General features: G+C 41.2%; 1 protein-coding gene across 3 annotated transcripts; it reads left to right on the forward strand.

Moving 5' to 3' along the window:
• The first annotated feature begins 1,305 nt into the window (after positions 1 to 1,305).
• Positions 1,306 to 60,630, forward strand: LOC124781499. 3 transcript variants are annotated; one of them, XR_007015953.1, is made up of 6 exons: positions 1,306 to 5,067; positions 7,173 to 7,301; positions 16,951 to 17,034; positions 24,140 to 24,337; positions 46,355 to 46,459; positions 56,864 to 56,885. XR_007015953.1 is itself a non-coding variant. In XM_047253866.1 (5 exons), the coding sequence occupies exons 1-5, from the start codon at positions 1,327 to 1,329 to the stop codon at positions 56,936 to 56,938; spliced, it is 4,134 nt and encodes a 1,377-aa protein (XP_047109822.1). In that variant the 5' UTR covers positions 1,306 to 1,326; the 3' UTR covers positions 56,939 to 60,630. The 3 variants fall into 3 exon arrangements, 1 of the variants encoding a protein (XP_047109822.1); XR_007015954.1 differs by having other exon boundaries at positions 24,143 to 24,337; XM_047253866.1 differs by lacking the exon at positions 24,140 to 24,337 and having other exon boundaries at positions 56,864 to 60,630.
• The last annotated feature ends 11,459 nt before the right edge of the window (positions 60,631 to 72,089 follow it).

Below are 72,089 nucleotides of genomic sequence, written 5' to 3' on the forward strand. Positions count from 1 at the left end.
ATTCAGTCTGGTAAAAACTCTTGGGAGAGAACTTCCTTCACAATTCCTAGTGTGAATAGGCATGGATACCGACATAGTGTTACAGAAATGTCACCAAATGTGAATGTTCTATCCCAGCAAAGCAATGTTGTTGGAGGTAGTTCAGACTACAATTTAACCATACACCAGAAAGTGTTAGGAACTGATAACTTAACTACAGATACTTCACAGGTTGGTTCACAGTCTATAAATAAACCAAGTGAAGAACTGAATGATGCAGTAAACGGTTACCACAGCTGTAACAGTGGACAGGGAACCTCGAACAATGTTAACGAAGGGATTAATTCAAGTTTACAGCCAGTTATGACGACCAGTGATACAAGTTTGCATGCAAAAAATACAAATGCGAGTGACATTGTGTCTTCACAGACTGAGAGACAGGTTACCATGCCGACCACAAGATCAAGGCATAATTACTCTGTCAAAGAGACTTCATCATGTACCTCAAGTTTAAATGACAATGGGTTAATGAGAGCTCACAGATACCATACAACTCAACACCAGCCAGCATCTATACAGTCACTTCAGTCGCTAATTGAGCAGATGCCTGCAAGTCAAAGACAGATCAGACACAACGTTTCAGAACGTGCACAAGTTGGGATCCTTTCTCAAGATCAAAATCGGCTAAGTTTCCCACCTTTGAACCAGCCGCAGCACGGGTCCCCCACTCCGGGCCAGCCGCAGCACGGGTCCCCCGCTCCGGGCCAGCCGCAGCACGGGTGCCCCGCTCCGGGCCAGCCGCAGCACGGGTGCCCCGCTCCGGGCCAGCCGCAGCACGGGTGCCCCGCTCCGGGCCAGCCGCAGCACGGGTGCCCCGCTCCGGGCCAGCCGCAGCACGGGTGCCCCGCTCCGGGCCAGCCGCAGCACGGGTGCCCCGCTCCGGGCCAGCCGCAGCACGGGTGCCCCGCTCCGGGCCAGCCGCAGCACGGGTGCCCCGCTCCGGGCCAGCCGCAGCACGGGTGCCCCGCTCCGGGCCAGCCGCAGCACGGGTGCCCCGCTCCGGGCCAGCCGCAGCACGGGTGCCCCGCTCCGGGCCAGCCGCAGCACGGGTGCCCCGCTCCGGGCCAGCCGCAGCACGGGTGCCCACCTCAGCGCAGGGCCCCACTGCCAGGCTACCTACAGCACGGGTGCACCCCTACAAGCCAGCAGCAACACATTAATGTGACTTCTGGACAACTTCAACGTGGCCAAATTTCTTCAAAATCAAAATCAGTTTTGATCAGGTACCTGAGCCACCCGAAAGGTGGTGCCCTGCCTTTAAATCCAAGCCAGTTGCAAGAAGGGCGCATGCTTCCATACACGAGCCAGCCACAGGTGGGTTGCAGGCCTTCATACCCGAGCCAGGCGCAAGCAAGACTGCTCCCTTCATACCAGAACAGAGGGCAGATGGAACAGCTGCTTCTGAAACAGATCCCGCAGCAAGACAGCTACTTGCGTTCGAACCATTGTCAACTGCCTTCCTATCAAACACAGCAGCAATATGGAAGTCTGCTTTCAAGTCAAATTCATACAATGCCTAACCACATCACTCAGGGCCAGGCTGTAAATGGACACCAATCTTCAAATCAGAGCTTGCGTTCAAGTCAGAATCTTTCCAAAACTGGAAACGTACCTGCAAATCAGAGTCAGACGCATTGGGCGCATGTGTCTTTGAACTCAAACTCTGTCCGAGCTGGATATATGCCTTTGAAACAGCCTCAGGTTGGGAGTATACCTGCAAATGTAAATCAGCCTCACTTTGAGTCTTCACATGTGAGGGATTTACAGGTCAAGCGAGGCTGTCAAATACCTGCATATGTGAGTCAGTTGCAGACTGGACACCAAACTGCAGGTCAAGAAAATTTGAACCATCAACAACTAAACCGAACATTCCAGCAAATGTCACACAGTACTACACAAGCTAGTCAAGTGTCTCCTGTTCATACGCAAGCCACTCAGATGATACACCAACGAAAGCTTCGCCAAATAGCTCCTAATTTTGAGCAAACTCGGAGTATGGTAGCGACTGTGCCACAGGGTGTACAGTTACCACCCTACACAGTTCATGTGAGCCAAGTTCCTGCTAATCCCACAAATACAGCAGTTATGGGACACATGACTGCAAATTGTGGAATGACAGGTCTTGTTCTCTCACAACAGATTGCAGCTGTTCCCTCTTCTTCGAAAGTACTGGCTGGTTTATGTTTTTCTGGTGCACAGTCTGTCACTGTTCAGAGTGGAACAACCAGCACGACTCTCATTAGTACTCATCAGAATACATTTCAGAGTGCACCAAATGTTAATTCTATAAGGAGACAAGGCAGTAGTCACTCGGAAGGAAGAATTGGGTATCAAGGAACAGAGACGTCATTACCTTCATATATGTCTTCAAGTGTTGAAGATCAAGGTAACCATTTGTCATGCCTAGCTGTAGGGCAGGATTGTGGAGTGAAAGAAACACAGTCAGCAGATGAAAATAGGAGCTTTGCAAATTTACCAGCACTTGGTAGACAAACAGAAAACCAGCAAGATGTTAGACTACAGTGTATTGAGCACCAGAGTAACAAAACCTCTTCTGTTATCCAGAACAATAGAGCCTCAAATAGCAGATCACAACAGAAAATTACATCTACTTCTCATGTTAATGTAATAGGTGGAAGTCAACAGACAATACCTTCAGGAACCCAGGGAACTGGAAGCCATGGAAGCACTGTATCATCTGCAAAAATCATAACTGCTGAACCTCAGAGTGCTGAAGTTATTTTTCCACGAGCTGCAGATAGTAATGGTGTGAATTCACAGGTACAGAAGCCATATAGAACAGCTGCTGTGTGTGAAATACCAAACAGTTCACGGCCAGTCATTTGTAACACGATGTCACAGAACAGTGTGGCAGGGTCTTCTGGAGAATGTTCACACCAACGGGTCCATATCTCAAGACGACACCCTAATATTTTAAGTACGCAATCTACAAATCCAAAGGATCCGTCATCCCATGTTAGTACTTCTGCAAAACAAAGTGGCATGCTTTATGTAACAAGTTCTGAAAATAATGAAGTTCCTACTAATAGTTCTGTTCCTAGTCTACAGAAAGCTGCTACATCACAGTCACAGTTGGTATTTAGAACTCTGGGAATTTTGAGACGTGGAAGTTCTGATCCTGCAGTGTCAGTGTCAAGTACAGATTCTTTGGAGAGAGACACTCTGGTTACTAGTGCAGATAAGGACCAGCATGCATCCCGTGTAAAGCTACCACAGACTGTTGTTTCTAATAATGCTAAGGATAGCTCTCCATCCGTGAGAGCAGAAGCAGATAAATTATCACAGCAGATTTATACTGACACGATAGCTACATCTGCATCAACTCGAACGGATATAATTAAGAGTGGAAGTACTTCATGTCCGGCTGTTAGCCCACGTGCTTCAGTTCCACATGATCATGCACCTCATTCACATTCAGTATGTGTTAGTAGTAATGCAGATTCAGCAAATGAAGGCAACCTGTTACATTCTGTAGAACACCCTGATGTGCTTAATGTTTCACGTGCAACAGGTGTAAAACCAAGTATACCACCATTGACTCAGTGTGATAGACATACAGGACAGAGTCCTGTTACTGTGAAAGACACAAACACCTCTTCCACAAGTTATAACAGCAGTTGTTTACTGCAACCTGCAAATGAGGAAAATACTGAAATATGCCACAATTTTCAGGCAAGTGCTGTGCAAATGAAAATCCCAGTATCATCTAGTGACATTTCATATTCTCCACAGTTATTTGGTGGCTGTAAAACACAATCTAATCATGAGAAGGCATCTATCCCCAACAGTGTAACATGCAACAATGTCAGTCTCAGTTCTGGAGCTTCGTCCTCTATCGGTCCACCAATAATGAACTGTAAAAACAATACATACTTGGAAAAATTGAGTGGTGCACATGCAATGACGAGCTGTATTGCCTCTGTAAATATTGTTTCAATTTCTGCTGCTAAGACCGTGTCTTCTGGGAATGGTATGGACACAAACAATTCTTCTATAACTGAAAAACAAGGGAATGCATCTTCAGCTGTTATTAGTTCAAAAGAGGCGGAGAGCTGTAAGAATTTGTCACATCAGCCAGAGAGGACACAGAAGATACAGGGAAACACCCCCGGTGAGTCAAAAACAGCCGATGGTGCCAATGGAAACATGTCCACTGTGAGGGTAGAGACTATTTCTAACACTGGTGCCAATAAAAGTGTTGCTCCTAAGACAGATGAGGTAGTCCAGGAAAGCAAGAAACAGATGAGTGAGATTTTTGACAGTGACTACTTTCCAGCAGCAAATGCTGTGCAGCTTAAGCATATCTTAACTTCTGGAAGTATGTCTAATGTGACAGATGATATGGAAGAGATGGATGTCAAAGAATTTGTAGAAAGTGATCTTTCAGTTAATTCAGAAATGTCCTTAAAACTAATGTCTCGAGTTTGCTTTGACAACAAGAAAGAGCTCACCTCAGATTCAGCATATTTAGAAATTATGGACGGGAGGAACCAGTGTGCTCAAACTGTTTCAGCTGGTGTGAATATTGTCAACAAAAAAAATAATGTGCCTTTAGAGAAGAAAAGTGGAGTGAACATTGATACACCTGCAGTGAAAGGGTCTGCTGTTTCTGAAGATACTGCTTTGAATTGTGCCACCAAGGCAGTGTCTCCTGGATATGATGCAGATGGAGAGAATTCATTCTTAACTGAAAAAAGAGAGAACACGATGTCAAAATTAAGAAGTCCTTGTATTGTTAGCTCTAGACAGTCACAGAGTTCTGATTTGGATAATTCAGAGTCCGAAATAACAGTTGTAAACTGTTTGTCTGAAGATGATGATATTGAGATCATTGAAGATTGTAGTCCTGTACAGTTCCTAGGCTACAAATTTGCAAAAGTTGGAGTAGCCACAAAAACAACTTCACGGAGCCAACATATCAGTGGTGTAGCTCCTGCAGACTCATTTACCAAACATATCTCTTCAAAATCTGAAGACATCAGTTGTGTCAATGAGACACAAGAAGCAGTAAGTATCAACCAAGTAAAGTAACCAATTTAAGATTGTAGCATATGTATATAAATGTGTGTAAAAATGTGAAAGTCAGCAATGAAACTAAAATAAATGACACTTGCTAAGGCAAATGTCTTGGTTGGTAAAACACAATGAAAAAACAGCAGAAAATGGTTTGTCATAGTTTCAAATGCAAAGGTATATATAATAGGACAGGAAAGTACATATTCACAGATCATGATTCATATATGTAGTGAATAGATTTCAAGCACCTCATCAATTGTTATAGTGGGAATCTTTTGTTGTAATTTCTTGTGGCTCTGGGCATTACCCTTAGACTTCCTTTTGACATGCTGCTTGGCCTACTTCACTTCACTTTTGATGTGCTTCTTGGCAGGTGTCACTTGTGTATAACACATTCTAATTTGCTATCCTGTTTCATACTGATGTTAAAAGTATCTGTTTGTCACACCTGATACTAAATGGTTATCTCTCATTTAAGCCTTGTGCTTACAGTTCTAAACTGTGATTTTCAGCAGCTTTTATTCATATGAGGTTGGAATTTTAAGCTGTGACATTAATATCCCAGTGACTTTGGGGTTTACATTGATTCTGCATTTACTTGTGTGAAAGATAGTGTTTCTGTGAATTATTCAGTAGTAGTGTGCTTACACCCCTGTTTGGTGTGGTGGCGGCTTCCGTAAATCATAACAATGTGATCTATGGCGTTTGTGTGGGGGTTGAGTGTGCAATGAAGAGGAAGGCATGCAATGTGTGCATTTAACTCTTAATGTCCATCTATTGTGTTCATGTATTTTGTATAGGGAACCAGGCTTGCATGTTTGTAATCAGTGTAGAAAATTGCCTAAAATTTCACGCCTTCTGTAACCTTATTTCTCTCTCTCCCGTTATTTTTTATTCTTTTCTATTTCAAACTTACTCCTCCACATTATCGTCAAATACATCTTGTAATGATATAGAAAAAGTTTTACCATTTTCTCTAAAAACTTAGTGATGGGTGTTCTTGTACCTATTTCAGTATTAGATGTACTACTATCCATTTATTATTTTTGTGTGTTTTCAAGTGTTCGTTTCTCATTGTGGTTAATTCACTGATATCCTAATGTTTACGATGCTTGGGATACCCAACTTTCCAAAACACACATCAGGCAAAGTGAGACATTTTGCGTAGGAGAGTACATTATAAAGTAATGATTTTCCTTTTGCTTCCTAAGATACATGCATCCTAGAAAGAAAATTTCAGCTACATACTATGTTTTGTGCTAGCAACTAACTCCTTTGTGTTCTCAAGACACACTTCCTGTTTACTGGAAGTTGGATTACATTTTCTACGCTTAATGCACTACAAAGTAGATGGGAATTCATACAATCGTGTTGTATTGCTGTCATATAATCAACAGTATTATTAATCACAATTATTGATTAAAATATTAATTTTTATCAAACAGCTCTTCATTTGACCTCATAGGTGCACAATGACTAACTCCTTAATTGTTTTGTGTCACTTTCTGTACGTAACTTTTCATTTTTGTAGGAGTTGTTACCATATTATGCAGTGAATTGTTTTCTGGCTCTTGTTTCAAGGTGCCTATAGCAATATACAAAGACTCATGAGCAAAATAACTCATCACATCCATGTTTGCATGTAAATAAACATTGCACATAAATAAACATTCTTTGTTTTGTTTGTACCATACTCGTATTTATGGCTTGCTAGTAAATAGTTCGGCACTTAAGTGAAAAAATTAAAAATGCGCTCTTGGTGCAATAAAAAATAACACTTAAGAAGTTAACATTATAGCTGGATAAATTATTAATGAAAACTACAGGTATTATGAGTTCCATCGATATGGCATGCTGTTGGTAGTGTTGTTAACCAGCATTCACATCCATTGTCTTCGGAGTGTCATGGGTTTCATATGAGATAGCATCTTGTATGAACATCAGGGGAGCAAAACCTACTATCCTTGCAAGTCCTGGCATGGGAAGTAATGGGTGCATTGTGCATGTGACGTAACTAATAGTATCTATACAGCTTGTCTTAAAATTCTGATCTATTTGTAGAAATTTTAAAGCTACTTGTTTTAAATTTGATGCAGGTTGGTGACAATACTTCAGCAAAGACTGGAAGCAAAGATACGAATAATGAAACTTCAGAGTCACAATGTCTCAAAATAGTATCTGTTGTATCGCTGACGTCAGAAGCTATGGAGGAAAGTGAAATCCAGGTATGTGAGACTTGTGACCTTCAAATAACGTGTTGAGAGAGAGAGAGAGAGAGAGAGAGAGAGAGAGAACGGTTTCACTGTATGTTACAGTTAGTGCTTGCCTGCTAGTAGTTACTTGAAAAAATGTGTGTGTACCATCAGAAAGGATCACACAGGTGAAAGGAAAAAAGGCAGAGGTCATGCAACTTGTAGGTTCGCAGACAAAACGTTGGTATCTTAAAGAAATCATTACAAGCATCATTTCTTCTTTTAGTGTTCAACCCTGAGGTTGGTTTGCAGCAGAGCGCCATTCCTCTCTTCTGTCTGCCTTCCTCTTCATTTCCATGTATGTGTTACATCCAGCGTCATTCATGATCTGTTGCACGTGTTGATATCCTTGGTCGCCCCTGCCGATTCCTTCCCTCAATAGCTCCTTCTGCGATTGTTCCAATGGTGGTGTTGTGTCATAGGATGTGCCCTACAAGTTTCTCTCTTCGTGTTTGGATGTGCCTCTACAGAGATCTGGTTTCCTGTACTCTTCTAAGCACCTCTTCATTTGTTACTTTGTTTCTCCAGCTGATCATCATCCTTCTATAGCACCACATGTCCAGGGCACCATTTAATACTGTGTAATTCTGCATCTGGACAAGATAAATGCCTCGATTCGGCTAGAAAGTGAGGTTGACCGCATGTTGAGGATTTGATCACGGAATTACATCGAATTTAGGATTTTGATATTTATTTGTGTTTCACCTGCTGTTCCAATATGTCTCACAGATTTTCTGTGGGGATTACAGTCAGGTGATTTTGCAGGCCCTGTGAGATGTAATAGGTTGGTGGAGAAAACCAGTCTCACATTCTTCAGTCCGATGAAGTAGTTACTTTTATGCTTGTGTGAGAAATGGGCACTAGTGAGATAATCCCCAACTCCAAATGTCTATTGCATGCAGTTCCTATGACAATGTTCTCTAGCTGAAAGGTTGGAATGGACCTCCATTTGCTGCCACCAGCAATCGTGTCAGGTTTGGAAGCAAATTAGATTTACAAGTTGCCAAAAGCGTCTCTGGTTTCTCTGCTAGGTCTTTTTTTGGCCACAGTTCTGATGTGTTCTGTACCCACATCTGCTACACTACTGCTTTTACACACATTTAGCAGTGGACTGCAAAACACCAGCTAATACAGCAACTACACAAGCCATTTGGCCAAACACAACTGCCCCTTTTTTTGCCCCTCTACCATGCCCATACATTTACCCATATGAACATACAATGTCCCCTTAAAACAAAAATGTCGTCGTAATTACTGTCTGCTTCACATCTGCTGTGCAGCAAGGTACGTAAATTTAAGTATTAACTGTGTTTTTCTTCACTTGTCACTTATTTTTACATGTGTTTTTGCTTATAGGAAGCTTTAATTTTAGAGTTCTAGTAATAGTGTTCCATAGATTTTGTGTTTGTTTTGAATACAGTCCAGAGACAGTGCTTACTTTCATCGTTTCTAACAAGAAGCGTCTAGTAACCACAATTTAGTCAGCTGTCATTCGTCTTTAGTGAATTAGCAGTCTAGTTAAAAGTTGATTACTTAACACTCTACAGTAAATTGTTGATTTCTTAGGATGGACGGGATGTGTGACTGCTGTGTATGCACGCAGGAGGAGCTGGCCACTGTTTGCGAGCAGCTGAACATGCTGATGGCTGTGGTCAGCCATCTTCAGGCTGCTGCCTTGGAGTGTAGCGGCAGTGGGGAGTCTGGTGTGTCGCATGGTACACCCCAGGTGTTCCATGCTTCACCCACAGTCCCTGCTGTCGAGACATCTTCGTGAGTACCGGGCGTGGTTGGGCCACCCTCTCCCCAAGGGGAGTGGCGGGTTCAACAACAGTGTTCACGCTGCGTGAGGCGGAGGGTCAATGTGTAGGCCGGTCGTGTGGCATCATCCGCTCTGCCTGTGAGTGGACATGTGGCTGCTCCTTCCGCAAGGTCGGAGCAGGCACACAGGGGAGGGGTTTATCAGTGATTGGGAGCAGCAATGTTAGGCGGGTGATGGAGCCCCTTAGGGAAATAGCGGAAAGGTCGGGGAAGGAGGTCAGTGTTCACTCTGTCTGCTTGCCGGGGGGTCTCATCCGAGATGTGGAGGAGCCCCTGCCGGCGGCGATAGAGAGCACTGGGTGCACTCGACTGCAAATTGTTGCTCATGTCGGCGCCAATCACTCCTGCAGTCTGGGTTCAAAGGTTTTCCTCAGTTCGTGCAGGCGGTTGGCGGAGTTGGTAAAGGAAGAAAGCCTCACTCGCGGGGTGGAATCTGAGCTAACTATTTGTAGTATCGTTCCCAGAACCGATCGCGGTTCTCTGGTTTGGAGCCAAGTGGAAGGCTTAAACCAGAGGCTCAGACGATTCTGCAGAGATCTGGGGGTGCAAATTTCTCAACCTCCGCTATCGGGTGGAGAAATGTAGGGTCCTCTGAATAGGTCAGGTGTGCACTACATGCAGGAAGTGGCTACAAGGGTAGCAGAGTATGTGTGGAGTGCACATGTGGGTTTTTTAGGTTAGAGTATTCCCTCCCTAGGCCCAACAAGGTACCTCCTGAGACGCGACAAGGTAGCAGTAGGCAATACACAATAGGGAATGACATTATTAATGTGGTAGTAAACTGCAGGAGTGTCTATAGAAAGGTACCAGAACTGCTCTCATTAATAAACGGTCACAATGCGCACATAGTACTAGGGACGGAAAGTTGGCTGAAACCAGATGTAAACAATAATGAAATTCTAAACTCATATTGGAATGTATACCCCAGAGACAGGCTGGACAGTGAAGGGGGAGGCGTTTTTATAGCGATAAAAAGTGCAATATTATCGAAGGAAATTGACGGAGATACAAAATGTTAAATAATTTGGGTGAAGGTCACGGTTAAAGCAGGTTGAAACATGGTAATTGGATGTGCCTATTGTGGCAGAACACCGGAAGGAAAATTTGGAAAATATTTCGAGTAGATTTCCCAACCATGTTATAGTTCTGGGTCGGGATTTTAAAATACCAGATGTAGACTGGGAGACTTAACGTTTATAACGGATGGCAGGGACAAAGAATCCCATGAAATTTTTTAAAGTGCATTATCTGAAAACTACCTTGAGCAGTTAAACAGAGAACCGACTTGAGGCGATAACATATTAGACCTTCTGGTGACAAACAGACCTGAACTATTTGAAACAGTTAACACAGAACAGGGAATCAGCGACCATAAAGCAGTTACAGCATCGATGATTTCAGCCGTAAATAGAAATATTTAGAAAGGTAGGAAGATTTTTCTGTTTAGCAAAAGTGACAAAAAATAGATTTCAGAGTACTTGACGGCTCAACACAAAAGGTTTATTTCAAGTACAGATAGTGTTGAGGATCAGTGGGCAAAGTTCAAAACCATCGTACAGTATGCATTAGATGAGTATGTGCCAACCAAGATCGTAAGAGGTGGAAAAGAGCCACCGTGGTACAACAACCAAGTTAGAAAACTGCTACGGAAGCAAAGGGAACTTCACAGCAAACATAAACATAGCCAAAGCCTTGCAGACAAACAAAAATTACGCGAAGCGAAATGTAGTGTGAGGAGGACTATGCGAGAGGCGTTCAATGAATTCGAAAGTAAAGTTCTATGTACTGACTTGACAGAAAATCCTAAGAAATTTTGGTCTTGTGTCAAAGCAGTAGGTGGATAAAAACAAAATGTCCAGACACTCTATGACCAAAATGGTACTGAAACAGAGGATGACAGACTAAAAGACGAAATACTAAATGTCTTTTTCCAAAGCTGTTTCACAGCGGAAGACTGCACTGCAGTTCCTTCTCTTGATTGTTGGATAGATGACAAAATAGTAAATATCGAAATAGATGACAGAGGGATAGAGAAACAATCAAAATCGCTCAAACGAGGAAAGGCTGCTGGACCTGATGGGATACCAGTTAGATTTTACACAGAGTACGCGAAGGAACTTGCCCCCTTTCTTGCAGCAATGTACCGTAGGTCTCTAGAAGAGCGTACTGTTCCAAAAGATCAGAAAAGGGCGCAGGTCACCCCTGTTTTCAAGAAGGGACGTCGAACAGATGTACAGAACTATAGACCTATATCTCTAACGATCAGTTGTAGAATTTTGGAACACATATTATGTTTGAGTATAATGACTCTTCTGAAGACTAGAAATCTACTCTGTAGGAATCAGCATGAGTTTCGAAAAAGACGGTCGTGTGAAACCCAGCTTGCGCTATTCATCCACGAGACTCAGAGGGCCATAGACATGGGTTGCCAAGTAGATGCCGTGTTTCTTGACTTCCGCAAGGCGTTTGATATAGTTCCCCACAGTCGTTTACTGAACAAAGTAAGAGCATATGGACTATCAGACCTATTGTGCGATTGGATTGAGTTCCTATATAACAGAATGCAACATGTCATTCTCAATGGAGAGAAGTCTTCCGAAGTAAGAGTGATTTCACGTGTGCTGCAGGGGAGCGTCATAGAACCGTTGCTATTCACAATATATATAAATGACCTTGCGGAGAATATCGGAAGTTCACTGAGGCTTTTTGCGGATGATGCTGTAGTATATCAAGAGGTTGTTAACAGTGGATAATTGTACTTAAATGCAGGAGGATCTGCAACAAATTGACGCATGGTGCAGGGAATGGCAATTGAATCTCAATGTAGACAAGTGTAATGTGCTGCGAATACATAGAAAGAAAGAAATATCGTTATCATTTAGCTACAACATAGCAGGTCAGGAACTGGAAGCAGTTAATTCCGTAAATTATCTGGGAGTGGGCATTAGGAGTGATCTAAAATGGAATGACCATATAAAATTGTCGGTAAAGCAGATGCCAGACTGAGATTCATTGGAGGATCCTAAGGAAATGCAGTCTGAAAACAAAGGAAGTAGGTTACAGTACACTTGTTCACCCACTGCTTGAATGCTGCTCACCAGTGTGGGATCTGTACCAGATACGGTTTATAGAAGAGACAGAGAAGATCCAACGGAGAGCAGCGCGCTTCATTACAGGATCATTTAGTAATTGTGAAAGCGTTACGGAGATGTTAGATAGACTCCAGTGGAAGACTTTGCAAGAGAAACACTCAGTAACTCGGTATGGGCCTTTGTTGAAGTTTCGAGAACATACCTTCACCGAGGAGTCAAGCAGTATATTGCTCCCTTCTACATATATCTCGTGAAGAGACCATGAGGATAAAATCAGAGAGATTAGAGCCCACACTGAGGCATACGGACAATCTTCCTTTCCACGAACAATACGAGACTGGAATACAAGGGAGAACCAATAGACGTACTCAAGGTACCCTCTGCCACACGCCGTCAGGTGGCTTACGGAGTACTGGTATGGATGTAGATGTAGAAATGTCTGTGTTCCATAAAATTTTGGGCATGTGGCCACATAAATTTCACTTCTTCTTCTAATATTTTTGCTTTATACCATCCAGCCACCTTCAGAGTAAGCCAAGGTGATTGACGCTGCAGCACTTGCTCCATCCTTTCAAACCCATGGACCGCACCAGTGTGCATGTGGCCAAACATACACAAGGCACAACAGATGTTGATAGGTGTCAAAGAGGTATAACGTATGCATGGAATTAGATCTGTGGCTACGCGGTCAATTCACACTGTTATGTAGATGTATCACTGCGAACTGCACCATCCTATGTTTTTGTGAGTTTATTACAGAAGTGCTGGATTCCATGATTTGTCCAAGCTTAAGCCACTATCTCTATTAATTAAATTCATTGCCAACTGAATTTCAATTGCTTATTTCAGTGCTGAGTCCCAGAAAGATGAATTTGAAGCAAAAATTTCGATGTTGTCGTACACTGTATGGTGCCCAGTATCAATACAGTACTCTGCCACTGCAGATTTATTTGCTTGTAATAACTGAGTGTACCTGTGGTGCTGTGTGCACCTCCCATAGACTGTATGTGTCATCTGTCTGATGTAAGAATGGTCACACTCACAGGGGATCTTGTAAAACTCAGGCTTCCGAAGCACTAAATCATCTTTAATGGAACCCAGGAACACTGCTGTCTATGGTGGAGGGCAAACAATCACGTTCAATTTATGTTTACTCATGATCTGTTGTATTTTTGACGATATGCTTCCTATTTGTTGCAGAAAAGCCATGGATTTAAAACGTTCTGTTTTTTCTTCCACATTCCCTATACCCACTGTTAGTTTCATTTGTAGTGCCTTATGCATCTGGAGAGTACCTGTTGGCTTCAAAGACTCTTCTCAAATGTTGAAGCTCATCCTCCAGAGTGCTCTTGTCAGCAGTGACCTGTGCTCTGTGTAACAGAGTTATAAGTACATTCACCATCTGCAAAGGATGGTGGCAGCTATTTGTACATAAATGTAAATCCGTATGGTTCAGTTTTCGATATACTGCATGTCCCAAAGTGCCATCTTTGTGTCATACCAAAACATTCAAAAATGGAAGGCACCCATCATTTTTTATTTCCACTGTGAACTGAATTTGTCTGTGGATGGAAGTCAGATGTTTTAAAAATTCTTTTAATTTGTCTTCACTAGGGGGCCACACTATAAATGTGCTAACAACATACATCCAAAACACTGTGGGCTTCAATTTAGAAGATTCCAGCGCCTTATCCAGAAAGTCCTCCATAAAAACGTTGGCCCTCAAGGGCGACAAAGGACTAACCATGGCGACACCTTCAGTCTGTTAGAAAATTTGTTATTGAAAAATAAAAATACGTTGAGATCAAAACATGTTCAAGCAATGCTGAAATCCCTTTGTCGTTGTGAACAACGACACTACTGGGAAGCTGACCAACATATCAAAATTGTTCAGTTTGAGTGATTTTACTTTGCCAATGAAGTCCCCAGAGTTACTTATGTGATGAATGCCATTTCCCACCAGAGGCCTAAATGACGACACTAAGTGTTCGGCACAATCATAGGTTGGAGAGCCAATGTACTCACTATTGGACGCAGATGGATCTCTGGAAGCCTTGGAGGAACTACACCACTTGATTTCAATCTTCGCACAGGTTCTGGTGGAAAGGGGGAGGCATTCAGATGCGAAGCACTCTTCCTTACCTTCTGGTTGGTGGGGTCTTTACTGATCTTCCGGTATGTGCTGTCACTCTGTAAACTGTTCATTTTGTCATGATAGTCATCACAAGACATTAAAACAGTGGCGTTACCTTTATCAGCTGGAAGAACCATCATCTCAGTATCCTGGTGAGGCTTACATAGTGCAGCCCTCTCTGCCACAGATATGTTACTCCTTTGTGGACGAGTCTTCATAACTGCTAGAGAAGTTTTGTGTCCTATTTCTTCTGCTGATTCCGTAGAAAGAGGACGAACAGCTTCTTCAATATCACTGATGAATGCTGGTATCAGAAAAACCTTTGGCGTGGGAGCAAAGTTCAGTCCTCTACTTAAAGCCATCATTGTAGCATCTTCCAGATGTATATCTGTCACATTAATGATGGAGCATTGAATAACAGTTTATCGCTGCGAAGTAGTCTCAAGCCAGCAAAACTTTGCCGTCTGTCTTGATGTGACTACCTAACGAACCAAGTCTGACTTGGCTCTGGTTTCACCATCAATCCAGTTCCATGAATTGTAGGGTAATTCCGCAGATGTCTTCAGATGCAGGTGATAAAGTTGTTCAGAAACCAGGTCCAATTTTCGACAGGTAAAACGGAACGCCTCCTGAATAATAGCAACGCCAGCTTTTCTTAAAATGTAGTATATCAAAAACTGACCCATACGGATTTATATTTACATGCAAATAGCTGCCACCATCCTTTGCAGACAGTGAGTGTACCCAGAACTCTGGTACACAGAGCATACTTCATTGCTGACGAGAGCTGTCTGGAGGACAAGCTTTAAGGCACTACGGATGAAACGAACAGTAGATATAAAGAATGCAGAAAAGACACGAAATGTTTTAAATCCATGGCTTTTCTGCCTCGTGGGGAGCCTTCCGCACTCCACCAAAGACAGCAGCATTCCTAGGTTCCGTTAAAGATTATTGAGTACTTCAGAAGCCTGGAGTTCTCTAGATCCCCTGTGATTGTGTCCATTCGTACATCAGATGGATGACATGTACAGTCCGCGAGAGATGCGCAGAGCGCCACAGGTACAACCGGCTATTACAACCCAATAAATCTGCAGTGGCAGGGTACTGTATTGATACTGGGCACTCTACGGCGTACGATAACGTCAAAATTTTAGCCTCAACTTCATCTTTCTGGGACTCAGTAGTGAAAGAAGCAATTTAAATTCAGTAGACGATGAATTTAATTAATAGAGATAGAGGCTTCAGCTTGGACAAATCATGGAATACGGCACTTTCCGTAATAAACCACAAAGACGTTGTGATGTGGAACTCGTAGTGATACATCGATACCACTGTGTGGATTGACTGTGCAGCCATAAATCTAATTCCATGCATATGTTACACCTCTTTGCCACGGACAAATGCCTCTGGTGCCTTGTGTATCTATGGCTGCATGCGCAGTGATGCGGCCCTCGGGTGTAAAAGGATGAAGCAAGTGCTGCAGTGTCAGTCGCCTCAGCTCACTCTGAAGATGGCTTCATGGTATACAGCTGAAATTTTAGAAGTAGTGAAATTTATGTGGCTACATGCTTGAAATTTTATGGAACAATCATTGCCCTGTGAAAATATGAATATGCACAAAAATGTCAGTGTCAGTCCTACTACCTTACACTCAAGTAGAAGCAGTGAATGTGTGGTTGAGCATGTGAGTTGTTTCCTGCAGCACATGTAAAGGCTTAATGAATCATCTGTGTGAGTGCACTACACTGACAACTTTTTGACCGGTAAACTTATTGAAGGTGAAGATAGTGTAACTTAAACTATGTGTGTGGATCTAGCTAGTACATACTCGGAAGGCATATAAACTGTAGCTGTTAATGAATCAACCCTGACAATCTATTCTCACACATAACTAATAAAATCAGAAAGTGGTTGCTAGCAGTGTCTTCCTCACAGTTCGTGAAGTATTCACGGACTGCCTCAAACCATTCGCTTTCAAAATTCAGTTATCATGTGGTTCTCCCCATGCCCGCACTCCTCCCTCCCCTCTGGGCTCTGCCTTCTCCCCTCCCCTCTGGGACCCCTTCTCTTATTCCTCTGCTCCACACTCACAACTCCTGCCCCTCCCCCTCCCCTCTGCTCCTGCTGCCCGCCCTAACCCCCATCCACCTCTGCACCCTTCTCCCCGCCCTCCACCCCACACCCATCCCACTCTGCTTCGCATCTGTGCCCTCTTCCGTCACAGCCCTCACTGGCCCACTGCTCCCATTTCTGTCTCCCATCCTATTCCGTGCTCCCATTGGTTTGCCCTTGGCCCTTTTTTCCATTCTCCCTCATTCACTTCCTTCCTAGTCTCCCTTGTCTTTTCGCTAGTTTCGTACATGCTGCTTACTTGAGTTTTTTATTGTGTGTACTTAACTACACCCTCAGTTCATTGTGTCAGACGTTGAAATATGTAACTGTGTACTTACACTATCCTGTTGTTATTTTCTATATTTTTTGCCTGAGTTATCCTGATACTTGCTTTACTAATAACAAGACTAATAAGTATTCAAGAATTTTTCAGTTTGTTTTCTATTTATGTTCATCTGTATTGCAGTGGCCATCATCCCCAGAGCCAAGAACAGTCTCTAGAGACAGTGGATATACGACACCATCAGAAGGGGCAGTTCATGATGCTCAGGTTAGACTTCAAAATAGTATTTTTATAGTTGATTAATGCTCTTTTCAAGGCTGTTATGTTTGATTAACCAATCAAAATTCCTAGTTTGTTTCATTGGTATCCTAGTACAAATTTCCATTTTTAAAAAATAACTGACCATCCGCATCCTGACTCTGAATGCAATATTGAGCTGCACTAATGAAGTAATCTAAAACACACCACTTGACAGTATGAAATTTCCTAGATATATCATGGTTTGAACATTTTCAACAGTGGTTAGCTGTGGGTCTTTATGTGGACAATGTTATAAAGCTATAAGAATGAAAATTCGTGGCTAGAATAATATGTACACACAAGTAAAGGCAACCACTCAACTGATATATGGCACATAGAAACACCTAGGAAAAAACTGTATTTAGGCTAGAGTTTGGTTTCTTGCTTTCCCTCCAGTAAAAGTACACACATTCTTCCACCCAGACACACACCTGCAGCGATAGCTCCTAGTGATCATTAATAGCAGTTACCTGGGCATGTAGAGGCAGGAAGGGAGTGGGAAAGTTTGTATAAGGCAAGGAGGGGGTAGAAGGTTAGTGTCAGGTCTCTTGAGAGATGACTTTCTGGCTACACAACAAGACAAGAAGAGTTAAGAGTGTAGAGCATATAAGAGGAAGAGGGGGGTGACTTTGAGGGGAAGAGAGGAGAGGACAGGAAGATGGTGGTAAGGAGGGAGACCAGCAGGGAAGACAGAAAGGGAGAGTGCATCTGCATTGATACATGTCTTAATGACAGTAAGGCACTTGTAGAAACAATGATTACCAAAGTGCAGGTGGCCACTAATCCAAGTAGAAAGAGTTCTGTGTTCAGTAAATTAGATAGAGAAGCAGTAATGTCAGCTCTCAATGAAGAGCCTGAAACATTTATCTCAGGACAGGATGTTGGTTAAAGTTGGAAACAATAGCTGATCAAGGACTTTATAGATATGTACCTAGTAGAACAGCTCATTAAAGGAAGGGACTCTCCATGGTATAGTGTCGTTGTAAACAAACTTCTAAAGGATCAGCGACTGCAAATAACAAAAAAACATAGGGCTACAGATTTAGAGATGCTGAATGAAACACAATTGGCTGTGAAGAATGTTCATGATGCCTCTGTTGACTAATGTAGCGGAATATTAGCGAAAGGTCTTTCACAAAATGTAAAGAAATTCTGGTTGTGTGTGTCTAAAAGCTGGCACCTGCTTTGAAGCCATCATAAAACTGCCTTACAAATCAGTACTGAAATGTCATGTACCAGTTGTTGAACGTGTCATATATTTACAATAAAACAAGAAATATCCACAGAAAAACATTCATGCTGTATTGTGAAATCACAACAGAGTGGTTGAAATTGAATTCAGGATGGATGACAAACTGTAGAAGAAGCTGGAAGCATAAAATTAGCTGAGGTGAGAAGTGGTGAGGAAAGTGGGAATGTATGAAGTAAAGTGTCTGGATTGTGAAATGAAGTGTACAGCGCAAATCGGAAGAAATATCAAAATAAGGTTTAAAGACCACAATAATAGTGTGTGTCTCATCGGCAGTGGCTAAGCAGCTCAGGAATGAAAAGTACCATGAATATAATAAGATTTCAAGAAAAAGGGTTGTTGCTGTCAAACTGAGACAAAGTATAGATTTTTTGCACATACAGAGAGGAATGCATCTGCTTGTAAAAAGAGAAGACAGAAATGTATGAGGGGGCATTTCTGGACCCGATGCCCACTTTTGGAAGCAGCCACCAACTTATTTTACTTAACAGCGTTAAGTTCTGTGTTCCCTGTTGGTCATTCTATATGAATGCATGCATTGCATGTTTGTTTTCTGTAGATTCATCTTGATAAATATTCGCGAAGCAATGATTAACATGATCAGTGCTGTGGCCTTATTTACTTTTTTATTTATTTATTTCCCAACAGTTTCTGTGGTGTACTCCACTGCCATCTGGCACCAAGATGCAGCAAATATAACATTAGCGTCAGCTGTCCCAAAATACATCATCGTAATGTCAATAATAACTATTGTACATTGTATTATGTTTCCTAATATTATAGTGAACTACACATTACATGTGTCGTGTTACCAGCAAAATTGTAAAACCATGACGGAAACATAATTGCAAATACCATTATATAGTAGATTTTAGATTTACTGTTGAAAATCAAAATGGCTAAAGCAATAGGTGTATTGTTCAGTAAGAGAGCCAATAATGTGTATCGAGTAAGGTGCAAATGTGTAATAAAACACGTACAATTTGTTAATAAAATTGAAATGTGTACTAGAAAAATCCAGTTAGAGTATGAGTAATATGTTAACATAATGTTACATCTGAATGATGATCTGCCCACTTTGTCCAGTGCAAAACTGTGACCCACCTGCTAAAAAAAAGGGGGGGGGGGGTAACAGGGTCCCATAAAATAACTTAAACCACTGCCCATGGCTCCCGACGACAATATAAGTAATTTCAGTGTGTACTGTGGTCATGCATAAGGCAAAATAATACGAATAAATAAGGTACCGTATGAGGTGGCGAATAAGATACGACAAAGGAACATGCACTCAACATAAAATAGCCACACGTGGTGCAAAACACCTAACCATATAAGATGTGCCTTTTGTCACAAGTGACCAACGCAAGCCCCATGTTACGTCTAGCTGAGAAGAAAATTGCACTCAGAACCAGACCTGAATCAGTATGTTGCTATGCAAAAGTAGGACACAACTAGCACTCGGGCAACATGCAGCTGTCTATATGTGTGTCTATGGCCATCTATGTAACATGCAGTACATTTAGTATAGTAATATACCACATACAGTAGCTTCCAACTTCGTTGGAAGAGGGGTACATACTGAAAACAGTGTAGGTAGCCAAGCACACATTCATGAGCAGATCAGTCTAACAATACTGGGCACCATAGCGTGACAGTGACCTCAGTTTGTGGCAGAAACGAAACGCTCCCATAGCATACTACGGCCAAATACAGAATAGTAGAAACCAGTAAGGCATTACATGGATTAGGAAGTGCAAACTTATAATAAGATAACATCTAATCTGTTTATCTGGCCCTCATAAATTCTGTTTCCAGTTTATCCGTGCGTGGTTTTTTTTTTTTGCCTCACAGTTAGTTTAGATTTCTCCTATGCCCACTTTCTACCTAGCGTTACTATGGTCAGAATTTGTACTGGTATTGTTCTCATGTGTTGATGGATCCCAGCAGTGACAAATCTAGCAGCCAGCTTCTGAATTGCGTCGATGTCTTCCTTTAAAATGACTTGGTGAGAATTCCAAACAATTGAGCAATACTCAAGAGTGGATTGCACTAATGTTCTATACATGACATGCTTTACAGATGAAAAACACTTTCACAGCATCTTCCCAATAAACTGAAATCAACCGTTCGCCTCCCCTTCTCTCATCATTATTTGCTTGCATCATTTCATATTGCTTTGCAATGTTATGTCCAGATATTTAATCAACATGAGTGTGTCCAGCAGCATACTACTAATGTTGTATTAGAACATTATGGGATTGTTTTCCCCTACTCATCTGCAGTAATTTAAATGTTTCTACGTTTAGAGCAAGCAAGATCACATTACAATTCTGTCTTTTGGGAATGCGTAAATTTCCTCTGCTGTTGAAAGGAATATCTGAAAATGCAGGTGCGTTGAAACGTGTCGTTATTTCTGTTTGGCAGTTGTCTTAAAATAGCAAAATAATGCTTGGATGAACAGTGGCAATTTTTAAAAAAAATTGGTTTCATGATGTTGTGCCAGTTGTGAGAAGACATTGGGAGTCGCAGGACCTTCAGCTGAAGGCCATATTGTGTATTGACAATGAACTGCCACACATCCTTGGTTGGGACAGCTTGTCAGTGGTGATCTCAGAGCGATGTCCTTCCCTCCTAATGTAACAGCTTTTCTTCAACCTCTACATCAAGGTATCCTAGAGAATATCAAATGTGTACGCAGAAGACAGTTACTGGGTAAATTGATTGATGAACAGGAGAAGTTTGTGTGGTTGAAATTGATAAATATCGAATATGTGGTTTTTATGGTTGCATCTTCTTGGTATCAAGTTATTTAACTGTTTATTCTGAAATCATGGGAAACAGTATGGCCTGCTATTTGTGATTCCACCACTGCAGCTTGTGAAGTTGTCAACACTTCTGAATTCCTTGGAATGTTAGCAAACATTCATGGTTGTCCAGATATAGATGATAACGATGTAAATGTGTGGTTGCAGAATGACAGTGATTCTGGTTATGGCGTGACGACCAGTGATGAAATTTATACTGCCACCTGTTATTGTACAGAGAATGACAATAATGGTGAAGTGGACAATGAAACTGGCATATCAGGAAAGAAATAATGCATTATGCGGAGGCAGTGACCCAGGTGGAAATCTAATAGTTCACCTGTTACATCAGTCAGAAACAACAACTACTGAGCTGATGTTAGGGTAACATTGATGTGATTGTACTGCTTTGTAACTCCACGCAGGTTTAAAACAGAAGAAACTTTCACTATTTCAGGATGTACACTATGTGATAAAAAGTATCAAGATACCTGGCTGAAATGACTTAAAAGTTCATGGTGCCCTCCATTGGTAATGCTGGAATTCAATATGGTGTTGCCCCACCCTTAGCCTTGATAACAGCTTTGAATCTCACAGGCATACGTTCAGTCAGATGCTGGAAGGTTTCTTGGGGAATGGTAGCCGATTCTTCACAGAGTGCTGCACTGAGGAGAAATATCGATGTCGGGTGGTGAGGCTGGGCATGAAGTCGGCATTCCAAACATCCCAAAGGTGTTCTATAGGTTTCAGGTCACGACTCTGTGCAGACCAGTCCATTGGTATTGTTGTGTAACCATTGCGCCACAAGCCATGCGTTACAAACAGGTACTCGATCGTGTCGAAAAATGCAGTTGCCATCCCTAAATTGTTCTTCAACAATGGTAAGCAAGAAGGTGCTTAAAACATCATGTAGGCCTGTGCTATGATAGTGTCACACAAAACAACAAGGGATGCAAGCCCCCTCCATGAAAAACGTGACCACACCATAACACCACCACCTCCGAATTTTACTGTGGGCACTACACACGTTGGCAGATGACGTTCACCGAGCATTCGCTGTAGCCACACCCTTCCATCAGATCGCCACGTTTTGTACCGTGATTCGTCACGCCACACAATGTTTTTCCATTGTTCAGTAGCACAATGTTTACTCTCCTTATACCGAGTGAGGTGTCATTTGGCATTTACGGGCGTGATGTGTGGCTTATGAGCAGCTGCTCGACCATGAAATCCAAGTTTTCTCACGTCCCGCCTAACTGTCATAGTACTTGTGTTGGATGCTGATGCAGTTTGGAATTCCTGTGGATAGATGTCTGCCTATTACACATTACGACCCTCTTCAACTGTCTGTGATCTCGTCAGTCAACAGACGAGGTCGGCGTGTATGCTTCTGTGCTGTAGGTGTCCCTTCACATTTCCACTTCACTATCACATTGGAAACAATGGGCCTGGGGATGTTTAGGAGTATACAGACACTTGACCCAAGTGACACCCAATCACCTGACCACGTTTGAAGTCTGTGAGTTCTGCGGAGCACCCCATTCTGCTCTCTCGCGGTGCCTAATGACTACGAAGGTTGCTGATACGGAGTACTTGGCAGTAGGTGGCAGCACAATGCCCCTAATATGAAAAATGTGTGTTTTTGGGGGTGTCCAGATACTTTTGATCACATGGTGTATATGTGAGTAAGCTACAGTATCTACGGGATTTAACTGGCAAAAAGTGTTTCTTGTTAATCCCAAAATTAAAGGTTTGTGTTTTGTAGTACATCGTAGAGTTTTTGTGTTTCGTAGAATATTTCTGGAATTTCAGTATTCAGAATTACATCCATTCCCACCTGTTGTGGCTACAGATCAATAAATGAAACCCACACTTTACACCAAAAAAGTAGAAAGATGTAGCGCAAAGGCAATGCAATGTCAGTCATGCATCTGTCTTGGGCTACACCTATTTCGGCTTGGTTAACGGGCTGCGCTAAACACACTGCACTGGAGCAGATATGGGATAGTGATATGTATCGGCCATGATGAGTTGGCCTTCTTCCAGTTTTTGATTTACGTAACTAGCTATATCGAATGGAGAAGTGCAGGTGCAATTTTTTTCGCTCCATTTTTGGTGTTGAGTACCATTAGTTTTAGGAGAATCATCTGCCACAGAGGTGAGATGATTTTTTTATACACACTCACAGTGTGAGATACATGTACATTATAGTGATCGTACTAAACTGCTGGCACTATTGTTTTGTTAGTGTGTCATTGGTATTATCATACCTTATGGTTGTAACAAGCATGGCGTGGTGTTGATATTGGTCAGATGTGTGGTTCCTGTAGGCATGTTTTCAGGGCTTGTCCTCAGTTAGGTGCAGTTTTGTTGTGTATCATAGTTCAATACTTTGTAGTTTCAGGCTCTGTTTTTTACACTGTGCAGGATGAGTTTTGGGAATTACTACTGCTGTGTGTACTTTCTATCAGTACATTTGGAAGCCATCTAATATGTAGCAACAGACATTGTATGGCTACTTGTGTTGTATATTCTTCAGGTTTGTGTACAGTTCACTGCATTGTCTTGATACTCCAGTGTCCTATTTTTCTGATGTAACTTGCAGGTTTCATTCTTTGGTTGGGAATGTGGTTGTATTTCGATGCAAGCGTGGGTAATTGGTGTTTGTCACATCGGACATATATGGCATTATAAATTTCCCATATGAATAGGCTTTCACCACTTATATATGTGCTATACTTACATGTTACCTTATTATACATTTGCTCTTTGTTAATGCATTATTGTTTGACAGTGGTACACTATGGGGGTGTTATGTTTCTATTGCGAACCAAGGACAGACGTACTGTCATGCTGTGATTACCTGCTACTGTTAGCATGATGTGCTAATGATCACATTCTTGATTACCTGTGCTGTTTATGGATGTACCTTCTAATGATACAGTTGGAATCTGTTAGGCTAAAGGGAGATATTTTCGTGGTATAAGTAATTTCGTGATAATTTTTTGCTTGTGTGCAGCAGACATCCAATTTGCAAGGAGAAGGTTGGCCAATGTTGTGGTAGTTCTGTGCTTCCCACCAGATGCCTGTTTCTATTCCACGATGCTTAAAGTCAACAATACAAAACTTTTTATCATTCTTCGTGCCGTTTCGTGAAATACTGTGGTGGTTATTGCATCATCTGTGTATTTTTGATACTGCGTGGAAACAATTGAAGGTACGTGATTTATTTTACGGTATGTTATAGTCAGTGATGCAGTGAATGTAAAAATGTATTGCAATTACTTGTGCGGCTTAAGTTGCACGTGATAACGCTTAAGGGGAACAGTGAATTTCTTAGCAAATTCCACTCTGCAGGATGATGTCTTTTGCATGCGCTCTTATTTTTCGCTATTGTATGAATTGTAAGCGAGATATCAGCTTAGTGTACTATAGCAATGTTATTGCTAATAGTATGTTCTACACGTCTGTACTTCTAAATTTATGTTTTGACATGTCACGAAATTACCTACCTACATTTATTGCAGGTCATGTACAGGATGCCAAGGGAGCATTCAAAATATACTATTCAGCAACTTCTAGCCACTGCTAAATTAGTGAAAGTTAATAATGGATGTACACTCCTGGAAATTGAAATAAGAACACCGTGAATTCATTGTCCCAGGAAGGGGAAACTTTATTGACACATTCCTGGGGTCAGATACATCACATGATCACACTGACAGAACCACAGGCACATAGACACAGGCAACAGAGCATGCACAATGTCGGCACTAGTACAGTGTATATCCACCTTTCGCAGCAATGCAGGCTGCTATTCTCCCATGGAGACGATCGTAGAGATGCTGGATGTAGTCCTGTGGAACGGCTTGCCATGCCATTTCCACCTGGCACCTCAGTTGGACCAGCGTTCGTGCTGGATGTGCAGACCGCGTGAGACGACGCTTCATCCAGTCTCAAACATGCTCAATGGGGGACAGATCCGGAGATCTTGCTGGCCAGGGTAGTTGACTTACACCTTCTAGAGCACGTTGGGTGGCACGGGATACATGCGGACGTGCATTGTCCTGTTGGAACAGCAAGTTCCCTTGCCGGTCTAGGAATGGTAGAACGATGGGTTCGATGACGGTTTGGATGTACCGTGCACTATTCAGTGTCCCCTCGACAATCACCAGTGGTGTACGGCCAGTGTAGGAGATCGCTCCCCACACCACGATGCCGGGTGTTGGCCCTGTGTGCCTCGGTCGTATGCAGTCCTGATTGTGGCGCTCACCTGCACGGCGCCAAACACGCATACGACCATCATTGGCACCAAGGCAGAAGCGACTCTCATCGCTGAAGACGACACGTCTCCATTCGTCCCTCCATTCACGCCGGTCGCGACACCTCTGGAGGCGGGCTGCACGATGTTGGGGCGTGAGCGGAAGACGGCCTAACGGTGTGCGGGACCGTAGCCCAGCTTCATGGAGACGGTTGCGAATGGTCCTCGCCGATACCCCAGGAGCAACAGTGTCCCTAATTTGCTGGGAAGTGGCGGTGCGGTCCCCTACGGCACTGCGTTGGATCCTACGGTCTTGGCGTGCATCCGTGCGTCGCTGCGGTCCGGTCCCAGGTCGACGGGCACGTGCACCTTCTGCTGACCACTGGCGACAACATCGATGTACTGTGGAGACCTCACGCCCCACGTGTTGAGCAATTCGGCGGTACGTCCACTCGGCCTCTCGCATGCCCACTATACGCCCTCGCTCAAAGTCCGTCAACTGCACATACGGTTCACGTCCACGCTGTCGCGGCATGCTACCAGTGTTAAAGACTGCGATGGAGCTCCTTATGCCACGGCAAACTGGCTGACACTGACGGCGGCGGTGCACAAATGCTGCGCAGCTAGCGCCATTCGACGGCCAACACCGCGGTTCCTGGTGTGTCCGCTGTGCCGTGCGTGTGATCATTGCTTGTACAGCCCTCTCGCAGTGTCCGGAGCAAGTATGGTGGGTCTGACACACCGGTGTCAATGTGTTCTTTTTTCCATTTCCAGGAGTGTATATACCAAGCTTCAAAGCAAATGGATGTTCCATGGATCACATTAAAAGACTGCCTCAACAGAAATGTGGAAGACATTCAAGATCCTCCTAAATGAGGAAGACCATTTGCCCTAACGCCAGATCTCGAGATACAACTATGCAACCACATTATAAAAAGTCAAGAACTGAGTTTTGGGTTGAAGGTTATGATGGTGAGAAAAATGGCATATGAATTAGGGAAACGAGCTGGTCGTGGAAATTTCTTAAACTCCAAAAAAGGAAGTGCCAGCAAATGATGGTGGTTGAGCTACAAGACAAGGTACAATCTTACCTTATGCACTCCTGAGAACCTTGCCGCTTACAGGGCTTCTATGGCAAATGAAGAGACGATTCGTGATTTCTTTTCCAAATTAAAGAAATTGGTGGAAGATTTAAAAATTCAGAACTTGCCTGATCAATTACGGAATTGCGACAAAATTGGTTTGTCGTATGTCGTGAAAGCAAATAGTCCTTACGTCAGTAGGAAAGCGATACATTTACAAGAGAACTTATGCCAATGGAACATGGATTCCACCTATAATTATATTCAAAAGGAGTTCGGTGGAGTGATGTGCTAAAGCATGACAGTCTTCCAGATTCATTAGTAAAACTTTCTCCGAAAGGCTGATTAGCAGTGATTTGTTTTTAGAACGGTTCAATTTTTTTTGTGGATGCCATCCCTCCTTATCGTCCTGTCATCCTCCTGATGGATTCCCACGCATCACTTATTAACCATGCTGTCATAGCAGTGGCTAATGCCAATCAAATTTTCTTGTTGACATTTCCTGCCCACACATCGCATCCGCTGCAGCCACTTGATGTGGGTGTGTATAAATCATTGAATGTTCACTGGGCCAAAAGACTGGACCAATACATGAAAGAGAATCAGACTGAGAAGCCGAACAGAGGCAACTTTCATACAATTTTAAATCCAGCATTTATTCAGAGTTTTTGGACGAAGAGTATACAAAATGCCTTCAGGAAAACTTGAATTTATCCCTTCAACCAAAATGCTATTTCTAGATAGGCTGTTGCTTCTTCACAGATAGCAAATAAGCCTGTTCAACCCACTCAAAACAGACCTGTGGCATAAGATGTGGAAAACGATTTGTTGATACTGCCAACAGCAATGATAAAATGCAATAGGCCTACTGTGAATCAGAAAAGAACTAAAAAAAATTCAGGAGTGAAGTGTGTCAATGAAGAACTGCAACTAAAAGCCTGTACATCGAAATCAGAGATTGCAAAAACTGCACGCAAAAAAAAGACAAGACAGAAGATGATTGGCTTTGTGGTACATGCCATAAATCTTACTCAAGTGAGCTTCGCAAAAAGAATGGAGCTAAATGGATCCAATGCTCATTTTGCTTAACACCGTACCTGGTGCTCTGCCAGCATTCTGGCACAGAGGAGGAAGTTTATATGTGCGACAACTGTTCGAGGATTCGGACATCGTAAGCAACAATGCCTAGCAGTATGTTATAATAATGAAGACTATATTCACCTGCATGATCATTTGTATTGTTAGTTTGTAAAAAAAAGAAGTAATCCCATAACTTTGTTGTGAGATTACCGTAATTATGATTTATCATGAAGTTAGATTACTATTCTCACAAAATTACCTACCTATGCCACAAAATTACATACTTTTTATCGTTTGGAAGATTCCACTATATTTATTCAGCAGCACTATTTAAATAAGAAATACAGTCTAAAACTTTCGTATTACATCCGATCCCTAACGGGAAAGTATTCATAAAAGATTAATTTCATAGACATCAGAAGTAATTATCAAAATAACTAATTTATCACGAATATGTCTCCCTTTACCCTACATGCTGTAAACTGTTATGTTAGATGTTATGCACATGTCGCATGATTGGCTGCTTATTGCCTGGGTGCTATAGCTCGCATCACATAGGACAGCACTTCCACGCATAGAGAGAGAGAGCAATAGGGATGAGAACTGTGCATGTGTGACAGTAGAGCGTGGGCAAAAAAAGTCCACGTTGCTGAACTACGATGCTGCGGTCAACAGCCAGGCTCATTTGCCTATGTTCTATCAGTCGTCATGAGAGAGATATTAATTCACGTCTTGACGACATTGCATACAATGCTTCACAGATTTACTCTGCATGACATTGGGAGGTGAGAACAGCTGTCTCAGCTTTGTGAAGTCGTGAAGTACACATTTTCTCAAAATGACAATTGTCTAACGACAAACTCAGTGAAACTGCTTGCAATAATTATTATTCATTGCAATTTGAACTATATTATAAGTACAAATGTAATAGACAATAAAATTAATTTCAGGCACAAAATGAAATCATTGTAATTTCTGACAACTGCTTCTACTCAATAGAATTTTTAAAAATATGTATGAGATGTGTCTGTGGATGTGTTTGATAGTAGTTAACTGTAATCACTGTGTGTAAAAAAGAATTAGTGATAGGAGAGATTAATATAGAAGACTATCATATAAATAGTCTGTAAGTAGCCTCATTTTTCGCCGTTAATAGGAATTATGAGTGTAAACTAACTCGTTGCACATTACAGTGAGAGACTGCATTTATAATCCATTGAACAAGCAAACAGTTAACCATCATCTGCGAATAACTCTAAGGAATGCTGACCGATAACATCGAAAACCACTGATATCTCGGGAAGTAGCAATTATTGTCATTTTAGGGCCTTATCCAGTTCGTGCATTGAAAGTGATGGGGGTTTACTTGTGGAAATATCAGACATTTGATTAATGTATCCAGCTGCGTTGTTGCATCATTTTAGAGCATACAACATGGAGGGAGAAGCTTAACTTCTCCTTGGGCAGTATGTTGAACATTATAGTCTGCATAATTCAAAGGATGCAAAGTCCTAATCAAACAAGCTATGAAGTTCTCATTATTACCTATGCAATTGATATGTTGACACACACACACACACACATATTTTAAAACACGAGTCTTTAAAACTAAGAAATATTACTACTTTGTTCCAAAGTCTAAAATGTAATACCATCATCACTTCTATGAGGGTTGTACTGAAAATAAGGTTCCCATATTATTTACAAATAGAAAACATTGTTTATTGTTATTAATTTATACATCATTGAAAAGCTTACACTTTTGTGTGTGTATAGAAGGAAACATTCCACGTGGGAAAAATGATATATAAAAACAAAGATGAGGTGACTTACCGAACGAAAGCGCTGGAAGGTCGATAGACACACAAACATACACACAAAATTCAAGCTTTCGCAACAAACTGTTGCCTCATCAGGAAAGAGGGAAGGAGAGGGGAAGACGAAAGGAAGTGGGTTTTAAGGGAGAGGGTAAGGAGTCATTCCAATCCCGGGAGCGGAAAGACTTTCCTTAGGGGGAAAAAAGGACAGGTATACACTCGCACACACGCACATATCCATCCACACATACAGACACAAGCAGACATATTTAAAGACAAAGAGTTTGGGCGGAGATGTCAGTCGAGGCAGAAGTGTAGAGGCAAAGAAGTTGTTGAAAGACAGGTGAGGTATGAGTGGCGGCAACTTGAAATTAGCGGAGATTGAGGCCTGGCGGATGACGAGAAGAGAGGATATACTGAAGGGCAAGTTCCCATCTCCGGAGTTCGGATAGGTTGGTGTTGGTGGGAAGTATCCAGATAACCCGGACGGTGTAACACTGTGCCAAGATGTGCTGGCTGTGCACCAAGGCATGTTTAGCCACAGGGTGATCCTCATTACCAACAAACACTGTCTGCCTGTGTCCATTCATGCGAATGGACAGTTTGTTGCTGGTCATTCCCACATAGAATGCATCACAGTGTAGGCAGGTCAGTTGGTAAATCACGTGGGTGCTTTCACACGTGGCTCTGCCTTTGATCGTGTACACCTTCCGGGTTACAGGACTGGAGTAGGTGGTGGTGGGAGGGTGCATGGGACAGGTTTTGCATCGGGGGCGGTTACAAGGATAGGAGCCAGAGGGTAGGGAAGGTGGTTTGGGGATTTCATAGGGATGAACTAACAGGTTACGAAGGTTAGGTGGATGGCGGAAAGACACTCTTGGCAGAGTGGGGAGGATTTCATGAAGGACGGATCTCATTTCAGGGCAGGATTTGAGGAAGTTGTATCCCTGCTGGAGAGCCACATTCAGAGTCTGGTCCAGTCCCGGAAAGTATCCTGTCACAAGTGGGGCACTTTTGTGGTTCTTCTGTGGGGGATTCTGGGTTTGAGGGGACGAGGAAGTGGCTCTGGTTATTTGCTTCTGTACCAGGTCAGGAGGGTAGTTGCGGGATGCGAAAGCTGTTTTCAGGTTGTTGGTGCAATGATTCAGGGATTCCGGACTGGAGCAGATTCGTTTGCCACGAAGACCTAGGCTGTAGGGAAGGGACCGTTTGATGTGGAATGGGTGGCAGCTGTCATAATGGAGGTACTGTTGCTTGTTGGTGGGTTTGATGTGGACGGACGTGTGAAGTTGGCCATTGGACAGGTGGAGGTCAACGTCAAGGAAAGTGGCATGGGATTTGGAGTAGGACCAGGTGAATCTGATGGAACCAAAGGAGTTGAGGTTGGAGAGGAAATTCTGGAGTTCTTCTTCACTGTGAGTCCAGATCATGAAGATGTCATCAATAAATCTGTACCAAACTTTGGGTTGGCAGACTTGGGTAACCAAGAAGGCTTCCTCTAAGCGACCCATGAATAGTTTGGCGTACGAGGGGGCCATCCTGGTACCCATGGCTGTTCCCTTTAATTGTTGGTATGTCTGGCCTTCGAAAGTGAAGAAGTTGTGGGTCAGGATGAAGCTGGCTAAGGTTATGAGGAAAGAGGTTTTAGGTAGGGTGGCAGGTGATTGGCGTGAAAGGAAATGCTCCATCGCAGCGAGGCCCTGGACGTGCGGAATATTTGTGTATAAGGACGTGGCATCAATGGTTACAAGGATGGTTTCCGGGGGTAACAGATTGGGTAAGGATTCCAGGCGTTCAAGGAAGTGGTTGGTGTCTTTGATGAAGGATGGGAGACTGCATGTAATGGGTTGAAGGTGTTGATCTACGTAGGCAGAGATACGTTCTGTGGGGGCTTGGTAACCAGATACAATGGGGCGGCCGGGATGATTGGGTTTGTGGATTTTAGGAAGAAGGTAGAAGGTAGGGGTGCAGGGTGTCGGTGGGGTCAGGAGGTTGATGGAGTCAGGTGAAAGGTTTTGCAGGGGGCCTAAGGTTCTGAGGATTCCTTGAAGCTCCGCCTGGACATCGGGAATGGGGTTACCTTGGCAAACTTTGTATGTGGTGTTGTCTGAAAGCTGACGCAGTCCCTCAGCCACATACTCCCGACGATCAAGTACCACGGTCGTGGAACCCTTGTCCGCCGGAAGAATGACGATGGATCGGTCAGCCTTCAGATCACGGATAGCCTGGCCTTCAGCAGTGGTGATGTTGGATGTAGGATTAAGGTTTTTTAAGAAGGATTGAGATGCAAGGCTGGAAGTCAGAAATTCCTGGAAGGTTTGGAGAGGGTGATTTTGAGGAAGAGGAGGTGGGTCCCGCTGTGACGGAGGACGGAACTGTTCCAGGCAGGGTTCAATTTGGATGGTGTCTTGAGGAGTCGGATCATTAGGAGTAGGATTAGGATCATTTTTCTTCGTGGCAAAGTGATACTTCCAGCAGAGAGTACGAGTGTAGGACAGTAAATCTTTGACGAGGGCTGTTTGGTTGAATCTGGGAGTGGGGCTGAAGGTGAGGCCTTTGGATAGGACAGAGGTTTCGGATTGGGAGAGAGGTTTGGAGGAAAGGTTAACTACTGAATTAGGGTGTTGTGGTTCCAGATTGTGTTGATCGGAATTTTGAGGTTTTGGAGGGAGTGGAGCTGGAAGTGGGAGATGGAGTAGATGGGAGAGACTGGGTTTGTGTGCAATGAGAGGAGGTTGAGGTTTGCTGGAAAGGTTGTGAAGAGTGAGTGAGTTGCCTTTCCGGAGGTGGGAAACCAGGAGATTGGATAGTTTTTTGAGGTGGAGGGTGGCATGCTGTTCTAATTTACGGTTGGCCTGTAGGAGGATGCTCTGAACAGCCGGTGTGGATGTGGGAGAGGAAAGATTAAGGACTTTTATTAAGGATAGGAGTTGACGGGTGTGTTCATTGGCTGAGTTGATGTGTAGGTGAAGGATTAGGTGGGTGAGGGCAATGGATTGTTCAGTTTGGAACTGGTATAGGGACTGATGGAAGGAAGGGTTGCAGCCAGAGATGGGAACTTTAGCGTAATCTGGCTAGGGCGAAGGCATGTTTGCGGAGGGAATGTAAATAAAACTTAATGGGGTCGTTGTGGGGGTGTTGTGAGGGTGACATGGTATTAGAAGGTGGAAAGTGTAACATGAGGTGAAATGAAAATGAAAATAAAAATATATGGGGAGAGATAAAGGTGAACCGGAAAGTAACTGGAGATCTGGAATGAGAAAAGGCGAAAAGGTGTTGGTTACAGCTGGGCTATGTTGGACTTAGGTTGGTAGACAACGATGTGCATAGAGGTTAGGTGGTTGTGTTGCCGCCAAAACACGTTAAAGGACGGAGAAATTCGGCTCCTATCCTTGTAACCGCCCCCGATGCAAAACCTGTCCCATGCACCCTCCCACCACCACCTACTCCAGTCCTGTAACCCAGAAGGTGTACACGATCAAAGGCAGAGCCACGTGTGAAAGCACCCACGTGATTTACCAACTGACCTGCCTACACTGTGATGCATTCTATGTGGGAATGACCAGCAACAAACTGTCCATTCGCATGAATGGACACAGGCAGACAGTGTTTGTTGGTAATGAGGATCACCCTGTGGCTAAACATGCCTTGGTGCACAGCCAGCACATCTTGGCACAGTGTTACACCGTCCGGGTTATCTGGCTACTTCCCACCAACACCAACCTATCCGAACTCTGGAGATGGGAACTTGCCCTTCAGTATATCCTCTCTTCTCGTCATCCGCCAGGCCTCAATCTCCGCTAATTTCAAGTTGCCGCCACTCATACCTCACCTGTCTTTCAACAACTTCTTTGCCTCTACACTTCTGCCTCGACTGACATCTCTGCCCAAATTCTTTGTCTTTAAATATGTCTGCTTGTGTCTGTATGTGTGGATGGATATGTGCGTGTGTGCGAGTGTATACCTGTCCTTTTTTCCCCCTAAGGTAAGTCTTTCCGCTCCCGGGATTGGAATGACTCCTTACTCTCTCCCTTAAAACCCACTTCCTTTCGTCTTCCCCTCTCCTTCCCTCTTTCCTGATGAGGCAACAGTTTGTTGCGAAAGCTTGAATTTTGTGTGTATGTTTGTGTTTGTTTGTGTGTCTATCGACCTTCCAGCGCTTTCGTTCGGTAAGTCACCTCATCTTTGTTTTTTTATATATATATATATATATAGAGGGAAACATTCCACGTAGGAAAAATATATCTAAAAACAAAGATGATGTGACTTACCAAATGAAAGTGCTGGCAGGTCGACAGACACACAAACTAACACAAACAAACACACAAAATTCAAGCTTTCGAAACAAACTGTTGCCTCATCAGGAAAGAGGGAAGGAGAGGGAAAGACGAAAGGATGTGGGTTTTAAGGGAGAGGGTAAGGAGTCATTCCAATCCCGGGAGCGGAAAGACTTACCTTAGGGGGAAAAAAGGACAGGTATACACTCGTGCGCGCGCACACACACACACATCCATCCGCACATACACAGACACAAGCAGACATTTGTAAAGGCAAAGAGTTTGGGCAGAGATGTCAGTCGAGGCGGAAGTAAAGAGGCAAAGATGTTGGTATGAGCGGCGGCAACTTGAAATTAGCGGAGGTTGAGGCCTGGCGGAAAACGAGAAGAGAGGATATACTGAAGGGCAAGTTCCCATCTCCGGAGTTCTGACAGGTTGGTGTTAGTGGGAAGTATCCAGATAACCCGGACGGTGTAACACTGTGCCAAGATGTGCTGGCCGTGCACCAAGGCATGTTTAGCCACAGGGTGATCCTCATTACCAACAAACGCTGTCTGCCTGTGTCCATTCATGCGAATGGACAGTTTGTACTAAAAATAAGGTTCCCATATTATTTATAAATAGAAAACATTGTTTATTGTTATTAATGTATATATCATTTAAAAGTTTACACTTTATATATATACATGCTTTCAAAGAAAGTGCTCCAGCTTTTGTATTCCTAAGTCAAAAAAGTCTCCTGCCAACCCGTTAAGGAAGCGTGTGACACCTGCTCAAACTTCATTGTCGCTCTTGAAGTGTTCCTTTAGCTCGGGGAATAGGTGTCAATCGCTGGGGGTTCAGTCCGGGCTGTACAGGGAATGGGGCATAACAATCCACCCAAATTTCTTCAAAAGCTCCTGTGTTTGATGAGCGATGTGAGGTCGAGTGTTGTTGTGGAGAAGCACAACTCTCACCTTCATTCGTCCTCTCCAACGATTCTGGAATGCTCGCCGGAGTTTGGTCAATGTTTCACAGTATCTATCTGAGTTCATTGTTGTCCCAAGTTGCCTGAAATCGATGAGGAGTACCCCCTTCTGATCCCAAAACACAGTCGCCCTAACCTTTCCTGTCGACTGCGTTTGTTTGAATTTCTTTGGTGGCTGTGAACCGGAGTGACGTCACTGACGAAATTGTTGCTTTGTTTCAGGGGTGTAATGAAACACCCATGTTTCATCTCCCGTGACAATAGATTCCAACAACTTCTTGTTGCCTCCCCCCTCACATTGTTGAAGAAACTTTCGAACAGATTCAAGGGATTGCTTCTTGTATCCGTCAGTCAGCATCTGGGGAACCCAGTGAGCACACACCGTGCGGAAACCTGACATTTCTGTTAAAGTTCTTTCAGTTGTGCCATGGGAAGCTTCAGGAATGTACTCAACAAGTTCACGGACAGTGACCCTCAGATCTTTGGGCAGCTCAGTATTGATCTTCTGGACAATCGCATCTGAAACCGGTGCTTCCGTGCAACCCTCAGCAAAAGCCGTGCATGATTTGCAGATGTGCTGAACGGACATACACTCTTCACCATAGACCTCAGTCAGTTGCTGATGAAACTCCATGGGCGGCAACTTCGTTGCGTGGAGAAACCGTGTGGAGAAACCTCACACTTGGTGGGAGCGGCGATCAAGACTTCCACCTCTGATGGCTGCGAAGCCAACACTGAGCGATGTAGCGAAAGCACCTAGGGGTGGGCTCGAGAGTGGGGGAACCACTGCGCACGGCACTGTTTTCTGATTTAGCCTAGCACCTTCCCTTGAGGCTGTTGCTCTTTGAGAACCTTACTCATATCTGAGTCAGTTTCTGAACAATCCGATTGTAAATTTACGATGATAGGTTCAAGGCTTGTATACACCATCATGTCCCTGTCACATTATTCTTTCTGAATCTTTTTCAGCATGCCACACAGACTGTGCCCACTCTACAGTTGGGATGTTGTCTATTGGCTCATGCACAAGCCATTCAGTGAACATTGTCTTGAATGTTTTTTTCTTCTCCTACATATTGTTAACCTTTTGCCCTACACTGACAGTGACACGTGTGTAAATACAAAACTGTGCAACCCCATCCACATGCAAGGAAATAGTTTTTACATTCTGTCACGTGACTTGTATAAGTTAACGAGCTTCAGGATGAGATGTTTATATTTTCCCACCTCCGCGTTGCAAATGTTTTGACTTTTGAGTGAAATGCCCAGTCGATGTGCTGTTGTTTTCACATTAATTCTACCAACAGTGAGAGTTGTTTAGTTCTCGGGGTGTTGTAAAATTCCTGGATTCGTCTCGTCGCTGTGCAGCCTATGAAAAGGATTGCGGAAGACTCCCAAATAAATTCCAAAGTACAGTGCAGTTTTAACACCAATATATTTCCAGGACTCTGGTGTCCGAGCCTGATGAACTGTGCCGGTTACATCACATGTAGCCAAAGTTGACATCAAACGACACAGAGTTCACAACAATCAACAAACGAGTGAGCCTACAATACATTTGCTCGCAACCCTAGCCAAAAAAAGAGTGCCCCAAGGTGCCTGCATGACCTCTATTTATACTTTTGTTAACAATTACCTACAATGAAAATTACAATTTTATGTAAAATCACAATTAAAAGTTACACCGAATATGAGCTACACATTGCTAAAAATTTACAATCTCAGTGCTGAACAAGGTGACCTATTTTCATCTTAGTTAAGACTTAATATAACATTTTCTGACTAATTATGTTACAGGTAACAATTACATTTCTAAATTTGTTTATAACAAATCAACTAGTGCCTGAATTTTAGTGCTAACATATATCGGAGATTCAATTAACATGCTTTATTTATATGTTCTATTTAATTTGCTGTAGTAATTTTATAATGATAGGTTTACTGGTACATCCTGACCATGTGCTACATTTCTTTCAATTAGTTACAGTATTAATTTCACATTTATGTTTTGTTTTTCACATAGGAACAATGTTAATCAGCAAAGCATCATTTTCGAATTATATGTATACTGAAGTAGTGGTTATTTTTGTATGTAATTTGGAAACAGGTCACTTTACAATTGGGCAGTTAGGACCGGTGTTTATCTTTAATGCTCTCCGAGGGGTTCTGATGGGTAGCTTCTCATATAAAGATGTGAAACAAATACTAACAAAGAGATAGAGGGGCTGGCCAGTACTTACCTCAGCTCAGTACAGCCGATAGATACACATAAAACAGAAAACTGAGTAACTGAATCTCCTTTCCCTTCTTCCCTTTCTTTCCCCTCTCTCCTCCCCGATGAAGGAACATTTGTTCCGAAAGCTAGGAACTTAAATTTTCGGATCTATCGGCTGTACTGAGCTGAGGTAAGTACTGGCCAGCCCCTCTATCTCTTTGTTAATATATTTATTTCTAAGCCAGGGAAAAACATCCGCTTTTCTGGTGTTGGTACTTGGTGTTTTCTCTGTAACAGTTGAATTATAACTGGCAGTGACTGACTTCGAAGCAATATATGACAAGAATTGCGAATCATGTCACCAAACTGACAGCATTCATTTCTGAAAGGTAGTCACTGCTGTTTTACTGCTGTTTTTCTTACACACCAGTTTACTCTCAGAAACAAAACCAGAACAGCAGCTAGCATGCAGAATAATTATCCGAGAACCTGTTCCTATGATAACTTTAAAACCACCAGTACAGTCACTCATTTTCCAGCAGATCTTCCTGGAATGATCCTGATTGACCCATGTTTCATCAAGGTTGAACTACCTCCTCCTCTTGTGTCGTGAGTCTTGATGCGGGTTGTAGTTTGTGCTGCACCTGTGTCACTTCTTTGAACATATCGTGAATCTTTATATGGGTTGTAGTTCATGCTATACATGTGTTACTTCTTTGAAATGCACTCTCTCTTCTTAACATATCTGGAACCAACGTCTTTTAAAATTCTTTACATTGGCGAAGCACTTACCGTTGAAGCCAATTTTCTCCTCGTAAGTGTGACACATTTTTGCAATGTCAGGCATTCATCATTCACATGGAGCACTTTAAAACATCATTCTTAAAACCATCCTTTTGTGTTACAGGTTTCTTGGGATTTCGATGCTTTCCAGGGGACGGGAAGCCAACTTTTTACTATTCCTTCATCTCTGGCGCTTTCGTTTACAATTCTCTTGCATACACGACATTGTTCTGGAGTCCATTCTTGTGTCTTCTAATGTCAACAGTAGGAGATTGCTTTCAGATTCACTTTTGAAAAAGTTATAAATAGGATAAATAATCCCCCTCACCTGCCTGTGACGCACTTCTCATTTATTGCCATCACCTGGCGTTTTTCTAATCGCACTCAAACATTTAAAAATACAGATTCACAGCTATACTGCTACAAGAGAGGGGGGGAGGGGAACAACAACACTGACAGTTAAGCGAATAATTTGGTTGTTACGAAATATGGCAACAGAGCAGCATGCAGGAGTAAGATTCTTGTTATCTAGCTTTAACTCGCTGCTAGCCGCTCGAAAAGAGAGTGAACATTATTAGCTGCCAGTGGCTTGTGCAGGGGATGCACAGAATGGGCCACCTCCTTACATGACACGGACTTCAGTAGCATCCTACTTCTATGTGGTAACATGTAGATTCGGGTCTTGGTCTGAGTGTCATTTTCTTCTCAGCTAGGCACAATGTGTGAGGTTTGAGTTGCTCACTTGTGACGAATAAAATTCCTGAACTCCATCAGGAAAGGTCACAGATGGGACCAATGGACTGAACGATTACGGTGTCATCCCCAGCCTTCTGGCATCATCAGTTGTGGATATGGAAAGGTGTGGGGTCAGCACACTGTTCTCCTGGCTGTTGTCAGTTACTGTGACCTGAAGCTGCTTCTACTCATTCAAGCAGCCCATCCGTTGACGAGACTGAGTGCACCTGATTCTGATTCTTCAGCTAGTTTCTTAATAAGCTAAAATTATCTACACACTGATGTAACAGCCTACCGTAATTACCTATGTGCAGCTGTTGAATGTTAGCAGTGGAGTTGTTACGTGGAAACTGGTACATCGTTGGGGTTGCAATATTTAAGTAATTACAAGGCAGCGGAGCAGTAAACATTATTACAAGTGACATTACATTAAAACCAATGCAGAAAATTACACTAGGATTTGCCTGCATTGCCCAAAAATCATGTCGATCAATGAAAATATTGCCCAAACATCGATGGCTGTATTCCTTTAAAAAATTAGCTCAAAATTCTTTCATTAGCACCCCAAATAGCAAAACATCACCAAGTCTGGTCACCAGGAAAGTACTTGGTTATGAAAACCAGTTCCGATAGGAACATTTTTTTTGGGGGGGGGGGGGGGGGTTGGAGAGCAGAAGGGGTATTTGACATTTGATCTTGGTTTCTAAAAGATGCAGTTACCATACTGCCAACTAAAGAAATATTTAATTATGCATTTGGGTATGTCCTGCATATTGTTGACAATATAACTTACACTTTTTCAAGAAAAATTTTTCTTGCTTAACACTTCGCTGTCCGCACGTCTCGTACAAATTTATTCACTTGACGCTGGCAGCGCTAATTCGGATTACTTGGCTTGTCGCCGGCCATTTCTTACCTTTCCATTGATGACAAGCTTCAAACACATTGACTTTTGCATGCTTTAATTTTTCCGGAAATCCTTTATTTTGCTGTGTCATCCCACAAACTTAAATTTTCTTTTCAAGTAACTTCTCTGCAAGTTCTACACAGTTATAATAATTATCCATGTAGAGGGGATGCCGCTTACCGTAAGAAGGTGTCAATAGTTCCATCACTGCTTTTGCTAAAGGTTGTCCAGCGCCGAAATATATCTTGAAGGAGGAAATGTGTACCGTACTTGAATCACACAGCATCTGAATGAATATGCCATAATTCGTAATTTTCGACGGATTGTAAACTTAAAATTTAACTGTCCATGCCACGGTATCGTTCCTTCATAAGTTGAGGATTAAATTTTTCTTTAAACTTTTTGGAAAAATAATCAATTAAGAATTGCACTTTGAAAAGCCAGTCGGCAGTATTGGGTTTATTGTTGTTGTCGGAAAAATGTAAAAATGATATTTGTCTGAACCAGTTGCGGGATATCGTTTTGCGAAATATCGGTGTGTCTTATCAACGGATTCATTGACCAGCAATCATCGATCCTTGCTTTATATTATCAATTCGCGTATGGATAGCAAGCCCAAACCATTTTCTAAGTTCGGGTCCCATAACATCGACAAATTTGGCTTTTTTCTTTTATGCAGTTTCCTTGTATTGCAATTTTGACTGTAATACTTGTTGGTTTCGTTGCTAATATATTCAATTAGATCGTTCCCAATATATAATTCTAAGATATCCACGGTGCTCTGTGTATCTTTGGGAAATATGTGTGGACCCGGAGATCCTTCAAATTTGTTATTGGTCCTCAGTAAATCATAGTCTGTCTTCTTTGTCTGATTCATCAGAATCAGTTGGCAACTGTAGCATTCGCCAAGACGCATTTCACTATCTTCCGATGATTCTGCTTCACTTTCACTTTTTTTATATCCAATGTCTTCTTCCCAATCGTCCAAGTTGTCTGGAATGTCAGACAAAACGTTCACGCTTTGATCGTAAATAATTGTATCATATCTTTTGTCCACCATGATGAAAGTGCGCAAGTACTTATAAAAACAAAAAACTTGTTGACGTGTGTAACTTATTGTTACCTAAACAAAACACCAACAGAATGAAAAAGATACTGAAGTGCTGTCACCGGCCACTGTGCAATACTGTGCTCACGACATCGCTGTGGTGTCGCTGGCCATTGACCACTATTTCGTGCATGACACCTCTGTGGTGTCACCAGACGGCAAAGTGATAATTTTGCAGACCAAATACTATTTGTGTGAAGGCCTCCTGATAGCAAATTATGGATATAAAATTTTTTAAAAAAAGTGGTTTCCCAGTAAATGAAACACATGAGCCCTTTCAGAATCCTCTTTGACACGTTGGACGTCAAGGCATTTCCACTGCCCCCCCCCCCCCCCCCCCCCCCCCCCCCCCCGACAAACTACTAGCTATGACCTTGGCACGTTGTTTGAAATGTTCATAAATGTAAAATAGTGCACGTTACATAAGGAAAAATCACAATGTCCCAGTACATGAGCCACAACTGGAATCAGTCAATGTTTACAAATATTGGGGTGTAACACTATAGTTATCAAAAGGAATTGTCACATAGCCTCAGTCATAGGTAAAGCAGGTGGCTGACTGGTTCATTGGTAGAATACTTCAGAAATGAAATCAGTTTACAAAGGACATAGTGGGACTTATCCTAGAACATTGTTTAAGTGTGTGGGACCCATAGCACATAGGACTAATAGGAGATAGTGAGTGGGTACAAAAAAGGGCAGCAAAAATGATTACCTGTTCATTTGATTCATGGTTACAGGTTTGCTTGACTCATAGGGGAGTGTTACAAAGGTGCTGAAAGAACTGACCTAGCAGATGCGTGGAAGATAAAACTGTTAACTAACCCTTGAAGGTAATGATTCAAGGAATGTACACTAACTTCCTACACTTGTGATTGCAAAACATTACACTTACTAGTATGTGTTAGGTCAAGTTAGGTTGGCTATACTGCAATAGGGATTCAATGTTGCAATAGCGATATTGCAACAGCAACCCCTATACACATAGTAGATGATACGGTTTTCTGTCCCACTTTGTAAATGTAAGCTCTTGAACAATATCAGTGAATAAAAGAAATAGTTTTTGAGTTGCTATCAAAGTGACAGCGAACAAACAGCATGAAAATGTAATTATAGGTATAAAAGAGCGTATGCTTTTCATAACAAAGCAAAGAAATACAGAAAACAAACATTTGATGATGGATGATATCTTCAAAACAATACAGAGCATAGTTAACAAAATAAATAATAATGAGATTGTAACTTCTTCTTACTCTGTGTTTTATAACAACAATGATACAGTAAATAACTGATATTAGTAGCTTTCACTCATCAATTTACGGCGACAATGGGGCAGTTCCAACCAGCTCCCTACTGTCACTTGGTGGAATAACCACCAAAACTGTCTTCCTTGTCATCACCAAGACTAATCATTAGTTATTTGTGGTCACTGATGATGCCTCAATTGTCTGTGCAGCTTGAATAAGTTTTTCAAAGTGCCATTTATGGAAGTAAAACCTATGAAACCAAATGTGTGTATGTGTTGACCACATTGTTGGATGTAAATAGTTCTGTACCCACCAATATTTACAGCCAGTTTTTTGCCCTGATCTCTGTCACTGAGGAATTACTAGCTGATACATGACTCGCTATGTCACATGTCCATGTATACTTATGTTCTTTCTCCTGCTCATAAAACTCAATAATTCTCCAAAATAACTCCAGTGTCTGGCAATTCAGTGGCACAGCTCAATGGAAAGGATTGTCACTAGGCGAACGAAGTCTTTTCACTGGCATTTACAAGAATCGGAATTTTCTAAACCACAATGAAACAAAGCACAGTACAGTGCAAGCACATGGTAGAAACAATAAACAACGGATATTATTTATGTTCATACAGACAAAGCCGGCAACATGGGAGCTCAGACACCATGACCGTCAGTGATTACTGCACTGCACGCAACACCTAGCACCTCAAGCTCCATTTTTTTTCATTTGTTAAACTGTTACACCGCCAAATTGAAACATATGCAAAAAGTACAAATTTGAGACATAGGTATACATACTGGTCCCTTAGGGATTGACTGGTCACAGGTGGACAGCTAAGACAAAATTAGACTAAATGGAGCACACACATGAACATTTGAGCAACCATTCTTCCTGTGCTGCATATATCAGTGCAATGGGAAAAGATCCTAATAGGTGATACAGTGGGACATACCCTTGCCATGCACTTCAAAGACTTGCAGAGTACAGATGTAAATGTAGCGAGATTCTTTCTTGAAGTTTATCTGCCACTAGAAGCCAGCACTACAGTGTTGTCAGCAAAGTATAGATGGTTCAGATATGTCTATCAACACATGTTCCTACTTAATTTTCGAAACATACTCTATGGCTGCTGAGATTAGAGTTTATTAAATGAAATTTTGCTGTGTGACTCATTCAGTTCTGAATTCCAGACTTCCCTGATGAACGCTGATGGAAGGTGTAATGTTGACGTGTATATTTATCAATATACTGTAGTTGCATGAAATAAGAGCACAGCTGTTTGATGCAATCTGCACAGCGAGAGGTGGTGAATACTTCACAGTGGTGCAGTATGCTTTCTGTCTCTGCTCCACATCACATGCTCCAGCTAGGATCTACCCTGGCATCTAGCAGTGCTAGGATAAGTGGACATTGGGCCACTGTTTGTTTCTGATTCTCGATAGAACAATTTATAGGCTCAGAAAACTATCATTCACTTACACACCCTGAAGTGTATGCAGCAGAATGACTCTACTGACTGGTGTGTCACATAGTACACTATACCTTGCCACTCTGCCTTGCTCCACCACTCTACTTCTTATGTGACACAACTAGAACATAGGTTAAATCAATGCCTTGTTTAAGGCTTGCTAGTACGAGGTGCATCCCTAAAGTTGAAGATTAAATGAAAGATGTGCTGGAACAGATACAGGAAGTGTGGAGCTATTTATCAATGTATTCACCACTGGAATCCAGACACTTGTCATACTATGGGATCAGCTTCTATATCCCTGTGTCATAGATGTCTGGTGCTTGATATTGTAACCATTGTGTTACAACCACCTCTGTCTCTCAGTTAGTCTGATAATGCTAACTCTGGCCAGACTGGAATTTCTTGAGGTTCTCGAAGAGACGTAAATTACTGGGAGTGAGGTCTGGACTGTAGAGTGGATGATCAAACCACTTCTGAGCCAAATGTTTGCAGGACCTCAGTTGTCCATATATCCATGTGTGGCAGAGCTTTATTGTGCAGCCGAACAAAAACATTGCACATAACTTGTTCTGAACGGCCCATCGCAGTTTCCGCAGTGTTTCACAGTAATGCTTAATGCTCACTGTCTCGCCTCTGGCCAGGTCAAGAATTTGGTAGGGAGAACTCTTCCTGTGTCCCTGAGCACTGGACACAGCATTTCTGCTCTGAGACAGTCTGCTTGGATTTAGTGCTGCAGGCAAAATCACAGAGTTGCCAATTCACTGACTGCTGCTTGGTTTTTGGTGTTTGTATGCAAACCACGTCTCATCACGTGGGACGGTCTGATTCAGAATCTCATTGCAATTATGATACTGCTGCAGAAAAGTCAAAGGTGACCTCATGTGCTTTGTGTTTTGAAGTCAGTTGCTTTGGCACCTGCCTGGCCCACAAGTTTTAGGTGCTCTGTATCAGTTTTATGCAACAAGGAATGGCATATCTGTGGGAACCAGCTGCTAAGTTTGATGATTGTAAAGTGATGATTCTCCATGCTGCATTACCATACCAGCTCCACTGTAATTGTGGATGGCCTCCCAATGCGCTCATCATCATGAATAATTTGGTGACCTCCTGCGAAGTCTCTGCACCAGAAATACACCATCTGCTTGCTTATGATGTTTGGTCCATAGACCTGTCACAGCTGACAGTGAATTTCAGTTTGAGTTCTCTGTTCAAAAACTTTACACACATGATGGGAGCTGGAATAGGAGCTTCTGTTTTCAGTCGCTTCTGTGAAGCTACTGTGAGACCTTGGAAAGTTTCGTAATCTTATGCATTGTGCCATGTCAGATTAGATTAATACTTGTTCCATAGCTCATAAATATGACACTTTGTAATGACAGGGTATGTGTCAGTTTAACAAAAGGTTTCTTTACATGCAATAATTCATTGCTGCTTTTTTTTATATAAAAAGTTCTGAGATTACTAATTTATATCTAAAAAATTCTCTCTTTAGTAGAAGGAGTTGTCATTCAGAAATTCTTTCAGTTTGTTTTTAAATGTTGGTTATCTACCTGTCGGACTTTTGATGCTACTTGGTAATGGCCAATGATTTTTGTAGCAGCGTAAGTAACCCATTCTGTGCCCAAGTTAGATTTAACCCAAAGTAGTGAAGATCAGCCTTTCTCTCTTAGTGTTGAAGCTATGCACATTGCTATTGCTTTGGATTATATTGTGAAGCAACTGTAATATCCCTAGTTCATTAAATAAATGTCTGCGAGATGATCTTGGCTGGGCTCTAGCTATTATTCTGATTCTACACTTTTGTGCTATGGATACTTTTTTCCTTAATGATGAATTACTCTCCTTGTCGCATGCATGCAATTGCTTTGTGCAATATATGATTTGCTAGCTGTGGGACAAGTGGGAAACTTCCTTTATGAATGTGCCATGTACAAATTTTGTTGAAGTAGTCAAAACCTTTCTGAAAAACCATGAATCCCAGACAAAGTGGTAATTTGTACTCAACACTCTATTATTTGCAAATGGCTTACTGTGTTGTATCTGCTTCTATAGTTGGCTTGTGACTGTTGAAATAATACTGAATGTACCTCACTGCAGTTGGTTTTAGTGAATAGATTATGGAGATGAAACAAGTAGGTATAGATTTCTTTATATCTTGCATGACGCTTCTTGTGAAGTAGAATATTTGCAGAAATTGTTCAAATTTGGTGATTTATTTTTCTCTGCATTCATTTTGTGAATAATTTTGCAAGTTCCTTTTGTATTACTTTGTCCCCAACTTTCAGCATTGTTAATTACACACACCATCTCCAGGTGCCTTCCACATCTACATACCTTGAATGTGTTTATATACCTCATCTGGCATTACTTTCAAAATGTTGTTATTTTGATTTGTGTTTCTGATTCATCTCTTGAAGTACAGAAGCGATATGATGTATACCTGACGTAAGTATTTAAACAATGGAAAATCCAGGGTGGAATGGAACAATATTATGAAAAGGATGGTTGCTACTCATCATGTATCAGAGATGTTAAGCTGCAAATAGGCACAGCAAAAAGTGTGTTGGAAAGTGAGCTTTCGGCCAACAAGGCCTTTGTTGTAAATAGACAACATATGCACACTGGTCTGGCTTCAGCTGCCAGAGACTTTGGTTGTGTGCGTATGCGTGTGTGTGTGTGTGTGTGTGTGTGTGTGTGTGTGGTTTTTTTGTCTATTTTCGGCAAATGCATTGTTGTCCAAAAGCTCACTTCTCTGTAGCAATAGATGTGTGATCATTGCCAAACCTCAGCAGGGTTATGGTCACTTAAGTCACAGCCCAGATTTGTCGGTCCTGATTTCAGAGCTTGGGATCTACTTGACCACATGACATGCTGATCATGTGCCAGCTGGACCCTAAAGTTTCCAGTTAGTGTTGTCATTAGTCAGTCTCTTGGTTGAATTTTTTTTTTAACATTTACTTGTCAGCATTTGTAAGCCTTTAGCATTGTGTTCAATTCAGTCTGCTTTTTTTGCAGTCAAAATTTCTCCTAGTCCCAAAGCAGGCAAACACTTGTGTAGGTAAATTCATTCACACCCACTTCCTGTCTCAGGGTTGCCAGCACTTATTATTCATGTAGTGTGCCAATTTTCTTCAGTTAGAGAAGTTCAATGCATATATTAATTGAGCTAAAAGTATCACATGCTAAAAGTGATCTCTTGAACAAATTGTTATTTCTTTCTTTCTTTCTTTCTTTTTTTTTTAAAAAAAATCTTGATAGAGTTAATATTTTTTCTTTGTTACAGGAGATTCACATTGATGGTGATGTTCATTGTGCCTTCTGTGACAACACAGCACAAATTTTATGTACTGGGTGTTACATTACATGTTACTGCAGTGCTGATTGCCAGGTAATTTCATGAAACTAATGATTAATTTGTTGACCTAACTGTGTGGCTCATTTTGCAGTTTACTCTTATGATGTACAATAATCACATTGTTATTGTGGCAAGTTCTCCATTATCTTGGATTGTTCTGCTCTTCTATAACTTGAGTAGATGATTAAAAGTAATAAAACATGGTTTTTAGCACCTAAAAAGTGAAACCAGTTGAGTTATCACTTGGGTTTGCTGTGATTGTATGAGAGAATGCTGAGCATCATATGACTAGACAACACAATGACAGAATGTGGAGAGGGCATTGTAGACTCATAATGCAGCAATACCAACTCTTTAATGAAATGAAAATTCTCACTTCTCACAACAGGCAGTTACACTGGGTAGGCATGTGGCACATCAAATGTACTGTCACAATGGCCCTCTGGAGTGTCCATTGGATATTAATGGGCTCCCATACCAGTTTTGACGCACCAGATTTGAGCAGGAAGAGGACTGCTTTCTTCTGCACTATCTGCCTTGCAAATACCCCCCACCTCCCAAATGCCTTTCTACCATCTGTTTGTGACAGTTTCACACTGAATGCTTTAAATCATCTCTGTCATCGGGCACATTTAACTGTGAATACGTCATGACACCAAGACCATGACATTCAAAGGCAGGTGATCCCGACTTAGTCCAGTATCTTGACTTACGGAAATCCTTTAGTGCAGTTCTACATCTGTTGGTACACAAAATTATTAATGACAAAATATTGGGATGGGTCATGGGATAAATAGATTACTTACTGACACAGCAAATTCCATATGTATTTGTTAGTGGAGATTGTCAGATATAGAAGTAATGTACAATATGTGACAGCTCTGTTACTGTTCAAGATATGTACAAATGATTGGGCAGGTGACATTTTTAGCTCTGAGGTTGCTTTCAGATAACACAGTTGCTTATTGGGTGGTTGTTGTTGTTGTTGTTGTTGTTGTTGTGGCCTTCAGTCCAGAGACTGGTTTGATGCAGCTCTCCATGCTACTTATACCATACAGTAAAGCTGCATGCCCTTGGAAAAAATTATGGCTGTAGTTTCCCCTTGCTTTCAGCCATTTGTTGGGAGTTATAAAACTAATATTTTTTTGGCTACATTGGTCATTGGTATTGGCTGTCAGTCTTAAGGCTTATAAGGAAAACCTGCTTGGAGCAGTTAAAAGTGGAATGATTTCTTTGGGTGTGAAAGGTAGATGCCAAACTAACATTTATCAGAATAATCTTGATGAAGTTTTAACTCGTCCCCAAAGGAACCCATGTACTAAACCATTCCTTGACTAATACTGTGTATTGTTATTCTGTCTGGGCCCTAACAAGGAAGTAAAGAATATTGAAAGAATGGCTGTTTGATTTGTCACAGGTTTGGGTAATTAACATCTGCCACAAAATATAGTGAAAGATTAAGCAGGCAACCATTTTTGATGTATGTACGAGATCTGTACAAACAACAGAAATCTTGCATGAAGAATCTGGTATGCATGCTTACTGGTTTGTTACCAGAGTACAAGTCATAATATCAAAAAACATTTAAAAATTCTCAAAATGATGCAGCATATGGATCTAAATTGGTTTTCGATTTTACTCGTGGGGTTGAAGTAAAAGAAAAGCTGGAGGAGGAGGAGGAGGAGGAGGAGGAGGAGGAGGAGGAAAATTACTTAGACCAATTTCATTCCAAACGTGACAACTTAAAAGTCCATTTTTGTCATCCAATTGTTCATAGCTCTTGCTGAAGGCTTCCTCAGGACTGCTCTTGTCACTTTCCAAACTCATGAAATCACTTGTTTTGCTGTATTCAGTGTTATCAGTCTCAGCACAAGAATATGATGATCATTTCAACACATTGAGAATTTAGGCTCATTGTCAACACTGCTCAGGCACAATTGAATTAAACTGTTACAATCTTTTCCACTGTTGATATTGTGCAATTAATTTATTTAATTATCATTAGCAGTTTCAGGCAGTCATGTCCATTTTCAACTCACCTCTAGTTGATGACAAAGTGACATTAGTTGTACAGCAGCAATTGAAGTAGTACAATATATTATGATGTGATTTACAGTGTAAATATGCTTTTTCTAATGAGATGACTGATGGTACTAAAGTGAAAAATTATGTATATAGACTTCTATTGTTGCTTGGACATAAATTTCATAATATTACTACAAATCGTTAGCAAGAGTATGTTGCTTAAGACTGTGTGGTACCTCGTGTATATTCTACAGTTCAATCAAACAGATCATAACATATGTTTCCTTCAGCTGTGGGACTTGAGAATGCATAAAATGTGACTCCCAGTGTTCCAGAACAACAGAAAGATACTACTGTAAAATAGTGTCTTCCAATGTACGTATGGATCAGGAATTACATCTGTCGTGTTACAAGATTGGCTCACAGATTTGTATGGAAAGAATGAGACGTGCACGTGTGCACCACCCACAGCTAGAGGGTTATTGACCATGTGGGCAATATTAACAACAACTTCATCTGGACAAAATGTATGCAGTGACTGGCAACTAACTCTAAAAATGGGTGAATGTAAAGCTGTGAACTTCACAAGACGTAAAAGTGTAGTAGCTTCTGATAACAAGATAAATGGATTGCAACTGGATTCAGTCTTGTCATACCAATACTTGGGGGTAACTAAAGACAAAGTGGAACAATCGCTTTGGAGCAATTGTGGGAAAGGCAAATAGAAGACTCACATTCTTTGGTAGGATACTCGTATTAGGTTAGACTGACAGGGGACATCCAGCTTGTATAAGGGGCATTCAAAAAGAAATGAGCCAGAGCCTTAATTGCAGAAACCAGTACCTGTATGTTAGGAGTATTGACCGTGGTTGTTGAGACTCCTGTCCCATTGTGAAACAAGGTGGTGAATGGCTGTCTCATAAAATTCCCAGGGCTGCTACCTTAACCAGTTCGCACATACAGCTGGACGTTGTCCGAGGTGAATCGTTTGCCCCTCAGAGCCTTTTTAAGGGGGCCAAAACATGGCATAATCACTTGGAGAGAGGTCCGGGCTTTATGCAGGGTGGCAGAGAACCTCCCATTTGAATTTATCCAGGAGTGTCGTGACTGTTGGCCGGAGTGCCACGACTGTGTTGGCCGTATGAAGCTTTACATAGTCGTGGAGCATAATGACCCCATGGGTGAGATTGCCTGGTCGTTTTGATTTGATCGCTTGGCGAAGGGTGGTCAAGGTTTGCAAGTAATGCTGGTCATTCACTATTGTCCCCTGCTGCAGGAAGTGAATCAGAAGGGAGCCATCTTGGCCAAAGAAGAATTGTCAGTATAGCCTTTCCTGCACTTGTGTGGGACAGCGACATCCAACTGTACGCGTGGAATTGGTTAACACCACAGCCCCGGGAATTTTATGAGAGCCGTTCACCACCTTGTCACAGTGGGACACGTGTCTCAACAGCAAGGGTCAATACTTCTAACATACAGGTACTGGTTTCTGTAATTATGCATCTGGCTCGTTTATTTTTGAATGCCCCTTATAAAAAGAAGGGCAGCATAAACGGTCACAGGTTTGTTTGACTGGGGACAAACTGTAATGGATATGCTGAGAAACTTGAACTGGCAACAAGAGAAGAAAGTTGGCACATATCCAGCCACTTAAGTATCAATCCTGTGAATATCGCAGGGATAAAATTAGGAAAATAAGAGATCTTATAGTGACATATAAGCAGTTGTTCTTCCAACACTGTATTCATGAATGAAATAGGAGAAAACTGTCGTGTAAGATAAAATAAAAATACCTTCTGCCCCACACCTTGTGTTGATTTGCAGAGTTTAGATGTAAAAGTACATGTAGAATTTGAGAAATGAACAAGTAAATTCGCTGTTGTACTTCATGAACATGTTGACACCCAAATTCAGGTAAATGTGTACCTTCTTTATTAATACTGTGCTGCTGTCAAAATCCCAGATAATTCATTTTTTACTGTTGGTTATCATCAAAACAGGCAACTGGTGATACACAGTGTTCGATTTCTCTCCAGTCCTGTCTCACCTAATTCTGATCACAGCTTGTCAGTAGAACTCTGAAGGTTTTTTTTCTGCTTCCAAGTAATGCCAACATATGGTATTGAACAATAAGTGGATTGGTTTACAAGGAACCTGAGGATAAAAATGAGAAGTGGCTTCATTACTGCTTCCTTCAAGTTTACTTGAAATATAAATAAATAAGTGATGCATTTTGTGGGGTAATGTACATCATGTCAGAACATCCAAAAATCTCACTGTCAAAGTGCATCCAGAATGGACTTCAGTTGTGTGGAAGTACTAGATGTGGAGTAAAAGAATTTTTAATGTTAGACATGAACAGCTGAACAAACAGTAAGAGCACTGAATATTGTCAAATAGAAGAAGGTATAATTAGATAAATGATGAACACTAACTTCATTTACCGAAGGTTTATTCAGCACTTGCACATACAAGAGCGTGGAGTGAACTGCCTCTGGCCAGAACACATACAGTGTATATACAGCTACAGAACATTCCAGTACAATGATTCTTGACGTCATTTGTGGATACTTCTAGAATGTACTCTAACGGAATATAGAAATTAAAATTGTACAGTCCAGGTGAATTTTGAACTCATGACCCCCCCCCTCCATGCAACAGTTTTGTATCATAACCACTACACCACAGAGCTACCCTGCTTCTTCTGTGACATTGCTCCCTCCTTAAGAGAACAGTGTCTCAGTGTTACGTCCTCCTAGTCTGGGAACGAGTCATCGGTCTGCATACTCAGACTCCTGATGACTGATTCTTGCCCTGGCGGTGATCTTTGAACTTCTTTCATTGATATTTCTTTGGCTATTATGTGTCTGTAGTTTGCTGTAAACCTCCCTTGGTAAAGGATAGCAAACCTCTACCATCTGGTGAGCAAGATGTATGAGAGAGGCGAAATACCCTCAGACTTCAAGAAGAATATAATTATTCCAATCCCAAAGAAAGCAGGTGTTGACAGATGTGAAAATTACCGAACCATCAGTTTAATAAGCCACAGCTGCAAAATACTAACGCGAATTCTTTACAGACGAATGGAAAAACTGGTAGAAGCCGACCTCGGGTAAAATCAGTTTGGATTCCGTAGAAATGTTGGAACACGTGAGGCGATACTGACCCTACGACTTACCTTAGAAGAAAGATTAAGGAAAGGCAAAGCTACGTTTCTAGCATTTGTGGACTTAAAGAAAGCTTTTGACAATGTTGACTGGAATACTCTCTTTCAAATTCTGAAGGTGGCAGGGGTAAAATACAGGGAGCAAAAGGCTATTTACAATTTATAGAGAAACCAGATGGCAGTTATAAGAGTCGAGGGGCATGAAAGGGAAACAGTTGTTGGGAAGGGAGTGAGACAGGGTTGTAGCCTCTCCCCGATGCTGTTCAATCTGTATCTTGAGCAAGCAGTAAAGGAAACAAAAGAAAAGTTCGGAGTAGGTATTAAAATCCATGGAGAAGAAATAAAAACTTTGAGATTCGCCGATGACATTGTAATTCTGTCAGAGACAACAAAGGACTTGGAAGAGCAGTTGAACGGAATGGACAGTGTCTTGAAAGGAGGGTATAAGATGAACATCAACAAAAGCAAAACGAGGATAATGGAATGTAGACGAATTAAGTCGGTTAATGCTGAGGGCGTTAGATTAGGAAATTAGACACTTAAAGTAGTAAATGAGTTTTACTATTTGGGGAGCAAAATAACTGATGATGGTCAAAGTAGAGAGGATATAAAATGTAGACTGGCAATGGCAAGGAAATCGTTTCTGAAGAATAGAAATTTGTTAACATCGAGTATTGATTTAAGTGTAAGGAAGTTGTTTCTGAAAGTATTTGTGTGGAGTGTTGCCATGTATGGAAGTGAAACATGGACGATAAATAGTTTTGACAAGAAGAGAATAGAAGCTTCCGAAATGTTGTGCTACAGAAGAATGCTGAAGATTAGATAGGTAGATCACATAACTAATGAGGATGTATTGAATGGAATTGGGGAGAGGAGAAGTTTGTGGCACAACTTGACTAGAAGAAGGGATTGATTGGTAGGACATGTTCTGAGGCATCAAGGGATTATCAATTTAGTAATGGAGGGCAGGGTGGAGGGTAAAAATCATAGAGGGAGACCAAGAGATGAATACACTAAGGAGATTCAGAAGGATGTAGGCTGCAGTAGGTACTGGGAGATGAAAAAGCTTGCACAGGATAGAGTAGCATGGAGAGCTGCATCAAACCAGTCTCAAGACTGAAGATCACAACAACAACAATAATTCATGTGGGTAAGGCATTCCTGCAACAATTTCTTAGAAAGGCAAAAAAGTCTTCCAATCGTCTGAACACATTCCCGATGAAAATTTGCCAGTGTGCTGTGCAGTATTATTAACCCCTTTGTGTACCCAGGCCTAGTGCGTCTTCTGCAATTTTTAAATCTCAAAGTTCTATGTAACTTCATAGACGCATGTTGGATTGAAAAGAGATTTCACCTTTTAAAGGAAACCTGATTCAGACCTAGTCCTAAAACACTTTCAGATCACTTTGGACATCCAGCTGCATTCCATAAATGTTTTAGGAGACTGTAAAGTCCTTTGATGTTAGTCACTAGCAATAAGAATAAATTGGTTCATCAACAAGGCACACACATCTGATGTTGTTACCCATCTTGTTACTGTGGCAGAAGATGTTGTAGATTGTTTCTGTTGGCTGCGTTCTCCGCATTATTACATCCGCATGTTAGCAGGGGGAAGTGGGGAAGTACTGGCAAGTTCATGGACCGTGTCAGTAATGTTAACTGTTAAAACCATCCACCTAAGAAGCACTTCCATATTGCAATTGTTATGCTGTGAGAATCAAGTAAAGCTGTGCTGAATCAAAAATGTGGTTTGCACACAACAGTGTTTTACTAGGCTTGGGGTGTGCTGTTGCCTTCCTGCTATTTCTGAATTGAGTTACACAGCCTGTTAGAGGAGGACCTACATTTCAACATGTTTTCTGAAACATTGTGCAACTTTCCTTGGCATTTTTCTCATTTTTGCAAGTGAAACAAGCGATAAGCGATGGAAAATTGAAGGACTAGTGGGGATTGAATTCGAAATATTCAGCTTTGTAATCTCTAACTAACCTGCTAAACTGTTAAGGCACATTTGAGGAAAAACTATTAATAAATTTCTGGGCAAAAAGAAACTACCCAGAACCATGGGAACACCTACTAGATATAGAAGTCTGTACGCGAAATAAACAAATAAAATGTGGTGGCATTCTACATTACTCATTACTTAAGTTACAAATAATAAATATCAAATTATTACTCGTATTCGGATAGAGTAATTATCCCTTTATCTGCGGATAATTTGTTTCAATGATATAATTACTGGAATATTTATCTAAATAGAAGTTTACTTGAATATTGCTGATATCTGCTTTTTGCTCCACCTTGCACTTTCTTTCTCTTCTGGTCAGTGCAGTTAGTGTTACCAACTTGAGTTAGTCCTAGTAATTCAGTTGCTCGATTTACTCGCGAGAGCATACAGTGTACATGCATTGAAGCTGTTTTTGTTAATTTTAAATGAAGTTGACAATTACAATTAGCTGTCATGCTCCTAAAAGTAAATGTTTTTCATTTGTTCTTTCAAAAGTATGTGTCAAGGTCCGCATCATTTTAGCTGCAGACTGAATGTAGGCTTTGCCTCGTTAGCTATTCATTCACACAAATTTTCACTTCTGCAGGTAAGTTGGTGACCTTCAGTAACACATAATGTTAGAGAATCACTTTAATTTGTGTTGTACGTAATTGTACTCGGTCACTGTTGTTACATTTGGTGAATTTTAGCTATACAGCATACATGTTCTGTATAGAAAACATGAAAAATCGGCAGCTAAAAAGAAACATTAATTATAAATGCATTCCGTCATTTGTCTGGCACATTAGTCCTGCTGCTGCTGCTGCTGCCAGCATTTCGTATTGTTGAATAATATAATTCACTTTTGGTGTCTCCTGTGTTCTTCTCAGTTGGTTAAGAAATGTGTTATGAGACCAGTAAGTCGCTACTCACTATAGAACATTTGACCTATTTTGCACAATAATTTGATCCCAGGTGCATGTTCAGATACACGTTACTCATCAGAAATGGACACTTGCTTAAAATTTCATTTTACTTTGTGGAATATGATCCATTCTGAATTTTCTCATACTTCCCTTGGTAAATATAGTGACAGCCAAAATTTGCAGTCTGTGATATTGACAGGAAAATTAATGGTCTTATAAACATTTTAAATGTTGAATTACGTAGATTCTGGGTGCTTTTCATGTTTGTCTGTGAGGAGGGTTGACTATTACTCTTTGATTGACAAAGTATATCTTGACGCACACTTTTGTGGTTGCTTAGTATACTGCCTACCATTCTGAATATTTTAGAAACTCTGTGATAGTTACATGTATTTTAATTTGAGAATTTAGTTGAGTTTTAGCTGAATAGTGTTTGTAGCACCCAGTTGCTCTTCACATAAACTCCGAAATGCTCTTTTTTTTCACTTCCCTGCACCCCCAAAGACAATTTACACATAAACTGCTGTTTGGGTTACTTACAGTTGCATGCTTCTGCATCTATGTCTAGGTGTTCATTCATATGCTGCAAACCACTATGAAGAGGATACTTCCCACTGTATCACTTGTTACATTTTGTACCTTTTTCATTTACATATGGAATACAGCAAAAGTGAGTACTTAAATGCATCTGTGTACACTGTAATTAGTCCAGACTTACCTACAGCCTCTTCCCCCCCCCCCCCCCAAGTCTCCTATGTTATCTATATGTACCTGTAGTATGAGAATATGTTTCTAATTTATTACAATAGTAGTACAAAATTCACAGTGACCCCTTTCACAACATAGTCACTCTACTTTTCAATCTACTTTGCCCGTAGTTGTTTAATCTTCTCAGTATCGTCCAGAGAAAAGTTCATTGTTTCAGCAGCAAGCCATGAACACACCACTTATTTCACTCTTCATTGGAGATAAGTTGATGTGCTATTAAACCATCTTTAAGTGAACCAGATAAATGTAAATTGGATGAAGTGTGATCAGGGCTCTAGCCAGGATTCTCTGGAACCTTGATCCGTATTCTGAAGAGTTTGAATGATGTGGGCAGCAATAAACATTGCAGGCTTTGGCTTGATCCAAGGCATATCATTGTGTTCAGAGTGATGACCATGTTTCATCTACATCGCTACTCTGCAATTCACAATTAATTGCCTGCCAGAGCATTCATCTAACAAGCTTCAAGGTATTATTCTACCGTTCCACTCTCGATCAGCCTGTAGGAAAAACGAATGCAAATCTTTCCGTATGAGCTCAGATTGCTCTTATTTTGTTAAGGTGATCATTTTTGCCTATGTAGGTGGGCACCAACAAAATATATGCACATTAGGAGGAGAGAGCTGGTGATGGAAATTTTGTAAAAAGATCCTGCTGCAATGTGATACGTCTGTGTTTCAATGAGTACCATCCCATCTCGTTTATCATATCCCTACCACTTCACGCCCTGACCGTTGAACTTTTCTGATGTCCTCCATCAATCCTATACCAGACCATGTAGCAATGCTCCAGAAGTGGACAGACAAGCGCAGTGTAAGCAGTCTCTTTGGTATACCTGTTGTACCGTCTTAAGTGTTCTGTTTTCCCTGTGGCATTGTCTATAACATTATCTGTGTGATCATTAGCATGATGGTTCAAAAGCAGCTGACAATTTTTCATGATTCCACTCGTGCTCTCTATCAAGTTGTTTTGGGACCTGTCTTGCACAGACTTAATAAAAGTTGAACCTGTTGTGGATGAAATGCAGAACTATGACCAATGTTCATGTGGTTTGCCACTTCATCAAGTGTAATTTGTTGGTTATTCAAATCGGGTCTCAGGCTTGCTCAATGTTAGCATCAGTAGTGAGTGGGATGAGATGTACTCATCTTTCTTCATCCTTCACCCTTGTTCGAGCGGCCAATTGTCCAATTCACTGGTAACCTCTCAGACATGGTAAAACACTGCTCCCGTGTTGTGCTGAATGTCTTCTATGGATTTGTGCTCCCAGTACATATTCAGACCACAAAAATGGATTGCAGGAAACTGTTCTTAACTGCTGCAGTTGGAAAGTGCACGGTGATGTTTTCTCTTTTGCAATGGGTCCCATACACATGATCAGTATTGTAGGGTGTCTCTCACAAATGTTTTATAGACTTACTGCATTGCCTAAGTGTTACATAAAATACATTGTATTGTTTGAAAATGCCTTATTTGTCATTGGTTGATTATCATAAAGCAACAATCTCTTATTTCTTAATATATATAAACTTCGATGATTTTTTGTTTGTTTTTTATTTGAATAGGCAAGGCACTGGCGAGAAGTCCATTATGAAGAATGCAAACAACAAAATGCTGTTGGAAACAATCAAGCTCATTGATGCAGAGTGAGGAAAATAATTTTGTGTACTAAATTCTACTATGACAGCAGTGATCTCTCATTGCACTTCATAACTTACACTGCCATAATTTTTTTTTTAAGTCTGAGAAATGAAAACATTTTTTATTGTACTGATTTAGGATTATTTCATACAGATATTGGAAATGATTGACTGTGTTGGCAGTTAAGGCCTGCAGCATAAAAAAAGGATTCTTTTAAAGGCCATTAATATGTGTTATGGTATTGTATCTGGGAGAATACCTATGACTCCCATAAAATGATTTTCTAGAGAACTAATATGTGAAAGAGTGTCCTGCTGTTTCATATGCAAGAGAGAGAAAATGACACATTGTATTCAGCTGTTGAAGATATTTAATGTACAAAATTTTTATTTTACTAACATTATACTGTGTTTTTGTAAGTATTGTAAAAAATTGTTAGTAATTGCCAAAGATTAAAGTACAGAAGTCTTTCAGTATTTGTTTTTATGATACCACTAGTGCTCAACATGTTGTTTTTGGTTATGTGTTTGATGGAGGAGGGGGTATGGGAACTGGAGAAATGGAAAAGGGGGGAAGGGGGTGTCACATATGGAGTCTTCGTTTTTCAGTTATCACTTAGTTTTTAGTGATCCAGATGAATAAAAATTGTAAGCGTGGTACAGAACAAATCTTACATTTTGGAACAGTTCAGATACTATATAGCAGTTTTGTAGTTACAACCTTTGCCAAACACTGGCACACAGTTTTTAATCAGTATGTATGTTTCAGTAGTATTGTGTCAAAATAATACTTGGTTTGTTAATCAGGGCAGAAACAGAATGAAATGTCATATTTCTATCTACTTTTGTAATATTGAATAGTGGTGATTGAACAAGACAAGTTCGAGGCTTAACTTAACTCATCACCTTTGATGTTCTGCTGTTTGCAATTGTTTGTAGTTAACTCCATGTGGTGTGTAAAATTTGGGTTTGGAGTGTGAACATTCCTCCCTTCCCCCTTCTCCAGTACTGAAAATTAGTTTTCTACTGTTTACCTTTGAAGAAATAATGACAGCTCGAAGAATATCAGTTTCTGACTTCCTTCATTGAAATTTTCTGCTGCTTCTATGTTTAAAATTTATATACTCATGTTTTGCTCATATTATAGTGTTTATTTTACTTGTTAATGTCGCAGGAGCTTCAAATGCTGTTTTTTTTGTAAATAATTATGTTGTTTTGTTCTATCTTTTGCACATTTATTACAAGACTGAATTATTTTGAATGTTTGCTGTGTGTGTGTGTGTGTGTGTGTGTGTGTGTGTGTGTGTGTGTTTGTTTGTTTGTTTGTTTCGTATCTGTTGCTCAATATTGAGAGTAGTAGGATAAGATTTACACTTAAATGTAAAGATCAAACTGGTGTAAATATAGTTAAATGATTTTGTGGACATTGGTGCAAACGCTCTGATTTACTTTTGAATACAATTTTCTGAATCTTAGGCAATGAAAAGGTATTAAAATGTTATGTACATGTACCAGAAATGTAAAGTTGCTTTAGTATCCCTCTCCCATTTTTTTAGAACTAATTTAGAGTTTGTTTATATATTTAGTAGACATTATTGAAACTGACATTACAGAGCAAAAACAGATTGTGTTATTCGACAAAGTTTTAGTCCTCACCTTTCTTAAAGTTAATAAAAATTTAGCTGATGTGTGTTATTAAATACAGAGGGTGTGGGAAGTAATCTCTTTGTTACCCTTCCATTTGTTTCTGCTAATTTTTAATATGTTATTAAGCTTTCATTTTTCAAATTGCTTTAACTACTTGTACAAAATTGTTCACAGTATTTTACTTTTTTATTTAAAGCAACTGTTTTCATTCTGTGTTGAGCAAAAACAGTTTTCCTTACCCAAGTAGTTGCTTGGATAAAATGCAGACGAATACATTTATTTTTGTGCAGTTTCATATATCTGCATTGTTATATTTGCAAATTGCATAGATCATTTGTCATTTCAAAATGCTTTAATAACACACTTTGTTATTAGTGATACTTGAAATTGATAGCTCTGTATTTTTAATTTTTTAAGAAGAAACTAGCCCAATTTTGTACTTAATATTTTCCACATGTAGATATAAAAGTCCTTCAGTGATGTAATTTCTGTTCCCTTTGTTGTTGGGATGTTAGGTTGTAATAAAGGTGGGAGCTGATGTATGATGGACATCTTCATCACATTTACTGGTTTCAGAAATAAGTATTTGTGTTTCACGTACATTTAATATGACAACTTATTAATTTACCTTTCATTGTTACCTTCGTCAGTCAAATGCCTGTAGTCTTCTTATTCTGTGCTATGCATAATTCAGTTGTTGGCAGAAATTACTTCCCTTAACTTCATAAACCTTCTAGGCTTGTGTAGTTTAGCAGTTACTGCTTCCTATGCCTAAGCCACAGATCCACTGTCACCTTCCTGTTCATAACTCATTAACAGTAAATTGTAACAGAAGGTTAAGGGAAGCATAAGTGAGTCACTCACTGCTGAAACAGAGTGAATGTTGTGAAGTGGTCAGGCATATGAAAGTCCAATGATAAAAGTTCAGCTGTTGAAGTTGCATTGGACATGGCTTATGGATGGACACACACACACACACACACACACACACACACACACACACACACACACACACCCCTACACACCTACCTACCTACCTACCTACCTACCTACCTACTTTTTCCACTGTTTAATTGTATTTACCATAAAATTGTTTTTCATTACATCATTAGTGTCTGTAGGTGTCATACTGCCTCAAGCTTCTCTTCTTCACATCTATCGACACGAGGTTTTGACTATAGTTAACTCTGAAATCACTCTCTTCTGTATGTTAATCTTTATTCCCCTAACTTAATGACTTCTTGAAGTGTCTGCACCATCTACTTCATAGACAGCATTTGTTGTGCCATTGGCCTGTATTTAGAAATAGCAGTTTGGTGTTTCCCTGTCTCCAGTATTCATTCCTATAGCAAAGGTGATGAGTGTAATGCTTCAATATTTCCCCAAGACCACCTTTTTGTTTGTGTATTGTTCTTCGTTAGTTGCCTGGGTGATTTTCAAATGAATATTTATTTTAGCTCTACTCTTAAAATTCTTCTTTTATGTATTTGTATGTAATGTATATCATTTTAGTTACCTTTAGAGAATGGATTGATACTGTATAGTACAAAAATGAAGAAAAGTCAGTTAAATTAGTGCCTTCTATGTTTAATGTCCATTTGTCATCCACTGATAACTCACTTTGTGACATTACAGTATTATTAATTCAGTGGTGAGTTGTTATTCCTAATTGTAGCAAGAAGGGACATTATGATAAATTTATTTTTTATTGTTCACAAGGTCTCACAGGTCCTGTATGTGAGATAAGTAGACAATATTTCAATGGTGCCAAATGTTGAAACTAGATTTATCATTGATCCTTCCAGAAATAAATGGGAGACAGCGTGTGAGAGACCAGATGTAAATAAGTATTGCATTGCTATGTGCTTGTGCAGGTGAAAGGACACTCTCCAGTATTTGTACAAAAATGTATCTGTGTGTACATATGATGATCTTGCTGCACTAGACTTTATATTTTGTGTTCGTATATAAATGGAAAGTATAGACCTGTTATTTATTTGAAATTATTATTTTTATATAAATATGAAATAAATTTTTTTACTTTATACATTTTCTTATTTCTATGATATATATTAACCACTCTACTCCTTAATATGGAGCTAGTGAGTTAGACACTGGAGGAAGGGAGTGTGGTACTACTTCATTGTCTGAAAATAATTTCATTGGTCAGATTAAAATGATTTATCAGTAATGTAATTTTCTGTCACATCCGTATAGATATCAATATACATAGCAAAGTGTTATAGAATGTAATGAAAAAAAGTTCGTATTACACTTAGGACCATAAATGTTGTTTACCATATTTCCTAGAGTCTGAGGGGAGAGCACATTTAGCATGAGTGTTTTTGAAGTGCAGATATGGTACCTTGCAGTGTGTGATGGAGGGTAACATTTTTCCTCTTCCCTGTTCCCTGTTTCATTTTGTGAATTTAAATGATGCAAGAAGAAAATGTAAAAATGCAGCAATTGAATTGTTGAAAAGGGATTACAGGCATCAAAAAAATTGATTGACAGTAAGTGTGAAATCGCAAATTGGAGAAATCGAGTTGGAGTAGGGCAGAGATAGTTAGTTAAAGGACAGAGACCACTGAAGGCTGAGACCACGAAGGGTACAGAAACATCGGATATGTTACAGGGAGAGTTTGCACCTGAACCTTTGCTAGTCCCTCTCCTTCACCTGCCTACCATGCTCCTACTCCAGCACTACACATTATTTTGTTCCACCAGTGCACCCACTAATCTTTCCCCCCCTCATCTACTTCTCTCCTTGTCCCTTACCTCTTCCACCATTCCCGATTGCAGCTAGCAGCCCTGCCCTGTCCCCACAATGTCCCTGCATGCTGCCACAAGTACAACAATCACCTCCGCCACCCCTCCCTGCTATCCCTCTTTCTTCCCATCTCACGCCACTCCACTCTTCTCCTTACCTCCACCTCCCACTGATTGCTTTCCCATCAGATGCAGCTTCTGTACACAGCTTTAATGACCAGAGACAGTGTTTCTGCATGTGTGCGGGTGCAGGTGTAGATTTGACTGGTTATAAGAGAAAGTCTCAGTTTAATTTTGTGGGTGTATCAGGTGTGAGTGGTGGCTGGTGGTTTGCCAGAGGCCCAGTGCGGGGGCAGTTCACAGTGTTACAAGTCAGGGTCAGGGTGTGGGTGCATGTGCACGTGCACGGTGCCACTGAGCAACCCAGGGACATTCCGTGACTATCCAGAGCAGCCCAATATGATGAGTGGTAAGCAATAACCCAGGGACATTCCGTGACTATCCAGAGCAGCCCAATATGATGAGTGGTAAGCAATAACCCAGGGACATTCCGTGACCATCCAGAGCAGCCCAATATGAGTGGTAAGCAATCACATTATGAGGATCAAAACTTTCAAAATCAGCATAAGTGGAAGCTGTACTACTTATTCTTAAAACAGCAGTTGTCAATAGCCGTTACCAGTACTAAAAGTATCATTATTACTAACACTAAAATTAAATACACATCCTACAAAAGCACAAGGACCATCAATGATGTAGGTAGAGGCAATGCCTTTCAGTTTACTTTCTGTGGCACCAATCCCAGTGCCACTCTTGACTCTGTGCTCTTGCCATCTGGTTTGGTTTGAGCTGCTGCACAGGGAAGTACACTGAACGGAGCTGAGACGTGGCGTGTATTGTCAAAGCACTACGCACACTGTCTCGATAAAAGAAATATACAAGGTCTGTTAGACAAGTATACGACCTGTGAATAGGGAAAAAAACTAGCCTACCTGGAGTGTTGGTCATGTAATCACCCTCAAAGTATTAACCTCGGGACTCAACACCCTTCTCCAAGCAGTGCAGCCATTGTTGGAAGCATGCCAAAAAAAAAATCTCTCTCAGAATGGAGTTTAGCTCAGCCATCAGTGCTGCCAAAATGTCCTCTCTTGTTTGAAATTGCGCCCCCCCCCTCTTTTTTTATTTTTTTTTATTTTTTTAATTATAAAAAAAGCCAATGGCCTCTTGAGTTTGGGTAACAGTCAGAAATCACAGGGGCCATATCGGGAGGGTAAGAATGCTGTTGAAGACGAGGAATCTGGTTAAAAAAAAATAATCCGTTGAGTAATATGCTGGAGCATTGTTATGATGGAGGCATCAATTTCCGGTTGACCACATATCCACTCTCTTGTGCTGCACAGCATCACACAGGTGATTGAGGACATTCCTCTAGTACTCTTTGGTGATTGACTCTGTGGTGCGTAGTTGTGGCGTACCACACTGCAGGAGTCAAAGAAAGCCATCGGCGGACGTTGCTGCGCGTTTGGCAGACCTTCAGTATGTATGACAAGGAATGTTTCCACTGTGATGATGACTGGGCTTTGGTTCCTGGTTTGTACCCGTGCACCCAGGACTTATCACCAGTGATTATAGCATTCACTAAGTCAAGGTCAGTGTTTGTGGAGTCCAGCAAGTCCTGTGAGACTTCATCACGAAATTGCTTATGCTCTGTTGTCAACAGCTTTGGCATGAATTTTGCCGACTCTTTGTGGCCAAGTGTTTGGTTACAATGGAATGTGCCAAAAAAGTACTGATGCCCGCGTCTTTTGCAATTTCTCTGATGGTTGATGGTAGTCACATGACGATCCGCTATCACAATACGTTCCCATTAGCAATGACCTGGTCATTTTGGCACGTTGATGGCCGAACTGAGGATGGCCGAACTGAGGATGGCTCACTTGTCACTGATGTGCAGCTGTCTAAACTGGTTGTATCAGTCCTTAATCTGTGTGACACCCATAGCATCATCACTAAAAAGCCATCAGAATCTTTCAAATGGTTTTCATCTGGCTGTCACCCAGTTTCTGGCAATACTTGATGCAGTAGCGCTGCTGCAGTCATTCCGTCGTGCCACTTGCAATGAAAAACCAACATGAGCATTACACACTACCTCACTCAACTGCTGCTTGCCAGAAACTGATGTTATCAACTGGCAGGAAAAAAACTGTGCATACCTATGAAGGTTCAAGGTCAGCTTGTGCAAGTGTGCTAGATTCAAATCCACCTGGTATTCACAAAAAAGAAAAAGGGAGGGTTGGATAATTTTCTAACAGACGTACGATTTTATGCGTTGAATCATTTAAGTTAGCTAGTTAAAAATGCACTTTGGTAAAGTAGTAAATATGATAAGTCAAACAGTGAAAACAGCTTGTAAATCTCTCTCTCTCTCTCTCTCTCTCTCTCTCTCTCTCTCTCTCTCTATATCTCTATCTGTGTGTGTGTGTGTGTGTGTGTGTGTGTGTGTGTGTGTGTGTGTGTGTGTGAGAGAGAGAGAGAGAGAGAGAGAGAGAGAGAGAGAGAGAGAGAGAGAGAATTAGGGCAGTAATATCAGGTGCAAGGGGCAGCCGGTGGCATGCATATAGCCCAGTGCGGGAAGCAGATCTCAGTGTTGCAAATCAGCATGGCAGGTGGTGACTGCAGGGCCCGTAGCTGGAAAACGGGCACACAGGGATACCTAAGGAGGCCTAAAGAAGCAATTTACAGTTTAGTTTCAGAGGGAGGACAACTCTTAACTTGGTATGGACAGACGAGTAAATGAGGTGTCGCATTTTGAGGGAAAAGTAGTCCCTTAAAAGGTTTGTTGTGTCAGACAGTGGGTGATAGACCACCTTTATTAAAATTCAGTTTTATGTTCTGCTCTGTGTACTTTTATAATGGAGAAGGTTGGAGCTGCAAGTATACTTCATATCCACTAATTGACGGTGGCTGATGTAACACTCAGTGCACAGAGGTGGGGAGAGGGACACATGGCCATTAAGACATGGTGGAATGTTCGATTTTAACAGATGAGTGAAAGTGACTTTCTGTCAAAATAACTGGATTAGCTGTGTTAGTGTTAATCCCCAGTGAGTAATGTTGTGTGTTACATTCACATAGGAAGTGACGGAATGTGTACAGTAAGAGTATTTTGTGGATGGTTAACTGAAGAGGATGGACGCAGTCAGTCAGTAAGCCAAATGAATGTTTGTTATGTCATACCATGTCTGAGGATGCAAGATAGATGGTTTGCAGAGTGTGTGGAGGCTGTGCATTACTGAAGTGTTGTGAAACATGTTTGAGAAGAATAGATTTTCTCTTTCCAGAGTTTGTGACAGTTACCAGATTATTCCATGGCCAATAAAACTGCCTTCGACATCTTTGTTCAATACAGTGAGGTACTGTGATATATGCAGAATGTGTTATTAAACCTCCTAGTCATGGAATACAAGATGGTACAGCTGTCTTTCTCAGGGGGAAACATTTCCTATCTGTTTTATAATACCATAGTACAATGGCATGCGAATCGATGTGTCACTGCCAAGCAATATAGCTTGATGAAACTTGGTCCATACTCGAGAAACAATTGCTACAATATAGTACAGAAGGTAAGTGAAAGAAATATGCAATTAGACAAACGGAAATGACATTTGTATTCAAAATCATTAATTAGACTCTTAAGTCGCAGTGATTTATTACGATCCCCTAGACGTTAAAGACAGATCACCATTCTTAATAAACTGTGTGATCACATAGGATGGCAGGGGATGCTGTCTTGTGTTCCCTTGTTGACCAGAAGGTTGGTAAGGGATTTTTGTGGTAGTGTTTGCATTGCTCTGCCAGCATGGTGACCACAGATGTTGAATGGTTATTGGTGCGTGTGGACATGTTACAGTAAATCTTCCCAAATCATCCAACAAATCCTTAATGAGATATACGTCAGGAAAATGGGCAGACCAGTCCGTTTGAAGAATATCCTCTCATTCCAAGAGCTCACCCATGTGCACAGTTCATTGTCATCCTTAAAAATGAAGTTAGGACCAAATGCACCACTGAAAAGATATATTTGGGGAAGGATTAAAGTTTCACAATAACATTGATCGGTGAGTGTACTGTGTTTAAAGATTTGTTAGTCAGTAAACCCACGTAACATCAAGACTCTGCACACCGTAACACTTATACCCCCAAAACAATCATGTTCGACAATGTTCTTGGGTGCCTTACACACACTCATATGTTGAGAGGTGGAAGGCAGCTATTGCTGTCTTCTATTTCTTTAAAAGTGAGAATCTATCAGCTTTTTGAAAATGACCTTATTATTGTAAAATACAAGGTGTACAACTTTTCTTCTGCCATTTGCTGATAGGTGGCGACAATGTTAATTAGCAGTCGAAAGAAACAGATCGTAGACATCAGGCAGTTAGCTTGGACCTCAGTCAACATAACCTCATTCAAACGTAAGTCGATTTATGTCTGCATCATGAAGTTGTTCTTGATTGAAAATGTCAGTTTACAAGCCTTATTCTTGTCATTTGCGAGAGGTGTTACTGTTTCGTTTCAGTATGAAGAAAACAGTGGCTGAGTCTCGTTTAATGCTCTCAAGTACATATGGTAAGGACGCTATTAGTGAAAGAATGTGTCGTGAGTGGTTTCAATTTTTCAAGAATGGCGATTTTAATGTCATAGTGGTGGAAGAGAGAATGTTTTCGAAGATGCAGAATTGGAGACATTGCTGAGCAAAGACTTGCATCAAACTCAAGAAGAATTGGCACGATTAGCGGGAGTGACACAGCAAGCTACTTCAAAACGTTTCAAGGCTAAGGACATGATTCAGAAAGAAGGAACTTGTGTCCCGTGTGAGCTGAAACCAAGATACGTTGAATGGCGTTTGTGTGTTTGTGAACAGTTGCTTCACAGGCAAAAACAAAAGGGATTTCTGCATCTCATTGTGACCGGAAATGAAAAATGGGTTCATTAAGATGACCATAAATGCAAAAAATCATGGGGTTATGCTGGCCATGCTTTTATGTCAACGGCCAAACCGAATATTCACGGCTCCAAGATCATGCTCTGCATTTGGTGGGATCAACTCAGCATCGTGTACTATGAGGTGTTAAAACCAAGTGAAACAATCACAGGTGCTCGTTATTGAACACAATTAATATGTTTGAGCAGAGCATTAAAAGACAAATGGCTGCAATACAGCAAGAGGCACAATAAAGTGATTTTGCAGCATGACAACGCTCGATCCCAAGTTGCAAAAGAGGTCAAAACACACTTGGAAACGTTAAAATGGGAAGCCCTACCCCACCTGCCATATCCTCCAGACCTTGCACCCTCTGACAATCACCTGGTTAGATCGATGGCGCATGGCCTGGCTGACCAACACTTCTGAAGTCACAAATTGTATTTATTCGTGGATCGCTTTAAAAGATGAACAATTTTTTTGACGCGGGATTCATACACTGCCCAAAAGATGGGAGAAAGTAGTGGCCAGCAATGGAAAATACTTTGAATGATACATGTGTAACCATTTTGTTTCATTAAAGCCTCAAACGTTGGGGAAAAAATGACGGAGTCAAAGTTATACACCTTGTAGCTACAGGGAAGTGCTGTACAGAGATCCTTCTTTATGTGAAAAGTACTTTCAAGTTGAGCTGCACTGTGTTAAAGAGCGAACATTAAACTTGATGGGGACAAACTATAGATACCTGACTCTGGAGTGAGTATGTTTGCAGTATGTAGTATATTTTGGCAATTCAACATCCAAAAAGACAATGTTGTGGTATGTTGTTTCTTGCTAAAACTAGAAATTAAAATGAATTGCATATTAATAGAAATATTTGCTTTCCACACATTGTATCAGTGACAATGAGCCAGTTACAACAACAAATGTTCAAAAATGTAAAATTGTGCACCTCACAAAATGAAAACAACCTAGTATCCTATGACAATAATATCAATGAGTCACTGCTGGAATTGGCCAACTCATACAAATACCTGGATGTAACACTTTGTGGGGATATGAAATGGAATGATCACATAGGCTCAGTTGTGGATAAAGCAAGTAGCAGACTTGGGTTTACTGGTAGAATACTAAGGAAATGCAGTCTATCTAAAAAGGAGATTGCTTAGAAATTACTCATGCAGCCCATCCTAGAATGTTGCTTACGTGTGGGGCACCCATATCAAAACGTATACAGAGGAGAACAGCATGAGTGGTCAAACGTTTATTTGACTTGTGGGAGTGTGTCAACAGAGGTGTTGAATGAACTGAACTGGCAGACTTTCGAAAATAAACAGAAAGTATTCTGAGAAAGTCTACTAACAAAGTTTCAAGAACCATCTTAAATGATGTCCCTAGGAATGTACTAAAATGCTATGTCATTCCATTGGAATTGTGAGGACCAGTGGTTGACTAAGCCTGTCGGAGGCCCAGAGTGGCAAAACTAAATGAGGCCCCCAGTCTGCTTGGAAGTTGATGTGTTTGTAGCAAACATAATATAAAAAAAATGAATAATATAGATGTAGTGGCTGACGAAAAAAATAAAGTATTTGTAGTGTGTGCACCATCCTCTATGCTATAGTAAAGTCAAATACACAGACTTAGATACAGGTGAGAAACTTAGAATACAGAACGGTATTTAGCACAGCAACCATCAGCCAGAATGCAAAGAAATAATAAAGATTAGAACAAGAAAATTACCACTGAACTACTGTTGAAATAAACTGTCCAAGCAATAGCAGCATCACCTCACGAAGAATGAGTACTGGTCAGACAAATACGTGACGCTTATAGAATCAGTGAGCATGCTGTTCATGTGTAGAATCTGGGTTTGATTGAGGGCAGATTGTGATGGCCCGGAGGCTGGGCATGAGCATTTCAGAAGCTGCACAGCTCGTCGGAGTTCGAGGAGTGCTATGGCGAGTGTCTTCAGCAGGTGGTGAAACCACATCCAGATGTAATGGGGTTGGGCAGCCACCCCTCATTACAGATGTTGGATGTTGTAGGCTGGGCAGACTGGTAAAACAGGGCAAAAGCTGAACTGTGGCGGAACTAACATCAGACTTAAGGCTGGGAAGAGTGCAAGTGTGCCTAAAGACACAGTGCACTGAACACTCCTAATGATGGGCGCCTGCAACCGACGACCCCTGCATGTGCAAATGTTAACATCGCATCGACAGCTGTAACAGAAATGGGCAAGTGACCATCGACACTAAACGTTAGCACAGTGGCAGAGCATTGCATTGCATAGTCTGATGAATCCTGACACCTTCTTCACCATGCCAATGGGAGGGTGTGAATCCATTGTCGTCCAGGGATGGAGACAAGCTGGTGGCAGCTCCATTATGCTCTGGGGAACATTTACATGAGGCATGGGCCTGTCGGAGCTTGTGCAAGGCACCATGATGGCCAAGGAGTGTCATACGCTGGTTGCAGACCACATACACCCCTTCATGACAATTAAGTTTTCTGATGGCAGTGGCATTTTTTAACCAGATAATGATCCATATCACAAGGCCAGGAGTGTGATTGAGTGGTTCAAGGAACACAGTGGCCAGTTCCATCTGATGTACTGGACCACCCAACTCACAAGATCTGAACATGGCATCAGAGCCATTGCACCTCCACCCCACCTCCCCTCCTCCCCCACCGGAATTTACGGGTGTTAGGTGACGTGTGTGTGTGTGTGTGTGTGTGTGTGTGTGTGTGTGTGTGTGTGGAGGGGGGGGTGTGGAGGGGGGAGGGGGCGCAGATATGGTGCCAGCTCCCTCCAGGCTTCAATGTCATTATGTGTTGCTGCTGTTGTCTGTGCCAAAGGTGGATAGACCAGCTGACAGGTAGCTGGTCATAATGTTCTGGCTGATCAGTGTATATTAATTTCATAATCTTAGTAAGAGATTGTAGTTGTTATTATTGAGATTGTTAGAGTACATGTTTTTGTACCTTTATTTTAATGAAATTCTCAATAAAATCGTTGAAACCTATTTCATTTGAATCTTTTCATTCAGTCAATAACATGGACAATTTAGGTATTCTTTTTTGATTCATCGTAGAGGGAAGATAATTTTATATTATTTTCTGTTTAGAAAAACTTCCCTTGCATGATGGGGCTGAGACACAAGTAGTCAATAAATAATGGATTATAAGTGATGTATGGGGTAATGACTTGCTGAAGTCCCATTTAATTATGTGGATGCCTAAAATACCTTTTTATTTCTTACAGCATCTGCTCCTAATGAAGCTCATTGTTAATTTCTACCGGAGTTTCCAATACCACAGCCAGTGTGTCATTGGAAGCTTCAAGTATAAATTTTGTTTCAACAATTTGGAAAATTGAGTTGATTCCATTTGTGGCCATGCATCATTATGAGAATTCTTGTATAAATTGGTCTATGCATTCAAACATTGATCAACAAACTTGATCATGAATCAGTAATTCAGTATCCTGAGCTACTACACCTTATGTTCTTTTATTTAAGCTCCTTCTTCCTCGTTGATCGATGCTACTGGCCACAACATAGCATTTTTAGTGCCGAAGTAAAATATTGTCCGTAATTGTAGTTTATTTCATTACCAAAAGCACATTCAGGGTTTTTAATTTGGCGAGTCCATTATCAAAAGTCATTTTTGGAGACAGCAGATATTGTGTGACAAACTTTACTTCCTCCAGTATTGTGAGTCGAAAGTTGATGTAGGTCAAAAAAGTAAAATCACATATAGCTGGAAGGAGCAAGCTTGTACAGATGCTTCAGAGTTTACTTTGATGGATCTTGTGTATCCTCGAAAGTGCCCAAAACTGTTTCCTAGCTGGAGCTAGATGCATGGGACATTCCATTTTGGAAATTGTTAGGGAATCAAAAATTCTGAGATACCTGGTGTCACGGGTATGTTGAGAATATCACATTTCAGGGGTTACCTCTCACCACAGACGCCACAGTGACCAACGACCTTCACTTAACATCTGAGAGCAATGATGTTTTGCTACATTGACAAATGTATCCATTAGGACAGTGTGGCGAAATCCCATGTTAATGGAATACGGCAGCAGACAACCAACACAAGTGCCTTTACTACAAACGTGATGTCACTGTCAGCACCGCTCCTGGGCTCGTGACAATATTGGTTGGACCCTAGACAACTGGAAAACCACAGCATGATCAGATGAGTCCCAATTTCATTTCGTAAGAGCTGATGGTAGGGTTTGAGTCTGGCACAGACCCCACAAAGCCATGGACCTGAGTTGTCGACAAGGCATGGTGCAAACTGGTGGGCCATCTGTACTGGTGTAGACCGTGTTAACATAGAATGGACTGGATCCTCTGCTCCAGCTAAACCGATCATTGACTGGAAATAGTTATATGTGGCTGCTTGGAGACCATTTGCTCCCAAACAATGGTGAAATTTCTGTGGATAACAACATGACATGTCACCAGCCCGAAATTGTTTGCAATTGGTTTGATGAATGTTCTGTACAATTCAAGCAAATGACTTGGCCACCCAGATTGCCTAACGTGAATCCCATTGAACTTTTATGGGACATAATCGAGAGGTCAGCTCATGCACAAAATCCTGCACCAGCAACGCTTTCCCAATTAAGAACCGATATGGTGGCAGCAAGGCTGGTCAGTAAATTCTTCCATCAATAATTGTAGATGCTTTGGTACATGGTGTGGTCTCCTATAGACTGGAGCGTTGTTACCAGTAAATATGTAATGCTGTGCAACAGATGTCACTGGTAATGGACCTTTTGTGTTAAACAAATGTAAAAGTTGTAGTAAAGAAGCTCCACCACTTGCCAATTACATCTTTGCTAGTGATTAACTTTCTTATGTGAGGTTGGGCATTATCGTGGAAAAAAACACCACCTTTTGACACTAATCCTCTGTACTTGTTCTGTACTGCGTGACGCAATTTCTTAATGGTCTCGCAGTAACCATGTGCACCGATTGTTCGGCCTTGTGGTAAGAAATCAATCATCAAAATGCATTTTCTGTCACAAAAAATGGTGCACATGACTTTTTGAGGTGTCAAGATTTGCTTAGGCTTAACCTTAGTTGGGGATGAAGTGTGCCTCCATTCCATCGATTGCCGTTTTGTTTCAGGGATGTCGTACGATACCCAAGGTTCATCCCCCGTGACTATCTGAGAAAGAAAACCATTGCCTTCTTCACTGTAGCATGTCAAAAACTGAAGTGCAATGCCCATTTGCTTTTTTTTTTTTTTTTTTTTTTTTTTTTTTTTTTTTTTTTTTTTTTTTTTTTTTTTTTTTTTTCTGTTCAGTAAGAGTTTTGGGTACCCAATGTGAGCAAAGTTTTCGAAATTTCAGTTTTCCAGTAACAATTTCATGAATTAGTGATCGTGAGATTTGTACAACATCCATAGCAAGGGCACTAAGTGTAAACTTACGGTTGTGCTTAATCTTTTCTTCAATTGTGTCAACCAGTTCATCAGTAACCACAGACGGGTGTCCACTTCGTTCTTCATCATGCACTTGATCACGTCCTTCATCATGCACTTGATCACGTCCTTCATTGAACAGTCTGACCCATCTTCTAACCATTGAATCACTCATAGCATTTTTCCATAAACCTCACGTTTTCTGATGAATTTCCTTTGGTTTAACTTTCTTTGCATTTAGACAATGAATCACAGATCTGATTTCACATGCGGTGGCATTTTCATTTATGGCTGGCTTTATAAAGAAGCACTAAAAGC

This window comes from Schistocerca piceifrons, chromosome 1 (genome assembly GCF_021461385.2).
Source record: "Schistocerca piceifrons isolate TAMUIC-IGC-003096 chromosome 1, iqSchPice1.1, whole genome shotgun sequence".
NCBI classification, from domain to species: Eukaryota; Metazoa; Arthropoda; class Insecta; order Orthoptera; family Acrididae; genus Schistocerca; species Schistocerca piceifrons.

What these genes read in the sequence shown, in the direction of transcription:
- LOC124781499 (XM_047253866.1), top strand. Translation starts at nt 1,327, where the DNA reads ATGCTTCCATACACGAGCCAGCCACAGGTGGGTTGCAGGCCTTCATAC. An exon ending in GGGCAGTTCATGATGCTCAG is followed by an intron (nt 17,035 to 46,354) that starts GTTAGACTTCAA and finishes TCTTTGTTACAG; the next exon opens with GAGATTCACATTGATGGTGA. An exon ending in ACTGCAGTGCTGATTGCCAG is followed by an intron (nt 46,460 to 56,863) that starts GTAATTTCATGA and finishes TTATTTGAATAG; the next exon opens with GCAAGGCACTGGCGAGAAGT.